We start from the raw sequence: 72,089 nt of genomic DNA on the forward strand, positions 1-72,089 counted from the left end.
GGACGGGCTAAAAATAGACCTAGGGAGCTATTCAGTATCATTAAAAATCAAACCACCTCTGCCCTCCCCAAGGTTACTGCCACTATTGAGAGTTGTGAAGAGATTGCTAACTACTTCGCTGAAAAAATCTCCAAAATCGATCACTCCTTCGTCGTATCTCCTCTTCCACACAGCTCTCTCCCCCCACTAGATTTTTCCTCCAATTCTCCGGCCCTCTTAACTCCTACTCATGACCCCTCATCTCTGCCTCTAGTCGTTTCTCTTCTTGAATCCAACCCCTCCAAAATTGAGAAAAAAAACAATGCTTTCTGGCATCACTTCCATCCAGTGGCTGAGCTCGTAGTCTTTAACGTCATTGCAAGATTTAAACTATACTCTCACTCCAGAGACCCTCTACCTCTTAACCTTGTCCAAGATTTAAAACACATTATTTCAGCTTCTTTTTGGACCTCTATCATCAACTCCTCCTTTGCCATGGGATGTGTCCCAGTCTCCCTCCAACTTGGACAAATCACTTCCATCCTCAAAAATCCTGCTGCCGACTCTAATGACCTAAATAATCTTCGACCTATCTCTAACCTTCCTCTTCCCTCTAAAGCCCTTGAAAAATGTGCCCTGCGCCAATTAGATACACATCAACACATTCAATTTGTTGGACTCTTTGCAATCAGGTTTCAGAAAGGGCTGTAGTACGGAAACGGCCAACCTCAACATAATTGATGACATCCATCACTCCCTCGAGTCCTCCCATCTCATTCTCCTTGATATCGCTTCTGCCTTTGATACTGTGAACCACTCCACTTTACTTAACACTCTCAAAGATCATTTTCGCTTCAACGGCTCCGTTCTCAAATGATTCTCCTCCTTTTTACAGCACAGAACCCAGCAAATTAAAATCCAAGACTGCCTTTCCCAACCAGTGCCTGTCTCGCTGGGTGTCCCCCAGGGCTCTATTCTCTCTCCCTCTCTTTTCAACCTCTTTACAGAACCCCTCACCCTTATTCTTAAGCATACAGGAATCATGTACCACCTCTACGAAGATGACACCCAACTTTATCATAAGATTCGAACCCATCCTGATGTGCTACACCTCAATGACACCTTGACTAAGATTCAATCCTGGTTCCACTTCAACCACCTCAAGCGCAACCCAAAAAACCCAGAAATCATTATTTTCTCCCCTAAAAACAGCCCGCTTCTCATCCAATCCTGGATCTTGGACCTTACAGCTCTCAACTGCTCCCTCACCTTAGCCAATTCAGTTACATCCCTCGCAATTAACATTGACCAGAACCTTTCTCTTATCTCCCACATAAAAAACTCGGCCAAAAGTGCTCTCTCACTCTCTATCACCTCAAGAAACTAAAACCCTTAATTCCTGCTGATGACTTTAGATCAGCTGTCCAATCTCTGGTCCTGTCCAAAATCGACTACGGTAACTCCATTCTATCTGGAACACCTAAAGTCCACTAAGCCCCAATCAAATCCGTCTTAACCTAACTGCTAGGCTCATCTCTGACCTCAAACGGTTTGATCACATCTCCCCTACCCTTAAAGCCCTCAATTGGCTTCCCATTGAAGGCAGATCTACCTATATGATGGCATGAATTGCGCACAAAGCACTGCACCTACACACCCCGCTGTACCTCACAGATAAACTCATCATAGCTGGCTGCTCTCAAACATTGAGGAGCTCAAACACACTTGTGCTCGTCCCTCCTCTGTTAAACAAGAAATCCACTCAATCAAGCTCCTTTTCCAGAAATGCGACAACCATCTGGAAATGCACTCCCTAAAGAACCTCCTACTTCAGCTTCAAAAAATATCTCAAACTACACCTTCTCAGCAAATATTGGGGCCCTTGAGCCCTTCTCTGGGTTCCTATCCCAACCCGGTTCTCTACTCTTCAGGATCCCCCCGTCTGATCCCCCGATGCCCTTTCTCCACCTCCTTCTTTTCACTTCCTTCTTTTCTTCTCCCTCTATCTGACTATTCCCTCTCGTAGATCCTTCCTGAGCCACTTGTTTTTTTCCCTAACCCCCATCACAGCCTCTCACCATTCTTACATCCTGCCACCCTCTTCTCTTTATCCCGTTCATCTACCACCACAATCCTCTCTTCTCTTGATGTTGCTGTTGAATTTCGCACTTTGTTGTTTAACCAGATTGTATAAAATTACACTGTCATCTACTATTTAATTGGACGTGTTTCCTACCTCGTATTCTTTTGATATCTTATTTTATGTTTCTCTTTATATATACTCATGTGACCATTGTAAAGCGCTCTGATAACCTTGGGTCCAGCTAGAGCTATATAAAAACTTTAAATAAAACAGCCAACCCAATGCGTGGGGGGAGTCAGACCCACACAGAGTTAGTTTGGAGTGCTTGCAAGAAGCCTCACAGAGCAGCGCATGTGCCCTGGCTCGACCTAAAAAGTGTGTTATAGTGAAAAAATAGAGCAAATTGTGATTGCCTTCACCATATCTATGAGAGAAGTAATTTAATGTGTGTTGATTAAGTGCACTTTAGAGATGTAAACTATTCCCTCATGGAATCCAATGCAGACAATTCATAGAAAGAGAATAAAATATCAGGTGAAAGAGAAAATTCCTTTGACAGTACCAACTCCCACTATCGACCTGCTGACAATTGACCTGTTGAACATCAATCCCATTGTAAACATCTATTTCGGGAGGAATCACATTTGCAATATTTATTGCACCTGGTTATTGCTAGGTGCAATAAAGATTGCACCCCTTGTTACATTTTGTCAAGAAAAAGGCTTCAATTCACTTGGATGTGTAGATTTGTTGGTGCATTATGCACCAAAATGTGCATTTTATTCCTCCAAGACTCTGCGAATATGCGATAATTATCACAACTGATAAATTCCAAGCAACTCGGTGTACGATTTTGTTTTGAAGGAGATATTTGAGAGGGCCTACTCATAATTCAAGTCTAGATGTATATTTTAAACAATTGCTAATAACAGGTCTTGTTGACGTCTGCGCTGTTAAATCAGGCTTAATAGGTTTATCAAGCACAATTCGTTTTTCTTCATATGCTGAGCCTGTCAGCCCGCTTAATTAGTTATCAAATATTATCACATATTTTCTCAAATGTATACATTATTTTTTATTGCATCACCTAATACTAAACCCTGTGATTTAAATTTGATAATACTGATACATTACGAGGTCATTTGTATACATTTTGTTAATTAATTTTAAGTTTTCAGACTTTGAGCAATACAGTACAAAAAACTGCATAAAGTGTAGGAATCAGTATAATGCCTATTAATTTAAAAGCTTTTCCAGCCTCAGATGATGTGTTCCTACTGTTGGGGTTGTACACATGTAAGTTGAGGTTGCAGAGGAGGATGGAGTCAGTGGAGGCTAGAGCATGGGGTGCGATGAAGTTGAGGATGGGAGGACAGGGGCCATGGAGGATGGTGTTTGTCTGAACCTGGAAGTGGGGGTGCTCCATGTTGGTTGCGTAGTCGTTTGTGTGGGTGGTGAGGTGGTGAGGTGGAGGGTGCTTTTGTGTACGATGGCAATGCCTCCACCCGGTTAGTTGATGTAGTCCTTGTGAATGATCTTGTAGCTATCTGGGATGGGAGTAGCAATGTGCATGAGCAGCTCCGGCCTCAAGCAACTCATCACAGACCGGACCCACATCACAGGACACACATTCAACCCTATTTTCACATCCACCAACAAAGACAAGTACAACTGTTTGTCTAAGCTCACCTGGACAGACCACTATAGAATCCACTTCCCCAACTCAGGACCCAACATCATCAGCACCATACCCCCCAACACCACGTGCAGAAACTACAAGAATATATCAGTAGACCAATAGAACGATGCTCTCAACTCCTGCATCCAATACACAACAATCAAACCAGAACAGGTGACAAGCATATTCTCCCAGTGGTTCACAGGATGCAATGACACAATGGACCTGCCAAAACCTGCCAACTTCTGACCCAGATGGTTCACCACAGAGTTGGAAGCCACCAAAGGCAACTTCTGGCACTTTAAAATGAAATGGAGCACCAGCAAAAAGACAGGAGACTACCCCACCTTCGAGACTGCCATACAACCTAAAACACTGTCTCATAAAAGAAACAAAGAAGAACGCCCTAGCAGACCACATAGAAGCTAGCACAAACCCCACCAAGGAGCTCTTCGCCATTGAGAAGGAATTCCCCAGCCCAGCAGCTTCCTAGAACAACATCACCCCTTACCAGGAACTGTGCGACTCTGGCGAACATCTTCCATGAGAAGATATCGGCCATGAAAAAGAACTTAAAACCCCAACCACCAGCCACCGACAGCATCAGCCAACTCACACCCACAAACACCTACTCATCCAGCAGGATCTTCTCACAATCCAAACCACTATAGCAATCAATAACTCCATGCACTCTGGAACACCCATGGATCCCTCCCCCCACCACTTTTTCAACCTTGGGAGCAAGACCATTGGCAACAAGCTCAAGAAAATCCTGATCACCTCAGCCTCCTTCCCAGATGTTTGGAAACATGCTGAAGTAAGACCCCTCCTAAAAAAGCTATCTGCCAACCCCGCAGAACTGGAGAATTACCAGCCCATCTCCCTGCTTCCCTTTCCAGCAAAGGCTCTTGAGAAAGCAATCAGTAGAGCAACTCACCAAACACCTGGAACAAAACAACACCCTGGACCCCTCTCTATCCAGATTCCAGGCAAACCACAGCAACAAGATGGTCTTGATCGCTGGCTCTAACAACATCAGGGCCTTCCTGGACAGTGGCGTAATAGAGGCCCTCATCCTCCTAGACCTGTGATCCACCTTCGACACCGTCTATTATCACATCTTGATAAACATACTCCACCACATTGGAATCCAAGGAGAGGCCCTCAAATAGATTGCCTCATACCTCAGCAGAAAACCCATTGGATCAGTCTCCTGCCCTTGACCTCTTACCTCTCTCACCCCTCTGGCAAACACATTCAGATCATAAGGACTGAACATCATTCCTACACCGATGACACACAATTCATCCTCTCACTATCACAAGACCCATCCACCAGCAGGGCCAGCTTCCATGGATGCATGATGGACGTCATAGACTAGAGAAAGGATAACTGTCTCAAACTCAACTCAGACAAGACAGAAGTCCTCATCTTTGGAAACAGTTCCTCATCATGGGACAACGCATGGTGGCCGGTTGATCTCGGCCCACCTCCTACCCTTAAATACCATGCCCGTAAAACTCTGCATCGCCCGCAACCTCTGCATCATCCTGGACAGCAAGCTATCCTTGTTAAAACAGGAAAACGCAGTCTCCTCCGCCTGCTTTCACACCTTCACAAATTCTTCAAGTGTATCCCGGTCAACAGCAGAAAGACTATCACACAGGTCCTCGTCACCAGCAGCCTTGACTACAGTAACACACTCTTCGTAGGAATCACTACACGCCTCCTGAAGAGACTTTAGACAATACAAAACTCAGTGACAAGACTCATCCTCGAGCTTCCAAGACAGACATACATCACACCTCACCTCAAGATACCATACTGGCTTCAGTCCACATCCAGAAGAGGTACCAGTTTAAGATGCTAACCCACGCATATAAAGCCATTCACAATGAAAGACCAGCATACATCAAAAAAAGTATCACGTTCCACCAACCAACCAGACATTTACGCTCAGCCTCCCTCGCACTCACCCCACCGATTCACCAAATCAACAACAGAGAACGCTTATTCTTCCACCAAGCAGCAAAATATTGGAACCACCTTCAACGTCAGGACCGAATCATTGATCCAGGAATTCAGCAAAGCACTCAAGACCTGGCTGTTTGAAGGAACAGATCACCACCTGGCAACCAGCAACCCCAGCGCCTTTAGACCCTCATGAGTGATTTGCTGAGCTCTATAAAAACCTGATTCATTTATTGGCCTGTGAGACAAGGTGTCAACCCTGTGATGCCAACTAGAGTCAAAGGCTGCATGCCTTCACTCCCGCTACCCCAGGTGTTTTGGTGAATCGATGGCCCTTGGTTATTCTTGCCTGACATCACACCAGCTGACCAACTCAATGATGGGACAAAGCGGAGGCAGTTGTATTTTTCTTGTTTAAAAGTTGCTCTTCTAAATGTATTTAGTTTCTAAGTGTTGGATTTGGAGGTTTCTAGTTGGCACTGGTAGGTACTTGTGACAAATAGGGACCCTCGCCTCTAGTCAGGATAAGGGGATTACACTCCTAAAATAACCTCTGCTCACCACCATGGTAGCTTGGCATGAACAGACAGGCTTTATCTCAGAGGCGTTGTGTTAAGCATTTGTGACCACATACAGTAACCCAGTGACAACACTACAAATGGACACCACACAGGTTTAACATAAAAAATAAGTATACTTTATATAGAATTACCACAAGACCATAAACGACAAAAATACACAATACTGTTACTTTAAGATGGTAGATTTTAGCTTAGTTCAGTTCAGTTCTTAGCTGCGACACTTTGCGTCAATGTACCTTAGGTTGCTTTGCGCTTCCACGACAAGCAATGTCGCAGCGAGGGAAATGCAGCAAAGTTCAGGTGCAAAAAAATAAAGATGTGAAGATCTTCCAGATGCGGCACTCTTCTCGGGATGTGAGAAGTTCTTGGTTCGATGAGTGGACTGCAGCGGCGACCCCCTGACGAATTGACGGCAGCAGCTCCAGTGGCGACACTGTTCTCCCACAATGTGTGAAGCATCTGCTCGATGCGACAACTACAGCAGCGACATACACGATGCGACGGTAGCAGCTCCGACGGCGGCGCGCTTCTCAGGGAGGCGAGGTGCTCTTCTTCGATGCGGTGCAGTGCGACAGTTCCAGCAGCGAAACCCTCCATCGGAGTTGCAAAGGCAGGCACAGCGATGGTGAGATGCTCCGACCTCGTTGTGAGATTCTTCTCTTGATGTGGTGCAATGCGACAGCTACAGCGACAACACTCTCCTTTGGAGTTGCGACGGCAGCAGTAGTGACGGCGACACGCTTCCTCTTCGTTGCGGCATGCTACTCTCCGATGCGGTGCAGTGCAACAGTTCCAGGGCGACACCCTCCTTCGGAGTTATGACAGCAGGCACAGCGACGGCGACACGCTTCTTCTCGTTGAGTCACGCTTCTAGATCCTTGCGACACACAGTTCCTCAGAAGGTCCAAAACAGCAGCAGGCACTTCCAAAGAACTCTGGGGAGCTGGGGGTTGAAGTCAGTTGTCCCTGAGACTTCAGCAGGAGGCAAGCTCTTTACCAACCCCCTGGAGATCCTTCACAAGTTGAGCGTAAAGTACACAAAGTTCCTTTCTCCTTCCTTTCGCAGTAAGGCAACCACTGCAGGCCAATCCCCCAAGCAGCACTCCAGCTTGGGAATAGTCTCTCCTCAGTTTCTTCAGGTTTCTCTCCTCAGTAAAGGTTTCTTCTTGTAGTCCAAAAGTGATCTAATTTCATGGGATCAGGGTCCCAATATTTATACCCCAAAATCCTTTGTCCTCTGAGGGCAGAGGGGCCTTTGCCCAGTCCAAACCAGTTCTGAAGCACTTTGTTTACCAGACTTCTTCTTTCCTTTCACAGTGCAGGCAGGCACATCAGACGCCCCACAGGATTTGGAGCCAGCATTGTGGAAGGCAAGTACAGTCCTGGAGCACTTTGTTTACAGGACTCCTTCTCGTATTTCAGTGTGCACGGCAGAGACATCAGCCGCTCCCCATGAGGTGTATTCCGGATCCCGTGGACTATAGGGTGACCCTGACACCTTTTGGGTGGTCCCCAAAAGACCCTCAAAATCCACAATTGACGCCCAAACGTGGGGCCGATCAGAGGCGCGGTTGCCTGGTCAAGGGGTCCGGACGAGGAAGTTGAACGGATGGTGGTGGGGCATGCCTATACAAAAAAGACCCTCATCCTCGTAGCCACCACCCGACCTTCACTACATCCGAAAAGACCCCGTAAGTGGCTCTGGTCCTGACTCGGGCCCCCAACAGACTTGAATGATCTTTGCAGGAAAGAGACCACCTGGAGAGCGAGACAAAGGATTCTGGTAGGGTCGCTGATTTGCGACATCTTTTTGTTTGCACTTGGTTTTGGTTGTTTGGTTTGTTTGATTTCACTCTTTGTAAAGATTGAAGATAAACGGGTAGTTTGGACTTTTTGTCTGACCTTTGAAATTTGTATAGATATTATTTAAGATAACATAGAAAAGCATGCCCATACTTGGTAAATCCGCTTGTTAAGGCTGTTGAGGACACATATTTTTGGGTATTTTAGTTATCCAGACTTGGTATTTCGATTTTTGCAAATATCGAAAGTTAAGCGGGTAAGGTGGACTATTTGTCCACATTTCTGAAATTTGTAGAGACGTTTTTTAAGAAACTAGAAAAACATGCCAGCATTTAGTAAAGTTTGCACAAATGGTGTTGTTGTCACACCTCTTGATCTCAGATATTGGAAGAAAGTCATCCGGCTCCCCCGGAGAGTACCCCGAGTAGCGAAATATACATAAAGTACAGTATTTCTCCTATAAATGTACAGCACATTATGGGACAAATATATGTCAAAGGATAGGGATAATACCTGACAAAAATATGGCTCCTTTGACCCTCAGAAAATAGAGACAGTAGAAGCTCAATCGCATGGGCGCAGATCTAGACAATCCATGTTTGATTCCTGGGAGGTATGGAAGAAGGAAATTATAAAAAGAGAGAGGAGAGCTTAGGCCCGACTCCAGAAGACAGTATTTCAGAATCACAACAAGAGAAGGTGGCTTCAAATATTGCCTGTCTAGATGAAGAACATTGACAAAAATGCCTCTGGCCAATATCCTATGCGATATACCCCTTAGTATGATGAGAGCCCCAGGAGGACAAATTAAACCTACACCCCCACCCTCACTTGGTGAGGTTGCTCAAAATTCAGGGTCTCCAACCTCTTCTGTAATGAGAGCTATTTACGTTCAATGAAAAACTACCTGACCTACTCATATTATGAAAGTTGAAATAGTGACCACTTCAGCCAGGATTAAATTAATGACCACTAAATGCAAGATTACCAACAGGGTTCATATTATTACATCAGGCGGGGTTGCCAACAGCAACACTCCTGGCCCCAAGTTCATAAGAGTAATATTAGGTTTGCCCAACGCCAGAGGATTTTTTATTTACTTTCATGACGTTTAAATAATGTCAACCATTTTTCTCCAAACTTCAGCTTATGAGTTCTGAAAATAAGCAAATTTTTCCCTAATAAACCCTTTTTCAATTTTGGAATACCTATATTATTTCAACCGAGCGAAAAGCTTCAAATTTAGTGTGCTGGGCTGCACAAAAGAGAGCTACTTACAGGCAACTGGTGAGCTACTGATAGCTCCCGAGCTACTCGTTGGCGAGCCCTGCTCTAAATGCATGCTTGCGCAATTAATTGAATTAGAGACACTCGTCATTTTGGGAGAGTGGAGACTGGGGTTATTAGTTTTCTCATTTAATGAAAATCACTGATTTTAGGGGACAATGAGTAAACTAACGAAATGCATTTCTCATTACTATGTTGTTTTGGAAACCCACATTTGAGCAGATCGCTCAGCTTCCTACCTCTAAATTGAAATTTGAGGTGAATCATTGGAATAGAGCTTTTAATATATATGAAATATACAAAGGACAATGAAGATTTGAGTGACTGCTGGACGGCTCTTTAGATTTTAAAACAAAAAAAATACAGTATTTAAGTTTTTTTAAGAGAAAAAGAAGGTAGATGAATATGAAAACTTTCGAAAATGGAAAAAACCTGCACCACATTAGCAGGGCTTGCATAATGTTGAGCAAGATTTAATGTAAACGAGCTATTTTAAAGGATTAACAATGGCAAATTGACAACGGGTATCCTGCTTACTCAGCAAACTGAATAAGAAATGACAATGCTTTTAAATATGGCTATCTTACAACATTTTCTCAGCTTTGAGAAACAGAGGTCAAAAAGTCAGTTTGTTTTCTACGACTGAAATTAAAGGATTTTGTAGGGTAAACTGCGTAACGATTGCTCTGTGAAAAACATGTGAAATGGAGGGCTGTAGGATGCCAGGGTTCTTTTCCTTTTTTCTCCAAAATTGCACTGAAATAGGTAATAAATGAACAGTTCAAACATTTCAAATATGCTTTGCCAATTACGAAGACAATCTCTTGTAAATTTGGGTCTAGAGGAAAATTTTTTAGAGGATCAGAACAAGTTAGAATGATTTGCTTACTGATGTGAACATTTTAGGTATTCTTGCTGAATACCGACCTCCAAACATTGTTTGCACACTATGTACCTTTGTCAGTAACACTACACTAGTCACCATTTTTAGCCCACATGCACCCACCACATACGGCGCCCTCAGATCTGAAGAACTCCGCCAAAGAAGCCACCAGGCCCATCAGACATTGCAGCGCCGGTCTGACGAGGAGCGCCCTATGATGAAGCATCCATTTAATGGTGTTGGGTTTCAGAGCGATAGATAAGCGATATAATCTAGATGTAATGTGGTCTCGGTTCACATCAGTCACCACTAGCGTCAAAAGTGGAAAGTCCTCAGGGTTCAGCAGATAGGAGGGTTTAAGCGATTAAAGAGTATTATGGAGTAGCCGGAAAATAAAGAGGTCCATGTGTAGTATGCCCTGTACTTGTGGGTCAACAGCTAGGTTTAAGGCATGGCCGTCTGGGAACAGGTCACCCATGGTGAATAGGTTATGTTGGAGTAGAGTGTGTTGGACTACTCCTTTATCGTGTGTAAGTGGAAGCCACGGATTATCATGAAGGGGAGAGCGTTTGAATAGAGGGGACCTCTGTCCAGCAGGTGTCGCAGTCTACACGATGCCCAGCATGTTGTAGATACAGCCTGGATATCTTTGGCATCCAGTGGTATGCCCTTAGGCAGCATCTGTGAATGTAGAAGTCCATCCAGTTGGTCTCGTTCATGATGAAGATATCGAACGCGGGCATCTGGATGATACCATCAATGAGTGTAGTGGCATTGAACGTCTATATAATATGAACAGTAATCAGGAATCCCACAGTCATAGGGGAGTGTGAGGTTGTCCCAGCGGACAAAGGTGGTGTGTGCACCGGCCCAAATCAAGCGTACAAGGAGGCTAAGTATTGAGTGGGAAAAGGATTGTGGAAAGGAATGGGAATATTACAAAAGAAATTTAAAAAACAAGGGAGCACGTTCATCTTGATAATGGCCACATTCCCAGCCATGGAGATGGTAAACTTGATCCATCGGTCCACCTGCGTGGTAAGGTCTGCCACCACCAGACCACAGTTACGTTGAAGAATTTGGTCTGTATCTCAATGGAGTTGGATGTATTTGGTACCATCCATAGCCCACTTAAGGGGATATTCAGCAGGCGCTGGTTGAGCGACATCTGTCAATGGGAAAAGCGTCAATTTCGTCCAGTTGATAGGGAGCCCAGAGAGGTAGCCATAGCGCACAATCACCTGCCTTAGTGGAGAAAGATTGACTAGCAGATGTTGAATAAATAACAAGGTGCCTGGTGTACAACCATAGCATATTGCGAATCGCAAATTGTGTCAAATTGCGAGTCAAAAAATGCTATGTACAGCAGTGTCTGAGACACTGTTTGCGATTCCCAATGGGTTTGCAAATTGCATGCCTCATGAATATTAATGAGGCTGTCGCAATTAGCGACCACATTGGGAATGGATAGCACCCAGCCTCGGATTGGTAACGAGGGCACTGGGGAATACCCGAGGGGCCGGTGTCTGAGTTCCTGCTGTAGGCTGCTTTTTTGAGCAGTCTGGGGCCGATTTGGGCGGTGTCTCTATTTTCGGAATACAGCCAGCAGCCCAGTGGGTGGCTGAGTGGCCTTTCTGTAGGCAGATGGGCGCTCATTACCCCCCCCCCCCCACCAACACCGCCGGTCCCCCACCCCCGGTTTAGCAACAGGCAGAGGTATCACTCCCTTTGTCTCGCTGGCCGGCCCAATAATGTATGCACATACTGAGCGGGGCAGGGGGCCTCAGTAGAAGTGGCCTCACTTGTTTTCAGGTGTGTTTCACTAATCTAAACTAATGCATGATTTTTTTTAAGCCCCCCTCCTTCTTTTTTTTGCAATTACGCTGAAGTAGTAATTTGAGAAAAGGCATTATGCAAATGAGGGCCTATTTTTTTATGTGTTTGCCCGGGCCGATTTTCAATCCCAATCCGACCCTGATAGCACCCCCAGAAATGGTGGCCTGCTGGGGTCAGCAGACCACAATGTCTGGGACTGCTTTGCCAATAAACCAGTTTTCTTTTTGTTTTTTTAATGCAGCCTGTTTTCCTTAACGGACAATGGGAGGCAGAGCCTGGAGTCAGAGTGCATGCGCTGCTCTGGGAGACTTGTTGTAGTGGAATATGTAACATAAGCTCCACCCACTCTCCGCCCATATTTGTAATTGGCTTGTGTCAGTGTCCTTACTAAATGCTGCCTTCTGATTCGTAAAGAGGCTTGCTAGTCCCTCCTTAGTCCCACCTTGTCTTCATCTTTAACCTCCCATGGCAACTGGCCCCTTTACTTAGGATGTAACAGGGTATGGCTGTTTTAGTCTGTGAGAACTATTTTCTTTATAAGTTTCTCTTGCTGTTGGCACAACATACTCTGCTTACATTTAGCGCTGATGGGGAAATACTGGCACCCTCGCAGGAGCAAATGAATGAAACTCACCAGACATAGCAGGTTTGCTCAGAAACAGAGTGACATGTATTTATTGGTACCAAAAGCATGCATCATTGCTAATTAGCAAGGAAGAAGTCAGATCTGCCACTTTAAGGGCCCTCAGACGGCTTCTTCCCAGAGTGACAGATTTCTAGGTGCTATATCACTAAAGTAATGCCATGTCAGCTGAACTAGAATAAGGCACCAAGCCAAATATGGCTGACATGGATGTGCAATGTCTGCACCATGCAAATCAGCCAGATATGGGCCGACTAGAAAGGCAGGATCTGCACGGTCTAACACTTGCACAACCAAAATAAGAAACATCATGTAGTCAAGACAAGCAAGGTGCCCTGTAAGGGAGTACAGAATAGCTTGTTGAAGCTTGTCCAGTCAAGGTCAGATAGGAAGCCCTTTTTAGCTCCAGACCTCATGTTAATGTGATCTTATCTAAGCATGATATCTGTTGAAGCGCCTGCACATGAATTTATATGGATATTCATATATATTGTGTAACAAGCGTGCCATGCACGCTTTCTCTTTGGAAGCTATATCAAACAACAGTTTCTCAAACATGGGTATCATTTAAGGAGCAACTATAGGCAGCACAATTAATTGCAGCAGATTTGATCCAAAAGAAGAGAAACACAGGGAGACATTTTCATGTAAGGTAATTTGTATTAGACATGTTGCACATATTAAACTTCATATGTACAAGCACATGGGAAGGTAGCACTGCGTTACATTAATGAACATGTAACCAACAAGTTCATTAATGTGTTTCTGAAATTGTATATCATTAATTGTTTGGGTGTCCTGAATATGTAAACCTTTGGTTGTTTTACATGGTCCTTTGTCGCACCCATCACCATCGCTGTATATACCACGTCACATGTCACTTGCGCCGTCACAAACTTCACGAGCACTTGTGCACAATATCTTGTTGGTTACATGTTCGGGCTACCTCCTGTGGCCTGATACTGCCTTCTATTTGGAAGCAGCAGGGACAATAGCGCATAGGTCTCGCATTTAAATGCGAGACCCCTTGCATTGCAAATAAAAAAATTTCCTGCCTGCAGCGCTCTCTCTCTTCACTATTTTAAAATGTATTTAACAAGTGCTGCAAGCCTCCGTTGGATTACTGGTAGCCGTACCTTCCGTTTGTTAGTTGTAGTTTACGCATTCCGAGGGTGCCTGTTCCGTGCACTTCCCCCACCTCTCCTACTTGATTTTATTATTGTTTACTCACAAACTGTGAACATTTCCTTGAAAGCAGAACTTGGACCCGAAAATAGACGCTCCCTTTTGAGAGTTAACATTAAAACTGTTTTATTGCGACTTTAAATATGGATGAATTTTGCCTGTGTAATTTTTATTTAAGCAACTCAATTGGGGCACAACATTCCTGATTTTTAAATGGAAACCCACATACAAATAAAATTAGCACAAAGTCTACTTTTCATGAGATGCTTAAGGATTAGGAAAAGTTCTCAAGAGTACTTCACACTCCCAAATAAAATTATAAATCCGTTTTCATTTTCAAGTGGGAAACGTTCTTGAAAAGGCAATTGTCAAATACTCTTGGACGGGTCAATAAATTGTGATGCCAAAGAGGTGAAAGGTGAAAAGGTTCCTCACCTGCACAAAAAAGAGTCAACAACACTTAAAAGTATGGAAATGTCTTTAAATGTACTCAGATAGCCCTTTGCCATCCCGCAGCGCTTTCTGGACAACCAATGAATTGAGTCAGGAACCAGCTGCGCTGGGTAGAGGAAATTGAGGAACTTTACTGGTAATACAGGAGCCTAAATCATTTCAAAAAGCATTTGTAAAATATAACGATTATGCAAAATGTATTTGTGAATTCCAAATGGAGTCACTGGGGAGAAGGGCTGCGAATACCTTCTGTGGAAATTTTTTAACAATGTATATGGGACAAGTTTGAATGTCAGGGGTCCCTGCCTCCCCCGTTCATCCTTACAGGCCCGATATCACAGGGACTGCGCAGTAACAGTGATACCCTCTGAGGACAGAGGCACAGAGATACGAGGCTTTTCAGCGCACCAGGAGATTTTGACCAGCGTAAGGACAGAGGCTTCCAGTCAACCCCTCGCCGCACCCGCTCCGCGGGTGCCGCTTCGCTGCTGGGTCTGAGGGTGAGCAGCTCTTTGGGAGGAGACGCGAAGGAGTGTTAGCGGCAAGGCGGTAAGGGGCGCGAGGCATCAGCAGGGCTGCGAGCGTGCAGGGACTTCATTTCCCAGAAGTCCCTGCAAGACCAAGGAAGAGCTTCCGGTCCGCTCTCCCTGCTGGCCCGCCTCCCGCCCATCCAAGGTCTTGAAAAACGTTGTTGTTCTGACCAACTGTGGGACACTTACCCTCTGAGGACAGAGGCACAGAGATACAAGGCTTTTCAGCGCACCAGGAGATTTTGACCAGCGTAAGAGGCTTCCAGTCAACCCCTCGCCGCACCCGCTCCGCGGGTGCCGCTTCGCTGCTGGGTCTGAGGGTGAGCAGCTCTTTGGGAGGAGACGCGAAGGAGTGTTAGCGGCAAGGCGGTAAGGGGCGCGAGGCATCAGCAGGGCTGCGAGCGTGCAGGGACTTCATTTCCCAGAAGTCCCTGCAAGACCAAGGAAGAGCTTCCGGTCCACTCTCCCTGCTGGCCCGCCCCCCGCCCATCCAAGGTCTTGAAAAACGTTGTTGTTCTGACCAACTGTGGGACACTTACCCTCTGAGGACAGAGGCACAGAGATACGAGGCTTTTCAGCGCACCAGGAGATTTTGACCAGCGTAAGAGGCTTCCAGTCAACCCCTCGCCGCACCCGCTCCACGGGTGCCACTTCGCTGCTGGGTCTGAGGGTGAGCAGCTCTTTGGGAGGAGACGCGAAGGAGTGTTAGCGGCAAGGCGGTAAGGGGCGCGAGGCATCAGCAGGGCTGCGAGCGTGCAGGGACTTCATTTCCCAGAAGGGCAGCAGGGCAGCCCCTGCTCCGCAAGCTGAGCAGCACCCCCCACCAGTACCTGTTGCTGTAAGGCCTGTTCCTAAGCCGAGGACTGTGGCTGTGGATCAAGTTTCCATAACCGCTAAACCTCAGGCTACCAAACTGCAGATTCCCACACGGAACTCTAAGCCTGAAAAAGTAAATCCAAACCTGGTAGCATCCGCCAGACCCCATCCTGCCGAAACCCAGGGTCCTCGTCCAAAAGAAAATTTTAGAGGAGGCTATATAGACCTTCCACCAGAGGCCAATGACTACGTGGTCGTGTTGACAGGCGTCCCTGCGATCGGCACTGACCAACACGAAGACCACTGGTCATTGAAAAATAAAACTATGCACTGGCTTAACGTCAACAGACCGATTCCCAATGGCAAACAAAGCCGAGTAATGATGGTCCGTAGAATACCCTGGGTGGGCCCAACCAAGAAATCTAAGCAAGGGGACTGTGTAGTTGTAACTTTTGAAGACCCACATACGGCGCACCATATCTGTTCCTGGCCAACTAGTGAAGATTCTTTAGTCATACCAAGGCCGCTATCCTATTTTTATCCCCCACGTCAAGTGCATACCCAAGCGGATAACTGGTCCTTGGTGCAGCACCACCCATGGAACACCCGTCCCACGAGGCAAAAGAATACTCTTTTACACTGGAATGGCCTTTCAACCTACAATAGATTTGGAGGCCTGGAGGAGGTCGATTGACTTTCTATGTTTCTAACATGCCCACAACTAGAAAAAGCATCGTCTCCACAGGTTATAGACATAGTTAGAAATCCAACCAACGACCCTCCAACTAGCCAAGCCGGGCTTCTGACTCTCTTGCCCCGGGCCACGGAACCGATCAAAATGGCTATTTTAGATTGCAAAAGAGTGGAAATGAGGCCTGACAGCCCCTGTCCGATCCCCCCTCCTCCTGTTCAACCTAATCCAATGGAGATCGACCTGCCTGATAGAGCTACCTCCCCAGGCGATTCTTCACTGAGGGTCTTAAGCTGGAATGTGGCCGGCCTTGTACGTAACTTTGATAACCCGGAATGGAACACCTTCCTGGCACCCTATGACATTTGCTTGCTACAGGAAACATGGTGCCAGGAACCCAGACATAGAGTGGGGTTTTCGACCTTCTATGTTCCGGCTGTATGTCACCAAGGTTCTAAAGGACGCCCATCCGGTGGTCTTCTTATCTGGATCAACATAGCACTAGACCTCAGTGTTTCTCAAAGGACCACCGAAACATCTGACCTTCAATGGCTAACACTGCACTACAAAGGGGGAAGGAAACTAGAACTATTTAATCTCTACTTAAGGGGCAACAGGAACGGAGGATCTCTAAACTCTTTAGGCTTAAGTAACAACCTGTCTGCCTGTGACGCCGACTCTCTCGTCCTGCTGGCAGGCGATTTTAATTGCTGTTTTGAGCCTTTAGCCAAAGAAGATATTCTGGATACCAACGATGAGGATAACAGGAGGGGCATCCCTATTTTGAATCTCGAACCGATCCCTAAATGGACACAAAAGGCGATCGATATAAATGCTCTTTGCATGGAGTATAATTTGAGAGCAACGAATGGGCGTTCTAAATCAGATCCCATGGGCGCCCATACATACAACAGGACGGGCCACTCATCCAGAATTGACTTTGTTATGCTTAACTATAACCTCTGGCCATATCATCAAGACATGGAGGTTATAGAGACCTGTGACAGCGACCACAACCCTCTCGCTTTAACCATTTCTGTCCCCTGGCAAACTGGGTCTCAAGAAACTACCAATCAGTTACGGAAAGCTTCACATGAGATTCTTCCCTCAAACTGTGGCAGACGTCTTAAATGGGCAAGAGTCTCAGCGGATGAGGCTAGGATGTCACAAGCTGAAACCATCTTACTAGAGGCTGAATCCAGGCTTGATAGCACTAATAGCGATAGTAAGATGTTTTTATCGTTATTTACGAAGACTGTAACGGCACTAAGTGGGCTGTTCATCATTTCCAAACCCAGTTCTAGAACTGCTTCAAAGGGGGCCCTGAGAACAAGTGAAAAGTGGTTCACAGCCAAGTGTCGACTTGCTAAGGGTGATCTTGTTGCTGCAGTAAAAGGAAAAGACCAAGCCACCATCAGGTCTGCAAGGAAACTTTATAGGAAAACCGTGACTGAGGCCAAGCGGACATATGATTTCAACTTTTGGCGTGACCTAACGGAGGCGAGCACAAGGAAAGATGCTAAGGGGTTCTGGGACTTGCTAAGATCAAGAGACAAGCCCATTGATCAACAACTGACTTGTAATATCCCTGGTGTTGCCTGGTTTGCCCACTTTTCGAAATTGTATTCGGCTCAGACAGGGCCTCCGCAACCAGACCCGCTTCCAAGGCTCAGTTTCACAGATCTCCCACCAAATGAAGTCCTATTTACCACCTTGGAAGTAGAGAAGGCAATCAGGTGTACAGTTTCTAACAAAGCGGCAGGACCTGACGGGATCCCGGACGACCTGATAAAAAATAATCCCCCGTTTTGGAGCAGATTAATTGCTGCTCTTCTTAATGAGGTTATGTTGGGGGGGTCTTTCCCTGACTCTTGGAGGGGCGCTGAAGTAGTCCCCATTTTCAAGAAGGGTAGCAGGGAAGACCCAGCCAATTACCGCCCCATCAGTTTGCTGGATTCGACGCAAAAGGTAGCGGGGAAAGTGGTATTGGGCAGGATTCTGGAGTGGGTGGATGAAAATCAGATATTGTCTGATTTCCAAGCGGGCTTTAGATCAGGGACAGGCACCGTCGAGCAGACATTCCGCCTTTTAATGCTCTATTGGAAGGTAGTGGTGCTAGGAGGGGGCAGTTTATACTTAGTCTTTATAGACTTAAAAACAGCCTTCGACCTGGTTCCAAGAGCATTATTGTGGAAGGTCCTCGACGAGTTAGGTCTACCTCCCTACTTGTTGGCCTTGTTGATAAAATTTCATGAAAACAACTTTGCCCAAATCAGATGGGGTGCCCAGGGAGAAAAAACCCCGTGTATTCCAGTAGACAGGGGCGTCCGCCAGGGGTGTGTGCTTGCCCCCACTCTGTTTTCGCTTTACGTCAATGGAGTGGTGGAGCACCTTCTTCAACATCCTGCAGATGCACCATCCCTGGCTGGAAGGAAAATCCCGACGCTCCTGTTTGCGGACGACACCCTCCTGATTTCGAAATCACCTGCAGGCATACAGTCACTACTTTCCAGCTTCAAGGCCTTCTGTGACACCAAGGGACTGGCCATAAATATTGGCAAGACCAAATTTCTTGTCCTCAACCCTCCTAAGAAATCTGTTAAACCCCCCACTCTAGACTCTGTCACATTAGAACGGGTCAAAGAATTTGACTATCTAGGCATACGTCTTTGTGATAGTATGAGCTGGAAGGCCCATCACCAAAAAGTGTTTCTAACCCATAAGAGGGTTGTTGGTGCTTTACTTAAAGAGCAGCGTGCTTCCTCCACAAAACCTATTGGGGCACTTCTTGATATTTATAGGGGTAGGGTTGTGAGCGCAGCACTGTATGGCGCAGAACTTTGGGGTACCCAGAGAGTGGATACTCTGGCCCACCTAGAAAATAAATTTCACAAAGACCTGATGAGGCTACCACAGAGCACCCCCACAATCCCCCTCTTGCTTGACGCAGGTACTCGTCCAATCTGCGAGCAAGCTAAATTATGCCCCTTACTTCTATGGTCTAGAATTTGGAACGTCCCCGAACTCCACAGCTATGCAGATGCCCTAAAAGATGTACTGTCCTTACCTGGCTGGCATAAGATCACCTGGCTCAGAGAGGTTAAGAGGGCATTGTACAAGCTCGGTCTAGGAGCTGCGTGGGAAAATAAAACAGCACGTCCTAAACAAGAACTGAAGAAGGCTTACTGGTCTTGGGTGGACAACGAGAGACTTGGTAAATCAAATCACCCAAGATCTGTTGCCAATTTCTTGATGGTTAAAGATATTCCCTCCAGAGAACCATATTTGGATTTGATTCACAGTTCGCATGATAGGGCATTATATTTTAAATTCAGGGTTGGGGTCTTACCTTTATGTCAGTTTACCTCTACCTGGAAACCACCACTGCAAACTGTACCCTATTGCCCATTCTGCGAGCCTAAAATTGAATCTGTCGCACACTTTCTATTTGAGTGTCGAGTCTATATGGCCCCTAGACAGAGGTGGTTGAAGCCTCTTTGTAGGAGCCTGGGAACTCGCTCACATCTGGAAGCTATAAGAATACTGCTCTCAGACACAAGACCCTTTTTTGCCATTTGTTTGGCTAAGTTCCTAGGCTGGGCTTGGCGCATAAGATCTGCTAAACAACTGACGATACAGTAAAGTGTCCCCTTTTCATTTTTCCATAAATTTTAAGATTCTTTCGTGTAAATATGAAATGTTTTTAATGGTAATACGAATTGTAAATTGCTTGTTTCGACTATTGTTTTTATGCTGTCATGTTTTGCTTTTATGATATGTTTCTATATCGAAATAAAGCTTTACTACTAGTGATACCTGTTTAACATCACATCCTGTAATATGCCACAACAGTGGAGTAGATACACACCCTATATATTCCATGTCACAGACACACAACACACATATTACAAGCCCAATTTCGCCGCTTTAGCAGCCATTTTCGGCCGAAAAGCTGTGATTTAAATATTGCTCTATTATCTAGGACACGCTAACCCGTGTTTCCTTGAGTTAGCAGACGTCTTTTCTCCACTTTGCTTGTCAGCGATTATTATCTCTAATGACATTCAAAGTGCGCGGTCCTCATAGAACAACATGGGTACACATCGCTAAAACTGCTTTGCGATATTTATAAGGATGCCCTAGACCCGTGAATTGATGATAAAGGTCGCAGTAAGGCCCCTCTATTGCAGGATTTTAACTCTTGCTATTAATCCGACTTCGCAATATGTAACATGGGAGGTGGATCTCAGGGATAAGTCCACACCTGCCTATTATCAAGGTTTACATTATCGCAGGATATTTTTCGCTTCTTTTCAAACGCTAATGCATGTTATCACCCTCTTTCGCTAGATTTCACATCGCCTGGATGAAAAGCGTTATTAATAAGTCGCTAACTGAAATCTAGCGATAGGCGGCGATAATGAAAATCGCCCTCTGCGCGATTTGCGATAATTATCGCATGTGCTTGATAATATGCCCATCAATTCTTGGCTAATTTTGTGGGAAACCTCCTAACTGTTTTGCTGAAAATGTCAATTTCTTTAATGCAGAGTAGAGGCGGACAAGCTAACAAATTAACAGGGAGAGCCGAGCCAAAGGTCTGGCTCAGATCTTAGAGCCTGGGCACGAGCTAAGCCCTGAAAATATTTGCTATTCAAATAATACAACAAACATCACGTAAAATATCATAAAGCCACTTCAAAATGTTAAAGTATATTTATTTAATATATGGACACTTTCCCTTTAATAGGGCACATGATAGCACTGCAGTGCAAAGTACTTATTAAAAGTGATAGTTTTGTACAATTGGTAGTCTGAACTCACATATTTATAAGTGCCTTCATACTTGATAATGAAGAACAAAGAGTTTTGGTGAAATACAATATTTGCCTTAGATCACACAATTTAAACGGTGAAGCAGCGAACCAGCCAGTAAATGGGTATCTATTTGTCTTTCCTTATTTAAAGGCTTCTTCTTTTTACTCATAGTGCACTTTTCTACAGTTTTTAAAATATAGCACGGTCTCGGAGGTATTAGTATTTATAGGCATGGGTAAATTAAGTGATTTGCCCAGGATCACAGGATGTTTGAGCTGACCTGACTCCCCCAGTTAAACATTCTGAAGTTCTGAGTGTAACGCACATCCTGCGTAGAGGGGGCAAGCAGGAAAAAGCCCTATGAAAGCTTCACACGTAATTGGCATGAGGTTGTAACATGTCCTCGAGCTGAGTCAGAGACTGGCTCCAGGCCCGAGCTTTCAGTGGCTCGCGCACCTCTATTGCAGAGCGGTGTAGATCAAAGAGAGTGTCACTGAAAAGGATAGGAATTCGGTGGTACCTGAGGTGGAAGGGGTTAAAAACTTCTAGGCCAGGAGGTGTGGGTCCCCTTGTTATTGGCCATTAGGATTTGTATGTCGCGAAACAAGACCAGAGGCCTGTACCCTTGGGGCTTTGCAGTAGGGACATGGGCATGGTTATCACCAGTGCAGCAGATGCAGTGGCTCCAGGGCAAAAGTTTGTGATGGGACCACTGTACCCCAATTATGGTTATATTTTGGTCCCCAAAAAGAGAGCAGAGAAGCCCTTTTTAGGTTGAGCATGGGCAACAAATGGGCTGATCTGAGAAGCATGCAGTATTGAGGTATGGCATTGAAGTTCCGCCATTTCCCTCCCATATTTTCAATTGGCTCCTGTTACTGTCCTTGTGAAATCGTTGCTTTTCATTTGTGAATAGACTTAGTAGTCCCTCCTTGGTACTACCTTGTCTGCATTTGTAACCTCCCATAACGACCAGAATTTTTACTTGTGTTGTTACACGGTCTGCTTTCTGTTGTCGGTGAGCACTATTTTCTTAATGATCTTGCCCTATTCCACCGACGATATCGCAGCATGATTTTATAATATTAGTAATGTATTTATTTAAATTACAGCGCAGTCCACTTTAACCCCTTCGAAATTCGCGCCGCGGAGCGGGGGGTAGGGGATGAGCGCGGAGTTGCAGTGCGCATGACGGAACCACTCCATCAAGAGTCACAGGCGGTGTGTGCTCATGACGGCGTGATTCCGTCATGACCCCGCATGATTCGCCCACACAGGCGGGGAATTAATGTCGCGTGGGCGTAGGGGCAGCCGCATGACGGATCCACACCGTCATGAGCACACGCTGCCCGTGACTCATGACGGTGTGGTTCCGTCATAAGCACGCAAGGGGTTAACTTTAGTGGCCGTGCTTATTTAATTATTTCATTTACAGAAGAGGCCGCTTTCCCTTTGGCGGATGCGCTTTGTTTTTTATTTTATTAACAGTGGGGACTACTTTCACTACAGAAGCTTTCTTAATGAAAAAAATGTCACGCTTTGGGTGAATGCGCCCCATACCCGCTTTCACTTTGGTGTTGGCACGCCCCTTTTTTTAGACACTGCTCACTGTAATCTTAATACAGTGAGCAGCGTCTAAAGAAAGGGGAGCGGCCACCATTAAAGTGGTCTTGCATTTGCGAGAGATAGAGCTATTGACAATAGAATTACAATGCCTTTTATATATGCGTTGCTTTTTAAAACACATAAATAAAAGGCATTGTCAATTACAATGCCAATAGCTTAACCCTTTCCGTGCGTCGGACGGCCCCCGGCCGTCCAGCGTCACGGTGGGCGTGTGCAGAGGATGGCCGGGGTCCATCCTGACCACGCCCAGTCATAAATCACCTGCACCGCGGCGGAATTCCAGCCGCGGTCAACGGGTTAAACGCTCGCAAATGAGAGACCTATTGCCTTGCAAATGCTTGTTTAAGGGCAAGCAGTGGTTCCTGAGACCACTGCCTTCCCTTCAAAAATATTTGCGCATGCATTCCAAAAAGGGAAGGGGTCCTCTTGGGACCCGTTCCTGTTTATGAGTGCCTTACCACCCTTTTCAGAAGGGTGGTAAACTACGAGTGTTTTGCAACCACAATTGCAGTTGCAAAACATTCATGCATAAGTTTTGGAGTCACTCTTAGGAAGAGAGGCCCTTGGAATAGCGAGTCAATAACCCTATTTTGCGAGTCGCTAATTGATAAGTGACTCACAAAATTGGATTGGTACTTTGGCCACGCATTTTTGCTCTCGCAAACGGTCCTAAAACCCCTTTTGGACCTCAAAAAAGGTTGTTCATCTGGCTCAAGATATCATCCACCTAGAGAGGCAGCATTAGGGGACCATGAGTGTGCTGCAGCCCACGGTACACATGAAGATTTCGCAAAACGTGGACAAGATGGTCCATTTCAATTATAACAGGCACTGGAAATGCAATAGGTCTGAAGAACCGGGCCTTTGGGCCTGGCGGCGCAGGGCACACCTGAAATCTTTGAGTTCACCTGCCTTGTTGCACAGAGACACGGAATACTCTATTTGCGTAGAAAGACCACGTTTATTAGCTGCAGCTAGGCACAGTTGTCCGAGAAGTACACCAAGTAGGTTCTCAGGAGACTGCCACTTTACTCCGTGGCTCACAAACTTTTATATCCAAAATACATCTATACAAACATACACCTAATGCACAAAGTTTTTGCCAATCAGAAGAGTTTGAAAACAAGGTGTTGTGCAACCAGAATGCTCTATGCTTACATGTTTGTGTGTTATCCAGCCCCCAGAGTTAATAAATACTGGTACCCATGGTTCAGTGTTGCAATGGCAGGACATGTCTGTATGCTTCAAAAGAAATGTTGTAAAATAGGAAAACACAAGGAGAGAATGGCGAAGGCCAAAAGATAAGATACAGCAAGAGAAGAATACTAAAGGCTGACAGATAGTTGATATAGAGATTAGGTAGTCCAGACAAGGATTAGTTAGGGTGGCTGGTGTCTGAGATGGGTTTCAAGACAAGGACGGAGGGGGTTTTTGACACGTTACAGTCCAAGGGGCAGAGACACTTCGCGAATCGAGCAGCCTGTGTAAAGGCAACACAAAATGGCGGCAAATGTAAAATGGAGTCAAAATTAAAGAACCTCAGGTCTCGGATTTATTTGAGTTAGAGCTAATGGCATTGTAAATGGCAATGTCTTTTAGCCATGTGTTATGTGTTATGTGATGTGTAGTGGAATTATGTGGGTTGGATTGGAATTGTAGCAATGGTGGCATGCTGCGCTTTAGATGAATATGTTTAAAAGTAAAGTGCACCATACTGCGATTGCTACACTAGTTAATTGTGGATGCGTTAACAATTGATGTGTGAACTGATGGCTTGTGGTGTGTGGGCCTGTAGAAATTGTGCACTGATGGCTGGTGGTGTGTGTGCCTGGTGGAAACGTGCACTGCCGGCTGGAGGTGTGTGTGCCTGGTGGAAGCGTGCATTGACGGCTGGTGGTGTGTGTGCCTGGTGAAAGAGTGCACTGACGGCTGGTGTTTTGTGTGGCTGGTAAAAGTGTGCACTGATGGCTGGTGGTGTGTGCGTTTGATGAAAGCGTGCACTGGCGTCTGGTGGTGTGTGCCTGGCGGAAGCCTGCACTGACGGCTGGTGGTGTTGGTTCCCAGTGAAAGCGTGCACCGATGGCTGGTGGTGTTTGTGCCCGGTGAAAGCGTGCAGTGACTGTGTGGCTGTGTGTGTGGTTGTGTGTGTGGTTGCGTGTGTGGTGGTGAGTGTGTGGTGGTGAGTGTGTGGTGGTGAATGTGTGGTGGCGAATGTGTGGTGGTGTGTGTGTGGTGGTGTGTGTGGTGGTGTGTGTGTGTGGTGTATGTGGTGTGTGTGTGGTGTGTGTTCTTATGTGTGTGGTGTTATGTGTGTGGGGGTGGCCCGCATGCTCTCATGAGCAGGTCACACGCAGAGCCCTGCAGGTCACAGACGGGCCCCAGAAGTTTGTACAATCCCGGTAGGTTGGATCTTTGGTGAAGTTGCACACACATCGGTAGGTTGAATCTGCACCTGGTGAAGTTGCACACATACCCTGGAAAGCTGCTCTGAGAGTGCACAGGTATATGAACACCCCTTGCACTTCGCACTCAGTCACCGGCAGGTCATACTGATAGACACAGGTCAGCGGATCCCATACCAGCCTTAAAGGGTACATGCACACTCCCCGTGAGGTCACCCACACAGCCCAGAAGGGTTCCTACACACACACAGTGGGTTTCACATGGACCCAAGCAGGTGGCACGTGTACCCAAGCAGACTGCGCACTCTCTGACGTTTGTACATGGACCCCACCGAGTTACTCACTGTGACCCAAGGAGCTCTCACGCCTCACACGTAGCACCCAGACCCAAGCGGGTCACGCGCTGACCGGAACAGGTGATGCATGGCGACCCCAGAATTATATACAGTGTCTAGCAGATTTCACAGACACCCTGACGGGTGGCACACAAAAGCGAACAATTTTGTATACACACAGCTCCACAGAATGCACACTCATCAGCAGCCCGCACACGGCAGTCTACACATGCACCTGCAGTTTGCACACGTCTCGGCAGCTCTCACAGGGCGGCTTGAAGACTCCTCAGTAGCTTACACGCACACTTGCAGCCTGCAGACGCACACACTTGCAGCCTGCATACGCACACAGGTCACGCACATCTCAGCAGCTTGGCACATACATGCTGTTTACACACACCTCTGCATCTTTCACGCACATCGGCACCTTGCACACACATTTGCACCCTGCACACACAGGCACGCAGCTCCCGCACATCTCAGCAGCTTGGCACACACATGCTGTTTAGACGCACCTCTGCATCTTTCATGCACATCGGCACTTTGCACCACACTTGCACCCTGCACACACAGGCACTCAGCTCCCGCACCCTCTGGCGCTGGCACATGCAACCCCACCCACAGCAAGGAACACCTTCAGGGAACACAGCCCGCATCTTGAGGTAGCTGGTGGTGAGGTGGATGATAGAGGCCTTGTCCAGCTGCGCGGTGATGGCGGCAGGCAGGCGCAGCAGCTTGGCCAGCTCATAGAACTTGCCGTTCTCCTTCTCCCGCCTGCTCTTGGCCACGTTCTTGGACTTCTCCTTCATTGCGGAGGTGGCCCGGGCTGGGGATCTGACGGCGACTGCACAGGCCCAGGGCGGGCGGCACTGGCATAATAGACCCGGCCCTGGCCGAGGGCAGGGGCATGGGGGACCGAGTCAGCAGCCGAGGAGCAGAGGCGAGTCAGTGCTGGAGCCGGGAGCCGGTGAGGAGAAGGCCAGGGCTCGGGACCGGAGCAGAGTCAGAGGCCGAGGATCAATGGCGAGTCAGTGCAGGAGCCGGGAGCGGGCGAGGACTGAGGAGGAGGCCAGGGTTAGGGACCTGAAACCGAGTCAGCTGCAGAGGACCAGTGGCGAGTCAGTGCAGGAGCCGGGAGTGGGTGAGGACTGAGGAGGAGGCCAGGGCTCGGGACAGGAGACACCGGTAACTGATGTAAAGGAGGCCGAAGGCTCCTTATAGAGAGACAGAGTTAGCAGCCGAGGACCACTGCCAAGTCAGAGGTTGAGCCGGGAGCCGGAAAAAGTGTGGTATAGCAATGAGGAGAGCAGCTGGGGGTCAAGGGCCAAGGATGTAGCGTGACAGGCACGGGGGACGGGGTCTGGGAATGATGGACCAGTGGTGGGCTTCAGGGCGCTTTAGAAGGGAGAGCAGTCGTTGGTCTTCAGCCTCTGGATGCTAGTGGGGTTCACGGGCAGCGGGTTTCAGCTCCCCAGGACACAGCTCAGTTTATTTAAAAATAATCCCACCCCTGAAAACGTAAAGAGAGCGAGTTGTCTTGTGGAGGTGTGGGGGGGAGGGGGTGGCACTGAGGGAGGGGGCCTCCGCTAACTCACCGCAAACTACAAAAAAAAGGCCACGAGTGGTACGCGTGCGCGCGCCAGTGCGAGCATATGTTTTTAATTATCATGGCTGTCAAGCCGCGATAATTAAAAACACATGGCCTCTGGTGCGCGACCGCCTATGGCCTATTGCGTGTTCTGTTTAAAAACAGCATGCCCGCAAAGGCCAATGGAAATGGACCTTGGAAATCCACACGCACAAGCTATATGGAATTTCAAGGTCCATTTTCAAAACGCCCGGAATAGGACCCTCGCTGCGCGACACTGCATGTGCAGTGTAGACAGAGCCCGAGCCCTAAAAAGGAGGGGGGATAACGGGCAGCTCTGTCGATTGCCACGCATTATGGGAAATACATCAGTGAGCGAGCCATTGACTCGTAAGCAAGTCATAATTAGGACTGGGCAAGGCACTACGCTACACTCGCGTAGTTTGCGCAACTTCGCACTAGGCGAACTGCACGTAGCACAGTGCGAACACGCATAGCGTAGTGCAGCGGTAATTTTTTGCTTGCTCGCGTCCCTCAACGTCAAGTTGGTGACCGCAAGCAAGCAAAATTATATCCTGGGGAGACTTTTTCCTCATTCGCGATCAGCGACATCAAGTTGCAGATCGCGAGCGTGGAAAATAAATCTCCCTGCGAGATTCTCAATGGGGGTGGTCTGGTTTCTCATTGCGAGTGGTTGCGCATGCTCGCAACCACTCGAGATGAGAAACTACCAGTCCGCGATGAGAAAGCTGCCGCTCGAGTAAAAAATCTCCTCAAGCGGCAGAAAACTACAGCTCGCACTGTGCAAGATGCTGTTTTCAATGATTGCACAGTGCTGGATGCTTGTCCGCATTGTGCAATCATTGAAAACGGCATCTTGCACAGTGCGAACATGCTACTATGCAGTTCGCGTAGTGCTACCCGTAGCTTGCGTAGTGTGAAGTGCACTTCGCGTAGCTTCGTGAAGTGCTACTTCGCAAACTACGCCCAGCCCTAGTCGTAATGTTGGTATATAACAGCATGATCAGGGAAATTAATGGGGGGATACCAAGCTCGCCAAGGACGGCTTTTAAAAAGGGACATGCAAGAGAGTCAAATACTTTTTCGAGAAACTACCAGTCCGCGGTGAGAAAGCTGCCGCTCGAGTAAAAATCTCCTCAAGCGGCAGAAAACTACAGCTCGCACTGTGCAAGATGCCGTTTTCAATGATTGCACAGTGCACGGTGCTTGTCCGCACTGTGCAATCATTGAAAACGGCATCTTGCACAGTGCGAACATGCTACTACGCAGTTCACGTAGTGCTACGTGTAGTGCGAAGTGTACTTCGCGTAGCTTCGCGAATCGCTACTTCGCAAACTACGCCCAGCCCTAGTCGTAATGTTGGTATATAACAGCATGATCAGGGAAATTAATGGGGGGATACCAAGCTCGCCAAGAACGGCTTTTAAAAAGGGCCATGCAAGAGACTCAAATACTTTTTCAGCATCCAACAGGGCCACAACTGCAGGAGTGGATAGAGAGATTTTTTTAAGGACAGTGAATATGGTTTGTAGGTTAAGTAAGGTCGACAAATACGGAACAAAGCTGGGATGGGGGCGGGGGAGATGATTTGACCATCAGTAGAGCTAGCCTAGTGGTAAGTACTTCGGGCAGGATTTTATTATCTAAGTTCAGAAATGAAAGAGGTCCATAGGAGGCACAGCGACAGGGGTCTTTGCCGGGTTTCAGCATTAGCGTCAGAACGATTTTCCAAAGTGTGGGAGGTAGTGTGCCAGTTGCTAAGGATTCGTTATACAATGCAAGGAGATGAGGAGCAAGTTGTTGCTTAAGGGCTTTATAGAAATCTCTAGTTAGCCCATATAGTCCTTGTGCTTTGGAACAGTCAAGGGTGTCTGGCCAGTGTCACCTCCTCTAGGGACAGTGGTTCACTAAGGAACTGTTGTTGGCCATCTGTGAGCCAGACCATTACAAACTCCTCAAAATAGGAGGATATCTCATAAGAGACACCTGAGACAAGAGAAGCAAAAAGCTCCAGATAGTAATGCTGAGATTCAGCCAAGCACACTCTCCACCTGTTAACACGCGTTCCGGAGTCCGTTTGAAGTTCAGTTACGATGTTATGCAGCCAATTCAGGCATAATGAATGAACAAGGGTGGGGCCAGGAAGCTTCCCCTCTCTGTAGCTGTGGAACATGGTATGTCTGCTCACATATGCAATTTCCCTATCTGCATGTTCCTGGAACTCTGCCAACAAGACTGATCGCTGGTGTATTCGGGCATCCACACCAGCCACAGCAGCATTATTTATATCTTGTAAGGCATTCCCAACACAGTGCAATTGAGTAAGTATATTACTAGGATGCCTGTGAGTTTGGAGTTATTCACTCCATTGACACAAACTTTGAAGGCATGCCACAGAGTGGCCTGCGGTGGAATCCATTCCCATTGATGGGGAAATACTGGCACCCTCCTAGAAGCAAATGAATGAAACTTACCAGACATAGCATGTTTGCTCAGAAACAGAGTGAAATGTATTTAATGGTACCATAAGCATGCATCATTGCTAATCAGCAAGAAAGAAGTCAGATCTGCCACCTTAGGGGCTCTCAGACCGCCTCTTCCCAGAGTGACAGATTTCTAGATGCTATATACCTAAAGTAATGCCATATCAGCGGAACTAGAATAGGCACCAACCCAAATATGGCTGACATGGATGTGCAATATCTACACCATGCAAATTATAAGCAGCCAGATATGAGCAGACCAGAAAGGCTGGCTCAGCACTGTGTATGCAACTTCCATAACCAGATTAAGAAATTTCATGTAATCAGGACAAGCAAGGTGGCCTCTAAAGGGGTACAGAATAGCTTGTTGAAGCTCGCCCAGTCAAGGTCAGATAGGAAGCCCTTTTGAGCTCCAGGCCTCATGGTTAATGTGATCTATCTAAGCAGGATATCTTTTGCAGGGCATACACATGAATGCATATGGATATTCATATATATTTTGTAACATCCATATTTAATGCGAAATATTAAAAAATAGAGTAAAGAAATTCACTCCGAAATACTTGATCCTGGAGAATCTCAATGTGGAATCGCCAGATGCGTTTGAAGCTGCATCCATACAGCATTCGTAACTAAAGCAGAACATGAGGACTATGGTCCAAGAGCGCCTGGGGGAGAACAACGACCTCGTAACCCACAAGTGTGCCTTGGCTGAAAGGAACCAATAATCTATTTGTGTCCAGACAGAGTGAGGTGCAGATTAGAATGTGAATCCTGGAGTGCTCGTGCGTGAGTGTGCCACGCATCCAGTGATAAATATGTGTCAATGATATGACGGAGTACATCCTGACCTCGGGGTTTGTCACTGGGTTGTGTGCTAGAGGAGTCGGTATGCAAGCAGTGTGGCACATTAAGGTCGCCGCTCAACATTACATGGTCTTCATCCAATCTGTCTAAGTGAGAATGCAGGTCCTGAAAAAAGTCAGGGTCGTCAACATTTGGGGCATATATGTTTATTAAAGTAATATTTTTATCGGCAAGGGTATAAAGGAATATCTAACGTACGTTCGGATCAGAGTGACAAGCGTGATAGAGAAAAGAGACTTTTATGAATCAAGATACAGGTGCCACATGAGTATGAGCTATAATATGAGAATTAACGGTGTTGGCCCCAGCCTTTGGCAAATATACGATCAGCGTGAGGGGAGAAGTAAGCCTCTTGTAGGAAAGCAATTTTAATATCATGATTATTCAGATATGATAACACCTGCTTCCCTTTCTGAGGATTATTAATATTGCATATATTCCACGATATGGTGGAAAGGTCATCCCTCTGGTCATGGTAAAGAAGAGCAGTAAGATGAAAATGTGCGTTCCTGAAGGATATGAGGAATGTGATGGCACGCACATGGTGGAGTGTGGTGCAGCAAGCAAACATCAAAAGGCAATCTAGCATTAACAAAGACGAACCCAAAATGCCCCCGACCCACCCACACTAGATTAGAAGACATCCAGCGAAACCCAAGTAGAAAATGAAGAAAAAAGAAAACCCCAATATGTAGGAATTGTTGATCAGCATGGGAGTGTAACAACACCTAAGCCACCGGCGGCCTGTCAAATAGGAGATTGTACAATACAGATATTAATCAACCGCTGGAAAATAACAGTGATAGAAATAAATGGTTACACTGTAAGAAGTGGTGTCTGATAACAGAGAACCTGGTAGTGCTCACATATAGGCCATCAGATATAGAAGCAAATAACAATCAGGTTGAGTAAGCATGGGGAGGTGAAGGCGACTGCCAGGTATGCTCTGCTCCAGTATGTTCCGACGAAGTCCCCGAGAAGTGGGTGCCCCTGCACATAAGTTTTTACAGAAAGCAGCCACATCAGGAGGGGAGTCCAAGACGCCAGTCTTTCCATTATGTCCCACCTGTAGGTGGCCTGAGTAGAGCATTGTATACCGGATGCCCAGTTTACAAAGAGTATTTCTCATGTTGTTAAATTTTCTTCGAGCCTCCTGCACCGTTGGAGTGATATCCAGAAAAAGTGAAATGGTAGCACCCTGATGTCGAAGTGGGCCTTCCATGCGTAGGGTGACTTCCCTGTGCCTATAATTAAGGAGAAGAGCTATAAGGTAGAATAGTGGGGTGTCCTCTAGAGGTATGGGGCCTAGAGTGCGATGTGCATGCTCCATAACGAAGGTAGAGAAGAAGCTGGAGTGATAAAAAAAATCAGACAGGGTGCATGCAGGGGAGAGAGTAGTTTATGAGGGGAGAGGGCGTCCACACATTTGGATGAAGATATGGGCAAGTGAAACGAAAATAGGGGAATGCAATGTACACCTGTTTGTAAGGTCAGATTTGAATGAGGGGGAATAGCAGGAACTATACTAATAGTCCCGCCTGAGAAGATGCAGATCACCTAGGATGTTCGAATAATACCTGTAAATATTATTTGTTATTGTTGAATCATAATGCTGCAAACACTGATGCGGACTGTCATTTTTGTAATATATTTTATTTTTCATATTGCAATGAAAAGAATTGTAAAAGAAAAAAAAAGAGATGACACGAGTTGTTCCTCAGGGCGCCCCATGTTGGTGGTTTCTGCTATACTGGATGTGCATAACACCCTCATAAGCATGCGGCTTTGCAATATGGCTAAGAGCGGTATCTCACATGTAGGGCAACACTCACCACTCCCGCCCAGGATCTCCCAGGAGTCTCCAGGCATGGGGGGCCACATATCCAGTGCCACACCAGCCATGTTGGCAGGCACGTCTCCAGTTGCCACAGATCCTGGCAGCCTCGAAAAGTGCCACGACCCAGCTGCCACACAGCCAGGGGGAAGATGACGCCCAGCCAGGGCGGGTCCCAGCAACAACTGCTGTCCAGGCCTCACAGGGGGCAGCTGGCCGGCAGCCACCCAAACCAGGATAGGGCCCAGGGTTTACAACCCACTGACTGCAGGGCCCTACGCTGGGTGCACACCCAACAGCTGCTCTGCTGGTGTGTACAGGGGGGAAGGTCGAGCTCACAAGTGGCACCGGCGAGATTGGGTGAGCCCAGCCTCAGGCTCACCTACGCCACTGTTGCTGAGGGGCCTCCAAGGCAGCGCCAGCCGAGGTGATTTTCCACCGCTGTAGTGGTGTGTTGTGAGCTCCGACCACTCAATGGAGCGGCTCCCCTGGTAAATAAGGTCCTCAGTAGTTACATCATGGCACACAGTTTGGTCCGCAGATGATGATAGCTGTGATTAAGGTCGATCGCACAATAACTCCACTCCACACTGTTACTTGAAGCGTAAATGGCCATTTTATTAGGACAAGGTTGCAGCATCAAAACTTTATTAACAGTACATAAGTGCAAAAATATAACTTTTATCATCCCATACCGACTCCTTCTCCCTTCACCACTGTCAAACCATCTCACCTGTTTGATTCTTCCCCTTTCACTCAGAGCCAGCCTTCATCTCCTCATTCTCACATTCACTTGCCCTCCAAGCATCCTCTGTTGAGTTTCCTTCATTTCTCATTGCCTCGCCCGGCCTCTATCAGTCACCTGTGTACCCTTCCCCCCCCCCCCGAGGTGTGGATCCGCCCTAAGTGACTCACCACCCCTCCAAAGTACCGTAACGCCACTGCTCTGCATCCTTCCCTAAACTGGCACGCCAAAAACAGACAACACTCGATCCCCCTTCTACAACTTGTAGGGTGGGTGGGTGTACTAACTTTTTTCTCATGCCCTCCTGGTGGTGCTAGGTGTCAGGAAGAGGCCGAATCCTACTCCCTTGACACCTTTATACCGACCCAACTCCTGACCCTGCCCCTGTTTCTTTAATCCCTTCCCACCTTGTCCTTCTGGCTATCGCGGGAAGTTCCCCGGGGGAAGACTGGTCTGCGACCTTCACTTCTACCAAGGGCCGACAATGTAGGACGCCGATGCTGGAGCCTAACAAGAGTGCAGCCATCTTGCCGGTGGTCGTGGCCACGCACCTTAAGAAAGATTATGGGGCATATGTATCAAATACTGTTATTGCGATTCTCAAATAGCAATTTTGAGAGAATCGCTATTTGAGATTCGCAAAACTGGATGTAATAAACAATTTTCAAATATTTTGCGATTACTTGGAATTCCTTAATTGCAATTCGCAATTTGCAAAATGCAATTAAGGAATGCCGTGACATTCATTCCTATGGACCTAGAGGCCCATAGGAATGAATGAGAAGACATTCGCAATTTGCGAGAACCCATTAGGCACTCGCAAAATGCAAATGTAATTTCAAGGGTGCAAGAATGTCATAAGGACACCCTGTTGCACCCCTGAAATGAGCATTTTTGCACATGTGGTGCACATAAATGCCCTAAGGGCAAAAAGTGCATTTTTCAAAGAAATCGCAAATTACCATCAACTTGGGTGCTTTCTACTTTTCATTTAAGGAATCGCAATTTGCGTTTCCTTAAATGCATTCGCAAAAGAGGAATCGCAAATTTTGCGAGGGCCCTTTGGGATGGTACGTCCCAAAAGGCTTTTTCCCGTTCGCTAACAGGAGGATTCTAGGAATCGGCCTATTTGCGAACGGGAAATGGACTTCATACATATGCCCCTATGTTCTCTAATATTTGTTTGAAACATGCCATGAAAGTAAAAGAAAAGTAACAGAGCAATTCATTGCATCTTATATTGGAAAACAGTGCTCATTTGTTGATCAAAAGTTTTTAATGTAGCTGTCTTTGCTCATCAATTGATTGATAAACTTTGACTTGCTATGTATTGAAGGTTTTCTGACTTCCCGTGATGTTTATCAACCTGAGCACATTTTGCCTTTATTTCTCAATCAGACAGATAACTATCAATACTACGATTGCAGACACTGCATTTAGAAGAGAAATGAAACACAAACAAAAAAGAAACTGCATGTCTTGCCCTTCTGGTGCACCTACTTACTACCTTGAGTGTTTCTTAAGTTTACACAAGAGCCTGCCACACTCTGCTGACGCGCACCGTGGTCGCATTCATCTTTCACCGATATCACCACGCATTGTAATAACACAGGTGAATGCTTTCATTTTCTAGCCTGCTGTCAGCACCGTGGAGGATAATTATAGTATTTAGTCGTAAGAAGAGTCCTTTCCTCGCGGCAGTAATCAGATTACAGAGCGGCGGATGCGACTGGCCCAGTGTAGACCTGCGGCTGGCATTACCTGGACACACCGGGCCCGTGCACCCCAGACACGCGTGCATGTTTTACAAATGTCAGCTGAAATCCCAAATAATGGCGGGCGTTCGGGTCTCTTTCACATTGTGTGCCATCGTGCACCATATCATTGCAAAATTTCATGTCTGAAACTTAAGCACGACTTGTTTTTATTTCACTGGGCCCCGTGCCCACTGGTGACCTCACGCGCCGTCTCCGACTTGCACTTTTTGGTGGGCTGCAGCAGAGGAATTCCATGCTCATAAAACTGACTGATTCCTCTTTAAACAGCTTCCAAATGTTTGGCAGAGAACACTTGTCTTCAGATGGGTTCACACAGGAAGACGCGAATCCTAAAATAAGGAGGGAAGGGATGAAAAAATGTCCACTCACTCACCAAACACATTCCCTGCACATGCTGTTGTGAAAAGTCAGCTAGCTCTGTCTCAGATATGGGCGAGGTAAGCAGAGAGAGATCTGCGTGTCACCGAAAACACGAGTAATTCCTAATGTCCAAAGAAAATGGTCGCAACATTTGATCGTCACGCCACTGGCCAAGTTACCTTTTTTATTTATTTATTTATGCGATTTTATATAGGCGAACTTTACCCGAAGGTGTCAGAGCGCTTTACATAAAGGACCAGTTGAAAAACATAAGGATTTAGGATTACATGCGTTACATAAAGGATACAAACAGAAAAAAATTGCAAATGTACAAGATGTAAAGTCACACAAGGAGATACAAATGGAAATACTCTAAGAGTCACATAGGAATGGTAGAGAGTACAAAGGTCTACTGCATGTACTAGTGATTAGAGTTATCTCTATATACATAAGGAAGGAATATGACTGGATATACTCTAAGCTATTAATAAGGATTGGTTAAGCACTAGGGACCGGCCCCGCTGGGACAGTTACATCAGACCTTTCATCAGTAACACCTCCACATCCATTCATTGTGCTTCTTATAAAGCATGAACCAGCTGTAGAGCTACAGCAGTCCGTGCAAAACTAGGATATTGTCATGTAGCACGGGAGAGCCTTCTGTGTCGGGTAATGCATGTGAGGCAAACAGGGATGTGAAAAGGAAGTATGGTGTGTAGGACGTAGGTAAAAGAGGGAGTAAGGCTGTTTTGGGATTGGGGGAGAGCTGAACACAAACCTTTGACGTTCCATAAGAAGTGCAACATTAAAAGGCTCTAGACAGTGGTCTGGGGAGATAAAATCTGAGGCGGGAAGAGTCGTGGGTCCAACATCGTCTACTCTGTGGGTGGGTCCAGTTAGCAGCTTATAACAAGTAGCAAGGTGTTCCTTGCAGAGGAGTACCCTGAGATAGTACAGAAATTGGCAGGCATATCTGTCCTTAATGGAATGCCATATCATCACTCACAAAAATAAGTAGTGGGCCTGCACACCAATATAATCATATAATCCTAATGTTTTGTTATTTTGAATCTATTTGTGTTTGATTATGCGTGCTACCACGTGTGAAGGGCCACAGCCCTGAAACCCTGATAAATATACAACAATAGGAGGCAATGGAGACCACCGCCTGCGTGATGCACTGCTAAGGACACCTACCCCCAGATTCATCATGGTCATGTTTTGCGAGTCCTTAATAGCGAATTTTAAGGATTCGCTATTAAAGACTCGCAAAACGATATGCATGTAGAAATCGCAATATTTTATGCGATTTCTAATGCTTCCTTATTTGCGATTCGCTAATTGCTAATCGCAAATAGGGAATGGCTTTCCCATTCATTCCTATGGGCCTAAAGGCCCATAGGAATGAATGGGGAGTCATTCCTTATTTGCGATTCGCAATTAGCGAATCGCAAATAAGGAAGCAATTTCAAGGGTGCCAGGGTGTCCAAAGGACACCCTTTAGCACCTCTGAAATGGTAATGGTAATGGTGTTGCGCACACACATGTCCTAAAGGGCATTTTTCTAAGTTTTTGCTATTTACCACGTAGTTAGACTTCGCGGTAAATAGCGGCCCCAGATTGCGAATTCGCAATTTTTAAATGGTTCATGAATTGCATTTAAGGAATCTCCAATTGAGATTTCTTAAATGCAATCAATCGCAATTTAGCGATTTCTAGAATTGAGATTTTTTGCATTTGGGATGATGAATCCCAAATGCAAAAATAGCGCTTGCGAAGGGCCAGATTCTCAGAATCTGGCCCTTTGCAAGCCAATTTTGGCTTGATGAATCTACCTGCTAGTGTCTTGGATAGAATTCAACAATTTTCTGATGTTTATAAATCATATGTTTATGTATTTTTCATCATATTTTTAACAATATCACAGCTAAATCAAAATATGGATCAAGATTCCGAATTACAGTTCATTCGTATTTCAATATTGTCAGACCATAAAATCCATTTACAAGAAATATGCATGCGTCAACGTAAAACATCAACATTTTCATAATTAACATCACTCCCAATGCCTTCGGGTTCCTTTTGAACCCTTCTTCAGGGGACTTTTAGTGTATCAAAAGCAAATATATCCAAATCTTCTTGAACTCCTCTTGGACCTACAACGCAATATTGAGAACCAATCACTACAAAGTGACCTATATTATTCACAGTCAGTCTGGTACATGACAAAGGGTTAGGAATTGCACTCCAAAAGAACAGGGGGAAATGTAAGGAATCAGTATTGTGAAATTGCCTTTCACCCTTAAAACCTACATGTGCTTGTGCTGACCAAAAACTAATGGAGATATCAACATAGCTGTTGACAAAAAACCTTATGAACCTCACACCCGCGTGTAACACCAAATAAGTCAAAATAATGAGTGTGTCCACCACCGGACATACCTAATCCTCCCAAAATTACCATGCTTGAAATTTTAGAAATGTGCCATTGTAACTGAGAAGCTTACCATTGTGTTGGTATAGAAGTCGGAACACCCCTGAGTTGTAAAAGTCAATTCATACATCAAAAATAACTCTATTTTGTTTGCACAGGAGATTACATGCGCATTAATTTCAAGTGGTTATACAGACCTTTCCGTATGATCCTCTAAGAGTTTCCAATGTTCGATATATTCCTATAGCTGTTCAGCCTCACCACCAAATCTCTGAGAAAGCAAAAAGTAAAAAATCCTCGTTGAGTCCACCTCGCACTATACTATACTAAAAATAGATTGTACTGAAAGACAGACCAAACGCTCACCTACTTGTCTATGGAACACTGTCCAAACGTTCACCCTCCTCCGTGTGGATCTAGTCTATACCTTGCAGTTTGGAATCAATAGTCACGTGCGCGTCACCACCCGTATTTCATCCGGAAGCTTCCGTAATGAAATTTAAAGGGACCCGACTAGCTAAATGAAACCCTTCCGCATTAAGAGTTAAAGGAACCCGACGTCAACGCATAAGAGTAACGCCTCCAAGTCCGCTTCAATTCAATATAACTTTATTGTTCCAACGAAAGCTGAAATCCCTTAACCCACATCACGCTGTTTATTAAGTGACTCCATCCGCAAATTTTATATTCATCTTTGCGACGTGTCTGAAAGACTCAAAACCATACTTCACTTGCATGTACATAATGTCCCAACAAGCTCACGTCTTTTCTGTATCATCTGTTTCTGCTTGCTATCGCTTGGTGTTGTACTTGTGAACAATGTTTTTAGTGCTATACCTCATGATCCTGTGTTGAGCTTCTTTCAATCACATTTGACATCGTTATAAGCTGGGCGTCCAATAATAACCCCGTTCCCACTGTTTCACATTTGAGCTGTCAAACTAATGCAATAAGTGCCAATTAATATTGGTAGGTGTTCATTTATCAAGATAATACGGTGGGTACTGATGGAGTCCAACAAGAGTTCTTATGTATAATCGAAAATGAAGTGAAAAAGAAATAAAAGGAAAGGAAAAGATCTTGGAGTGCAAGTCCCTTACAATAGTTGTATAATGGTTAACCATATTAACCTTTGCATAATGCATGATATCTCCATTAGTTTTTGGTTAGCACAAGCACATGCAGGTTTTAGGGTGAAGGCAATTTCACTATACGGATTCCTTACATTTACGTCTGTTCTTTTGGAGTGCAATTCCTAACCCATTGTCATGTACAAGACTGACTGTGAATAATATAGGTCACTTTGTAGTGATGGGTTCTCAATATTGCGTTGTTGGTCCAGGAGGAGTTCAACAAGATTTGGATACATTTGCTTTTTATACAGTTAATTCCCCTGAAGAAGGGTTCAAAAGGAACCCGAAATGCAAATATTTTGATGGGATGTTGTTAAAAATATGATGAAAAATATATAAACGTATGATTTATAAACATCAAAAAATTGTTGAATTCTATCGCAGACACTAGGTGTCCGCAGCAGTCGTCACGCAGGCAGTGGTCTCCATTGCCTCCTATTGTTGTATATCATCACTTACAGCAGTAAAGGGCCTAGGGTCTTGTTTTTCTCCTGTCAATGGCATACTTATACCATCCTCCTGGTACCCTGTGGTGTGGTGAATAATGAAGGTAAAATGGATCTGACCTGGCGAATGGAGAAGCAGAAAGGAACATCATCTGCCCACAAATATTTGTGCCAACTTAAACTCTCCCTTTGCAAAGTTCTGGTTATTCAGCCAGCTTGACTGGTTGATGTTTGGATCAATAAGGTTGATCAAAACAGGAAGTGCTTTGTGTGAAATCTGCGAGCCTAGACGTTGAAGTCCAGAGGATGACATGGGTACTGGGCACAGAGGAATTGCTTGGATTATACATAAATGACCCTTTATTGGATATTTTGTAGGGTAAGGAATGGAGTGTTTTTTAAAGTGAATGTGGCACTGCTTGTCTATCATAAACCACATTCCTTCACTCCCAACATCTCAACCGTTGCTTATTGCCTATTCTTCTGATTATAGAGCTCTGGATTCATACAAAACTATGCTTATTTATTTACCATTTGCAGTGTTCTGCATGTAAATTTGTTGGTGACTTCAGATTGCAAGATAAGGAATGTAAGAAGGTGTGACAAGCATAAAGTGGATGCCAGGGAGTGCGACCCATCAAGATTGGCAGACGCCCCTAGTTGTTGTTATGTGATCACAGCCCGTGTTAACTTGGTGGTTTGGTTGGCTTGAGAGTGTATCGATTTATTTTTCTGTTTCCCGAAGTGCGAATAATTGTGTTCAGATCCCTCCTTGAGTTACTCATGCTGTGTCCATGTGACAGCTTCCTCCTCTTATCATTCTGTTTGATATGCCCAAAATACTGCTCCTTTTAAAAAGGGTGACCACACTCCCCATGCCAAGGCCATGACTCTACCAATAAATGGTGGCAGCTGCAGCGGGGCACAACCTTTATTACCTGAATACCAGTTTGGACACTGCCTATCAACCATTATAAAGCAGGGTTGTATGTCATGACAGGGGCCCAACTACTCCTGATAGTATGTGGCGTCCATGAGAGTGCTTTAGTACATGATATATGGGACACTGCTGGGCTACGGGGTTCTCCAGAATGCATGAAGCCACTAAGGTTGTAGAATGCTTAATATGGTTTAGTGGTAGTCAGAGCAGCAAACCTCCCTTCTCTCTATCTGTTACCCTGTAGTGCTTCTCTGATTGCTCCCAGCCTGTAGATTACATTGTGGAATGGTTTTGGGAAAGGTGGCTGCACCTCATCAGCCTTAGCTCCACGCTTCTCTACCTGTAGCACCAGCACCACAGCGTTGTAAAACATTTTTTTTAGGTGCTGATCCTTAATATCAATGGCAGAATCTCAATGGCAGTTAAGACCAATGCCGTAATAAAATTGATACTATTAAATCGATGGTAAATACATATTTTTTCTTTAATAACATTAAGAATCAAAGGTTGAAATATCTATTGATCTAATATTATGGCTTTAATATAATTTTTAGTTTTTTACGTAATAATTTTGAATTTCTTAGATCTTATATTTTTGTATTTTTGTTTTATTTTCTGGGTTGTTTTTATTATTTTTTGTTGTTGAATGGTACTCTAAATTATTTTTAATGACATTTGCAATTGTAACTTTTTGGGGTTTTTGGGTGTCATGGGTTTTGGTGAGTATTGGTTTAAATTAATGTTTTACACTTTTAATTATCCATTAGATTATTTTGGTATTTTTTTATAATTAATATTACAGTTTAAAAAAAAATCTATTTTAAATGTTAATATTGATTATTTTCTGGATTTTGGATAATAGCGTTTCTCTTTTGGAAGTGTTTTGAATGTATATTTTATTTAAAAGAAATTCAAATATCGTCTTTTTGTTTTTGTTAAAGCTGTTTGAAATGTTTTTAATATTATTTTTTAAATTGGAACTTTTTATTTAAAAGATAAATTTCGATTTTTTGAAAAATTAAATAATATTTTTAAATAAAAGTTTAATTTCAGTGAATTGTTATCAATTTAAAATTACCTTTAGAGATTGGGGTACTGAAGTAGCTGAGCAGTGATCACGGGCTGCAGCAGCAGTGCAGTGACCAAGTGAAAACGATATGACTTAAAAAAAAATTCTCTATTGGTAATCCCATTCACACCTTCACTTCAGGTACTATTGCCAGCGCAGAGTCTCACATCTGACGCTGAGGTCAGCGCTTGGGTTGGAAGGAGGTCCAACGTCACCCCATTGGAACCACATGGAGTTCAGGGGAGTGGCACTGCCTTGAACATTGACACTGTGTGCTGCCAGGCCTGGGGCCAACTGGGGGAGGACTGGTGGTTATTGGCCTGGAGGCACCCATGATGGATAGCCAGTAGCGAGGATGTCCCCTTAACCACCTCCCTGTCTTCACACGTAAAGACTGACCCAACACACTGAGGCAACAATAGTATACCCTTGGCCCCGACAAAACTTTTCCTGTCCCTGAGGGTGACATGTTCTGCAGGGTTGGACTGTTGTAGGGCCTGGTCGTACACTGCAGAGACAGAAGTGCTGGTCTGCTATAAATGCACAACACTGTTCTGAGAGAATTGTTGCAGGGCACAAGAGCCACCCTAAAAGCAGAAATTCGATAAAATCACAGAGATTATGGCCAAAGATAAGGCAGGCCTAACGGACAAGCAAGGGACTGTAGACAAACTTGCCCAGTCAGGTAATCATGGGGCGGATTACAGTGCAGTTGCCCTGTGCAGAGAGTTGGGGGAGACAGGCCTAGATAATGTAGCCCTTCTAGTGGCTATCACTCAATCCAGAAATATGTTAGACATTAAAATTGATGCAGACAGTAGTGATGTTGCACTACTACTCCAAGATCTGAAGAATACAGTTGACAGAATCACTGGGACAGAGAATCATATCTCAGAAGTGCAAGACATGGTACAAACCCTGAAACAATCTGTGGCCCGTCAAACCACCATCGCCAAGACCAAGGGCCCGATGGTACAATTTGAGATTTATAGCATTTGTCGAAGGTTGTGAGTCCTCCTCCACTGTGGAAAAATTCCTTGATGAATGTCTGTGCACTTTCATGCCCCAGGGCACTCTCGCTACCTGTTTTAAGAGGGTGCATAGATCAATGTTTCAGCATCCAGTACCAGGGGCCCAACCAGAAGCCACATTAGCCAAAATTCTGAACTGTATGGACATGGATGCTATCCTACAACACGCCCGCTCTCAAAAGAAAATCAAATTTTAATCCACTAAAATAATGATATTCTCTGGCTATACAAGAATGGGCCAATACAAACTCCACACCTTCACTGATGCCAAGGGGTGGCTGCAAGAACTGAATGTTAGATATAGGCTCCTTTATCCAGTCAAATTAAAGGTTCTTTCCCAGGCACAAAATACATTTTTTGGCTTCCCTGCTAAAGTGCATTTCTTGACAGATAACAAGGTGTGCGTTAGGCCACATACCCCCAACCCTGAGTCAGTCAGATGACTCACCCATAAGGAATGCAGTGCCAAAGTCACCTAGGAAACCCAAGGTTTCTTCCCACACCATGAATCGTTCTCGACCCAATTGGAGAGGGCGACAGAGATGTCAAATACCTGAGAAGACAGTGAATGATCACTGGGGTCTCAAGCCTTAGTGGCCCGACAATGATGGTGGGATATGTTCAGGCTGGGAAGACCTATGAGAGATACCTTGATTCTACAGATGGCGGTGCAGAGAGACAAGTGGCTTTTGCCTCAATCTATCTGAGGGAAGTTACAGACAAATCGGCTGCTCATTGACAAAACTTCTTGGAAATCTCAGTGACTCTTTCCCCCTCTTAATATCTTTGGACTTCCAATCATTCAGATTTAATAAGAACTCCACTTTTGAAGGAGAAGTCACATGGATATTGCACCATCAGATGTGATATGTTGTGGCTTGGGGATACGTAGAGCTTGATCAACTGGGTTCCCTTTTGGAGCCACAACGATTCAAGATCTGCAACATATACTTCATGTTACAGAGGTAAGGGGTAAGGGGCGATGGGTTGCTTAGTTTGTTTTGTTTTGAGACATGCAATGTGTTTACTCTCCAGCTTCCCTGAACCATCCCCGTTTCAAGTCATGCAAATGAGATCTGATGGGTGAAGTCACTGCCTGAGTTGTTTGCGACCAACTGCACATTATATTGTGGAATGTAAATGGGGTATGGTATTAGGCAAGATTAAAAAAGAGGTGGTCCTAAAATATTCCAAAGATCATGAGATACAGGTTTGGCTCTTGCAAGAGACTCACTTGACAGGAAATAATACTCCTATTGCTACCTATTACGGGTACCCACAGTGGCCCACTCTGGTTTAATGAGAGGATCCAGGGACATGCCCATAATGGTACATAACCATATCCCACTGACAGTTCACACAATGCGGTTAGACAACCATAGGTGGTTTGCAGCGGTTATAGTTTGGCTATATGGGGAATGCATCACCTTTGTCAGCATCATTGTTGCTAGCACCTGTTTTGAATTGATAAGAATGGTAAAAAACGTTCTTCCTCTACTCCCGGTGGAATCTCGTAAGATCGTAGTGCAAGCCTTAATTACATCTAGGTTGGACTATGTAAACATCCTGCATCTGGGGCTGCCAGCGTATTTGCTCAATTGGCTGCAGGTTATCCAGAACGCCGCAACCAGAGCTATTCTTATGGTTAACCCCAGAATGTGCATGTCGCCCCACTTGAAGGCACGGCACTGGCTCCCGGTGAGAAAGAGGATCCAGTTTAAGGCCTTAGTGCTTGCCTATTGAGCATTCCATGATACGGGTGCGGTTTACCTGAGAATTAGGATCCAATGCTATCAGCCTCAACGGGTCTTAAGGTCCTCTGGACAATCCCTCATGGTGATTCCCAAGACCACTCGCTCCTGGATAGGAGGACATTCGTTTCAGGCTCAAGCGGCTCGTCTGTGGAACAACTTGCCTCTACACCTTAGATTGACTCAGGATGTGTTGTTTTTTAGGAAACAACTTAAAATATGGTTGTTCCAACAATAACACTATGGCTGATGGGATGGGGTTCTTCTGTTACGGTTTTGGGATTAGCACCAGGACACTCTTTGTGAGTATCTGCAGGCTTTATAAATACTCAATTTCATTTTATTTCTTTTCATCTATACCCGCCACCTTTGGGAAATGCCTTCCTGGAGATCCTCACTGGCCTACTGGAAGAAACCCCAGAAGGTCTTATGATACTGGGCATAGACTGGAATGGGGTTGTTGATCCAAGACGTCATAGATGGAATGTTGGTGTCAGTGGGGGGGATGGACCTCCCTAGCAGCATCCTTTGCTGCAGCATTGTGTCTCGTAGATGGATGGCATTTTAAACACCACAGGTAAGATTCTTTTACCTTCTACTCTCATGCACACAAATCCTTTGCATGCGTAAACTACTCCATAAAGCGGGCAATACAATCCATAAGGGTATTGGATGCATACCTGCTCCTCAGGGTCCTTTCGGACCACTCCCCAGTGGGTCTCAAGGTGAACTTAACTATTTGGAAACCAATAATGAAATAGCACATAGCAGCCAGGTCCCTCAAAGACTCCCAATTCAAAGGTCACTTCCAAAAGTTCATAGATGAGTTCTTTAAGATAATTACAGATTCTGTAGACTCATCCAGGATTTTGTGGGAAGCATCTAAACCACATTGTGGGGGTAAGTGATAACATTCGAAACTGGTGAGAGGAGGCATAGAGCCAGACGTTATCCCTGTTGGAGTCCCAGACTATCGACCAGTAATGCCAGTATAGGCTGCATTCAGAACAAACTACTTGCTTAAATCTTTTTTATTAAAATGTTTGCAAATTTGCTATTTGGCTGGTCTCACAATGTCATATCTATCACTGAGTGTCAAATCAAGCTCCTTACTACACATACTCTGCAACAATATTAGATACCGCACTCCGATCCCCTATCTAATATCTCAGAAAGTGGGCGTAATGGAGACAGAGAAGGAGAGGGCTCAAACATTTCCTGCATATTACAGGATGTTAAACACCTCATGCGACCTACTCCCATCCGAGAAGGTCGAGCAGTTAGTTGGCGAGATCCCACTATGGAGATTGTCTGGGGTAAAGAGGGTGTTTGCTGGAGGTTGAGAGTAATGATGATGACCATTATGTAAGATTAAGAATTGCAAGACCCGAGACCTAATGGCCTGACTGAGGAATTCTTCAATCCGTTCAAGTGCCAATTGAAGACACCACTTGTTGGCAATGATCAGAGAGGCCCCTGAAGAACGCCAAGTTCCCCCAGAAGTGCGAAGGGCAGGAACAGTGGTTATTCCCAAACCATACTGACACTTTGATGCATGCTCCTCTTAACGCCAATTTTGCTCTTAAATGTAGAAGTTAAAATCATAGCCAAAGTACTAGTCGATAGATTATTTCCAGTCATTTCGCCCCTGATACACCCAGATCAATTGCGTTAATGCCCCAGAGGGTAAACAGGAGACTTTACAATGCACAGGTTCTGTCTGACAGGCTTCAAACCCCAGGATTGGTCCTCCTGGCAAATGTGAAATATAATTTGACTCCTTCAGTTGGATCTACCCTTTTACACTGTTCCATTGTTTAAATGTTGGTCCTAAATGTATTGCTTATTCTAAACTCGTTTGTGCTACTCTCTAGGCAGTGGTATGGGTGGGCCAGGAATATTCAGATACCTTTTCGATTGGTGGGGGCACAAGACAGGGGTGCCAGCTTTGTCTGCTCCTCTTCACCATTGCGATTGAACCACTCGCAGATTTGATCAGAATTGATGCTCAGGTTTCTGGGTTTGAATGCGGTATGCTTGTCTCTGATAGGACAAAAGTTATTTTTAACTAAGCCAAAGATGTCAGGCCTTCGAGCCCTGCAAATCTTCTGTATATTCTGGGAGGTGTACGACTTGAAAATGAACAAAAACAAATCTCTAATCTAACTGGTCAACTCCTTTCCTCAAGGCACTAGATGGGCGGAATCACTATATTTGGGGAGAGAAGGTTTGCAAGACCTTGGAGTACATGAAACTCAAGATGTAGGTAGGGCGTAAGACAGTAATGTATTCCCACTCCTACGTAAATTGACTTTCAACATTTAGTCATGGTTCTCATTGCCTCTATCTCTGCTCAATAGATCTGCTATTTTTAAGATGGCATTTCTGCCTCAATTCCTTTCTCAGCTCCAAAATAACCCATATGACATCCCAAAAACCATGTGTCCCAAAATGAACTAAATGATTTGTACTTTCTTATGGGATGGGGTACACTCTCCCATCAATTTAAACAAATGCTTTAAATCTACCTATCTGGAGTGCATCGCAACAGCTGATATTGAGTCATACTATGGAGCAGCATACCTCCTGATTACCAATGAATGGTGGTGTGACACCCAGAATGACCCTGCGTATGCCTCAGAAAAGTGGGCTTTGTGAATTAAATTACTTCTCTCCCTTCTTTATTGTAATCCAATGCCCCTGGTGTTCCTCTAGCTACTACAGTAGTGATCAGGCTTTGGCACAATACTGTTGCTGAAATGGGGGATGGGGGAGAGTGATTGAACAAACCCCGCGCTGGGAAGCAGCTTTGCTATTACAGGTTGCCGCCTTACAGGGATTCCACAAGTGCGACCTGATTGCTATCACAATATTTGAAGATGTGGTTGATAACAGGATCCTCAAATACTTTCAATCTATGCAGGTGGAATATTAGCTCCTTAGGAGCCAATTTCATATATACTTGAAACTCAGGCATGCACTGAAGCCCTACACGGCCTGGACGAGATTCCAGTGGAGAAGTGTGACTCAATGATTAGAGCGGCAGACCCTGATGCAGAGGTCTAGCCCGGGACCAGGGTTAAATTCCCCGCTTCGGTGGGTCTTGGTCTCAAAATTCCACGGACCTGATAATTCTCGCCTCGGTGCCTATTCCAATCATGGAGTCCCACTCTGCAACTCTGGGCAATAGCTTGCTTAATCTCCACAATGGCCCCCACAACGCTAAGGATGCCTGGCCTCCACCTTGGGGGTGCCCAGGAGTGGACGCCTCACAGGGAAAGCCAGGATGGGTTCCACAGCGGTATTCGTACAAGCGCCTTGAGACCCTTGCGGGTGAGTAGTGCGCTATACAAGTATCAATTTACAATTTTTTATATTTACAGAATAGAACCCACTTAAACGCAAGGTCCTTCTTAGTGATCTTGGCGATAAAAAGGTATCCAAATTATATAGGTCCTTGATTCCCCTCCAAATTGACAACTCCTTACACTGTAAACCTCATGGGAGACAGACGTAGGGGAGCCTTATGAGGAAGATGGGCAGAGGCTAGGATGTCTCCTAGAACAGTGGCTATATCAGCTTGACTTAAACTCATCCAGCTGAAATTCTTTCACAGGGTGTACCTCACTAGACATAAATTGTGGCATATGGGGATGATAACATCTCCTTCATGCCCGAGGTGTTGGACTGCAGGCAGGGAAGTCGTCGTGTTCAGGGGCGGTTTCACGGACCTGCCCTGCGTGCTTCACTCAACAGCATCAGTTGGTGTCACCGTTCCTGGGACACTTGATGAAGGACCCTCAGCGTTGTTCTTAGGAAAGGTCTGGTCTAAATCCCCCTTGTCAAGTGTTTCGCGCTGCTCCGCTTGTGGCTGTTGCTCATCTGTTAAAGGTGACTCTGCCTCAGGCATTGTTGGTGCAGCCCTGCATCGTGTTCCGTGCAGCCACTCAGGAGGTCCCTCCACCTTTAGTGATGTTCTGGTAACCAGGAGCACAACGTGGGGTCCAGTCCACCTAGAAGTAAGAGATTTTTTTTTTTCTCACCATGACCATGTCACCAGGTTTAAAAGGGTGTGTTTGTTCTAAGGAAGGATGAGGCAAAGCTTCCTTCACCTGGAGATGGTGATGCCTCAATACCACTGACAATTGTACAGCATAGCCAAAAATATGCTCATCCGTCCACAGCAGTGCTGCTTTGGATGCTGTTAGAGGCAACCTCAACCCCACCGACATAGGCCGCCCCATCAATACCTCATGGGGGGACAAGAGAATTGTTCTAGATGGTGTTGCTCTTATGGCATGCAGCACTAAAGGCAGGGCATCTGGCCATTTCAGGCCTGTTGCATCAGTTGTTTTGGCTAATTTATGTTTTCTTGTGGAGTTCATTCTCTCCACCTGGCCTGGTAAGGGGCATGCAGTTCCCACTCTATTCCCAAACACTCACACATCTTTTCCACAATGGCAGCAACAAATTCACCCCCTCTCTCACTGTTTATGCTCTGGGGGACCCCAAATCGGGGTATTATATCTTTCATCAAGCATCGCACAACAGTTGCTGCATCATTCTTCCTAGTGGCAAACGCCTCCACCCATTTTGAAAAACGGATCGACACATACCAGCAAATATTTGAATCCATTCACTGTTGGCATGTAGGCGAAGTCTATTTGCAGGTTGGTAAAGGGACCCTCTGGTAATGGCAAGTGATCATGGGATAGCAGGGGACCGACCTTTAGCATGTTGGGCACAGACAAGACATTGGGAGCAGAATTGTGCAGTGAAAGCTGTTATCCCTGGTGCAAACCATTCTTGTCTATTCAAAGCATTCATCCCTCCTTGAGCCATGTGAGTGGGTCAATGGGCAAGCCTTGTAAGGGGCAGGAACATACTGTGTGGGGCCAAAGGCCTCCCACCCTGGTGGGCCCACAATACATCATTTGGCTCACATCCAGTATCATTCCACGCTGTTTCTTCCTCTGGAGGTGCAGGCCATTGTGCTTCTTTCACATCAGCTAGCAACAATTCTCTCTGAATCAGCTGTATTTTTGGAATACTTTTTGCCATTGAAGGCATCATCTGTACTGGCTGTAACATGCTCTTTTTTGCTGCTGTGTCAGCCATCGCGTTACCTCTGGCTATCACAGTATTATCTCCTGTATGTGCCTCACATTTTATTACTGCTATTCTGTTGGGCAGAAGTATTGCCTCTAGCAAATTCTTTACTAAGGGGCCATTTTGAATGGTGCGTCCTGCTGCTGTTATGAAACCACGATACTGCCACAGCTGGCCAAAATCGTGGACAACTCTAAAGGCATAACGTGATCAGTATAAATATTAACATCCTTCCCCTCAGCTAGGATGCATGCTCTTGTTACAGCATACAGCTCGGCTTGCTGGGCAGATGTGCCAGGTGGGAGGGCTGCACTTTCAATTATTGTGTCTACTGTTGTTATAGCATACCCTGCTCTGTAATCAGTGTCTGCTAGTCTGCTGGAGGAACCGTCAGTGTACCACTCATAGTCGTTTTTTTCCAATGGTGTTTGCTGCAAGTCAGGTCTGGGTTTGGTGCATGTCTCTACAACTTCAACACAGTCATGGTCAAGGGTCTCATCTGAATCACCTAGTGGAGGTAATAATGTTGTCAAATTAACAGTTGGGCATCTTTTAATGATGATATTGGTGTTAGACAACAGAGTGACCTCATAACCTGTTTGCCTGGCCACCGAAGAATGTTGTGTTGCTGCAGATGACAACAACAACTGTACCAAATGTGGCACATAAACAATACAAGGGTAGTCCAACACAATGGGAGCCGTCCCCTCTACCATCACAGCTGCTGATGCCACTGCGCTCGAACAAGCTGGGTGCCCAGTTACTGCTGCAGGCAAAGTCACGGAGTAGTATGCCACAGGTCTTTTTCCAGAGCCAAGCTGCTGTGTCAGCACACTATTTACAATGCCATTTTGCTCTGACACATAGAGATGGAAGGGCAGTTTGTAATCAGGCAGCCCCAGGGCTGGTGCAGTACACAAAGTCTCTTTCAGTTTCTTAAAACAGATTGCAAGTTCAATAGTCCATACAATGTTGTTGGGAGCATCTTGTAGTGTACATTGTCGCAGGATGGCCTCATAGGATCTGTACTCAGGGATCCACCGGCGGGGGCAGTTCATCATCCCCAGGAATTACAGCATTCCTTTCTTGGTGGACGGAGACTGCATGCCCTGAATCATTTTTATCCTGTCAGGTGATATGCGGCATGTACCTTTGGATACCACATAACCCAAGTAAGTCACCTCTTATTGGCAGCACTGGAATTTTGACAATGAAGCTTTGTGTCCTCTCTCCTGGAGGTGGTTCAGCAGCGCTACAGTGTCTTTTTCACAGGCTTCAAGTGATGGAGATGCCACGAGTAGATCATCCGCATACTGCAAGATGATGCTACCTCCTTCCAGGTGTAGGCTATCCAGGTCTCGCTTTACTGCCTGCGCATAGACCGTGGGACTCTCTGTATAGCCTTGTGCCAGTCTTCTCTGTGAAAGCAAAAAGGTACTCGCTCTCTGGATGGACTCTAATACTGAAAAATGCAGAGGAGAGATCAATGACTGAAAAGTACTCTGCCTCTACAGGTATAAAAGATAATATAGTATTGGTGTCAGGCACAACAGGTGCTAAGGGAACCACAATGTTGTTTATCTGTCTTAAGTCCTGTATGAACCTATACTGCCCAGTATTGCCCTCGGTTACTGGAATGATAGGACTATTACAGGGGCTGGATTTTTTTTAATGATACCTTGTTGCAAGAGAGATTCAATCACAGGTTTTATTCCCTCCTCAGCCTGAGGTGACAGCCTATACTGACGAACATAAGGTAATTCAGCATTCTCTTTAAGTGTCACTTTATATGGAGGGCATGTTTTCAATAATCCTGCCTCATTTTTGTGTTTTGCCCAAACCGCTGAGTTCACTTGCTCTAGGACCTTGTTTTTAGTTAGCTGTAAAGCCATATTCCCTTCAAGTTTGTCAAAAACTACAGTCCTGTCCTTTCTGTTCATACACAACGTCCAACACCACCCTTCTCCATCTCCTAACACAGACACCATTCCTATAGGAAATGTAAAATCCTTTGTTCTAGGTAAGTCCAGAAGGTGTTTCACCATGGGGCCCAAATCCTTAGGGAAGTAACCTGGTGCTACAGATATGAATACATGTGGTTCAGAATCTGGCACTTGAAATAATCTCATTTCCTGTGGTCCTAGTTTAATGCTCAATGCACATCCTTCTTTTCCTACATATAATGTGTGCTCAAGCAACTCCATTGTCCAGTGCAAATGTATCTCTGCCCTGTGGGCTTACCATTCAGGCACTGCTCCTGTGAAAAATGCTGCAGTACAGTGTATGGGCTCAGGTACTAATGTCAACTGCACTAAATGAGTGACCAATTCACTCTCAATGTCAGGGCTGTATTTAAACACTTCTTGAAACATGTTTCATAAAAATCTTCATGTAATGGAGTCCATTGGTAACATGTTGGAGAGAGAGACAAGATGGGGGGTGCACATAACACAGAGTCCTCACTTAATTTGCAAGCAGTATGTGCTCTATTAGCCAATTCTAACCTATCCTCAGGTACTTGTAAGTAAATCCCATTTTGCGAAAAATATAATGTTGCATGCAATTTACAGAGGAGGTCTCTCCCTAGCAAATTGATGGGTGCATCTGGTGACAGCAGATACTGATAAGTCGTTGTAAAGTCATCAACAGAAACTAGTAGGGGTTCTGATAATTCTTCATGCATCATCATTCCATTTGCTGCTATAGTAGTGACTGTTTCACCACTACCAGGACCCAACTTGTTTCTTACTGCGGATAGGGTTGCACCACTGTCTATTAGGAAATTGATCTCTTTATCTCCTACCTTAATTTGAAACATGGGATTCTCCTCTGGTGTCTCTGATACCTTCATCATAAAGCACTGGGCTCTGGTTGCTGCAGTTTGTCCCATCTCTCTCTCCGCGTTGTCCTATGCTGATCCATGTTGCTCCTGGAAAGGATTCCTCAGGGAGTGCTGGGTCTGCTTCAGGTCTCTGCGCCTGGGTGGTGCAGATGGCTGGGTCTCATTTCTGTCTAACCTTTCATTCCTGTTTCTATCATATCTATTATACTGATCACTTCTCTCATTCCAGTCCCTTCTACCTCTATTATTTCTACAATTGCGTCCCCAGTGCCCATACCTCTGGCAATTATAGCACGGATCCCTACTCTTGTCTCTCCTCTGGTATCCTTGTCCATTATCCTGTCTTTGCTGTTCCCCCTGATAGCACATTCCCTCTGGCTCCTCCTCTCTTTGTATTTGCTGCAACTTCATTCCTTTGTCATTTTTAGCGATGTCCTTCCTTACCTTAAAAATACCATCTCTTTCCATAGTTATGAGAAGTGTGCACAACTGGTTATATCCTTTAGTGGACCAATCAGGGTGGCGTAGTTTACAACTGTGGGCCACAGAAGCTAGCAATCCATTCATAAGGGTTTGCGTAGCCAATACCCTATAGGCCTCTGTGGTGCATGGTGCCCCTGCACTGTTATCCCATGCTTCATTGTACCTTAAGATGTAATCAGCCACTGACTCACCTGGCTTCTGCAACGTGGCAGTGACTTGAGAAAAATCACCATGTTTAACTGCTAGGCCATTAATTGTGTCCCTGATAGACTCTAACCAATTAATCAATCTATTTTCTGTGACATCCATATTATTAGTCAGTATGGTCCAATCCCTTTTCTGTGGAATTTGGAATGCACTTTTACTAAAGACCATCTGCTCCCATATCCTATTTTTAATAGCATTTCTACATCTCAAGGGAGGGGGTATAGGCAATACATATTTTATGAAGCCACTCATAATATTTACACTGGCAGTCAGTGGGTCAGGTGCGTCCTTAGTCACTTGGGTTGCCTCCAAGGGGGTCCATGGTTTCAGCATGGCTGTCCCCCCCAACACTATTTTAGGTGCAGTTAGTTTATTGTTCAATAGTATGTCATCAGTATATGAGTTCTCACCCTTTCCCTTTAGGGTCGGTGTTTGTGACTGTATATGTATCAGCCGTTCCCTTCTCTCTAGCTTATCCTGTAGTTTATTAATGGAGCATTGTATTTCCTCCCTATCAGTGTTTACTTCTTCTTGGAACTCATCTGCCTCTTTTCTCAGGTGTGTCAACTGCTCATGTTCCTCATCTTTTCTGTCTTTTGCACTCAGCCCTAAGTCTTCACTCAGACCAATAGTGGAAGGTTGGGCTGTGGAATCAAAAGCATGTAGCATGTCCCCTCCAGAGGATAAGCGCCTATTCAAGACTGGTGTTCTAAAACTGCACTCTCTAGGGTTAGTTGGTATGTCAGGTAGCCTAGTTAAATCACCTTCCAGGGATATGTGGAAATAAGGTACACATGCTAAGCTTGGTTGTGAAGCCAATGCTTGCTCAGGTGTGTTATGTCTTTCACACTGTTTGTAGGGGCCTGAAAGTGATGGGTAAATTGAAGTTGCTGGAAGAGGGGATGGGAATTGAGGTACAGGAGAAACAGGCCCTGCAGACTGGATGTTTTGTCCCAATGTTTGGTGGATGTTCTCATTGCTGGCTCTGTCTAAGACCCAGGAATTAAATTCACTATTTGCATCTACTCTCTGTCTTTTCCTTTCTTCCTCAGTAAGCAACAAAATCTCCTCCTCAGTCAATGCGCTACTAGTTATTTGCTCATTGTCTGTTCCTTCCCCCGGTTAGACCAAAAGGCCTTGAGGCTTGGAGGCGATAAACAGTTTTTTCAACGTATTTATATCAATATTTACTTGGCGGAGCGTCCAAATACATACCAGAGCAGCAGCCTGTCTAGAAGTAGTGGCATTTGGTATTTCTTTAACCCGGTCTGCTTCAATTGTTGAAAACCCACACTTTTGCCATAGTGACAACAAATGCTGTTTTGTTTGCACATAGTTACTTAATTCCAATAAACACTGGCTATAAGATGTGGGCCAATCTTTTGCTAATCCTAGCTCTTTTTTAGTAGGCTTTTTGCACTCACTATTCACCATTGCTATTGCAGAACAGTCTTTACATTCAGTGGAGGCATTCCCCTGGCCTTTCTTTTTTGAAAGGTGAGCTTTATTTTATGCAATTGAAAGCCACTGCTGTAAACAATCTTTTACATCATGTGAGTCCCATGATGGGTCACCCTTTAAGTGTATACTTTCTGTCAAGCGTTCAATAACATCCAAATCTAGGCCACAGCCCTTCATTGCCTTTCTACGTCCATACTAACACGCAAAAAGGAGTTACATATTCTAAACAATTTGTATCTTTTACAACCTGACCTGCAGGGCTATCTGCTGGTAATTTAAAATCCTTCTCTAATGACAGTTATTTAAATAATTTCTTTGTCTTTTTCACTATGCGAGGCCTTACCACCTCCATAGTTCCTTTAGAATTGCCAGAACCCATTGTGCCCTTTACTCACAATTTTTTTTTTAAACCCTGAAAGATAAACAAATTTGTCTCCTGGAAGTAAAAATGTGTTAAGATTTGAATAGAGAGACTTGAGAGAAAAAATATACAGTTGTGTAACACTCAGACACCACATAAAATAATTTGACTTCTCTGATGCAATTTGTTTTGAAATCAGTCAAAGAAGCATTTCAAATAAACATAGCAGGACAATACTTTTCAAAGACCAACACATAAACATAATTAAATACAGTCATTGATCAATGACAGAACAGTGCAAAATTTAAAACATTTCCTTGTGTCCTGCAGCCAGCCAATAGTCACTGCCTCCCACGCTACCCTCTGGGAGGGTTGTTTTTATCTTTTCATCCCTCTACTCTTGGGTCATAAATTATTGTTGTGCCTGGGCTCTCCTGTCGTGTATGGGGTCCCATAGACCCATGTCGCATACCAACTCCAAGGTGTTGCTACAGAGAAATATTTCAATGATGATAAATATTTTAGTCACTGATTGAAAAGAGCCAAACCAAATATGGACTGTCCCTCAAGACACTCTTTATTCGATTAAGCTGCAGGCTTCATATAGGTGTGTGCATAATAATATCACTACCCCTTTCCTGATGTATCAGGGCTCTTAATACCTGCGCAAGTGGCACTCTTTGTCAAAGTACATATAAGGTAAAGTTAAAAATTGCCAAACAACCATCAACCATACCACAAAAAATTGTGGAGAAAGAGAGTAGGCGCCTCACGGTAGAACCACCAATGGGGTTATCTGGCTAACAATTGCCAGTCTGCCCACTTCTCATCATAGGTAGCCTACTCTCGGTATAGTGGAAAGAAAAAGGTACAGACACATGGAAGGAAAGGACAAACACCATGTAACAATCCTTTATACTGCACAACAGACATACAATGTGCTGAATGTTCATGCCACAGCGGATAATAAGTAGCACTCGCTGTTTAGTGTACACATTCACCAGTGACCCCAGTGAGAAAAGCAAAAAGTGAATCTCACACATTATAATTGAAGGGCTCACTGGCCACTCCTGTTTTATTCTGGGTTGTGAGTGCTCCAAGCTAAAACAGACTCACATCAAACCAATTTAATGTGAGTCTCAGTCTACGACATGTTTCTTTGCTGTAGATTTTGCAACTTCATCAGAGCAATTAGGGGTTTGCCACTTTCAAATTTCTACTCATTGCTTAATTATAACCTGTGATGATTAGAATTGACAACAAAATAAATATATATATATATATATATATATATATATATATATATATATATATATATATATATATATATATATATATATATATATATATATATATATATATATATATATATATATATATATATATATATATATATATATATATATTATTTCAACCTCTCCTTCATTAAGAAGACCACCCGGGACACTGCGTCATTCAAACAATTCTTTATTCGGGATCTTGCCGTGACCGGTTTCGGCTTGTGCCTTCTTCACGACACCTTTTCCATATGCAGTGTCAGCTCCCACTTAAATTGTGTATACAGCTCCGCCCTCCCAGTGGTGGTGGGCTCACCTGAGTCCAATTGTTTTTAGCTCGTGTTCGTGTTGGGGACTACTAGTCCCAGGGTACAACGCGCTGTCAATTGGGTTTGCAGGGTAGTGGGGCTTCACTTATTAAAAACAAACTTTCTTTGTTGATGCGTAAATTCCATTCTTTCTTGCCAAACACATCAAAGGCAATGACGCTCGAGGGTGCAGATCAGGAAACGGGATCTCTCCGCACCGTCTGCTACCTCTGTTGACAAGCTGCCTCGGCTGTTTACTTGGCGGGCCATAAATGCATCCGACTCCTCGGTACCTCATCATGATTTCCAATGAAAGCCACGGCCTCTTCCTGAAAGGGTCCCTTTGTGCACTTCACTGGAACGCGCTGAACATTAATTCAACCTCTCCTTCGTTAAGAAGACCACCCGGGACACTGCGTCATTCAAACACTTTTTTATTCGGGATCTTGGCGTGACTGGTTTCGGTTTGTGCCTTCTTCATGACGCCTTTTCCGTATGCAGTGTCAGATCCCACTTAAATTGTGCATACAGCTCCGCCATCCCAGTGGTGGCGGGCTCACCTGAGTCCAATTGATTTTAGCTTGTGTTTGTGTTGGGGACTGCTAGTCCCAGGGTACAACGTGCTGTCATTCGGGTTTGCAGGGTAGTGGGGCTTCACTTATTAAAAACAAACTTTCTTTGTTGATGCGTGAATTCCATTCTTTCATGCCAAACACATCAAAGGCAATGGCGCTCGAAGGTGCAGATCAGGAAACGGCATCTCTCCGCACCGTCTCCTGCCGCTGTTGACAAGCTGCCTCGGATGTTTACTTGGCGGGCCATGGATGCATCCGGCTCCTCTGTACCTCAACATGATTTCCAATGAAAGCCATGGCCTCTTCCCGAAAGGGTCCTTTTGTGCGCTTCACTGGAACGCGCTAAACATTAATTCAACCTCTGTTTCGTTAAGAAGACCACCCGGGACACTGCGTCATTCAAACAATTCTTTATTCGGGATCTTGGCGTGACCGGTTTTGGCTTGTGCCTTCTTCACGACGCCTTTTCCGTATGCAGTGTCAGCTCCCACTTAAATTGTGTCTACAGCTCCGCCCTCCCAGTGGTGGCGGGCTCACCTGAGTCCAATTGTTTTTAGCTTGTGTTCGTGTTGGGGACTACTAATCCCAGGGTACAACGCACTGTCAATCGGGTTTGCAGGGTAGTGGGGCTTCACTTATTAAAAACAAACTTTCTTTGTTGATGCGTGAAATCCATTCTTTCATGCCAAACACATCAAAGGCAATGACGCTCGAAGGTGCAGATCAGGAAACGGCATCTCTCCTCACCGTCTGCTGCCGCTGTTGACAAGCTGCCTCAGATGTTTACTTGGAGGGCCATGGATGCATCCGCCTCCTCGGTACCTCATCATGATTTCCAATGAAAGCCATAGCCTCTTCCTGAAAGGGTCCCTTCGTGCGCTTCACTGAAACGCGCTAAACATTAATTCAACATCTCCTTCGTTAAGAAGACCACCCGGGACACTGCATCATTTACACAATTCTTTATTCGGGATCTTGGCGTGACCGGTTTCGGCTTGTGCCTTCTTCACGACGCCTTTTCCGTATGCAGTGTCAGCTCCCACTTAAATTGTGTATACAGCTCCGTCCTCCCAGTGGTGGCGGGCTCACCTGAGTCCAATTGTTTTTAGCTCGTGTTCGAGTTGGGGACTATATATGAAACCAATCCTGTATTGCAACCGTTTCAGAAAGCAGGCACCGACTTCGTGGGATTCGTAATCAAGGGTCTTTAATTTCAAGAAAGACAACCAGACGCGTTTCGCCTTGCTCAATATATATATATATATATATATATATATATATATATATATATAAATATATATATATATATATATATATATATATATATATATATATATACATACATACATACATACATACATACATACATATATATATATATATATATATACATACATACATACATACATACATACATATATATATATGTTTCCACTCACGTGGATATCCTTGGTCCACCTCCAGGTTCGGAAAAATGTGTGGCGGGGTGGTAGTCATTGACTGCACGTTGGAGAAGCGGATTCCCTGCTTTACCACCGCCGATTGCTTTCCGGAGACTTGGAGGTTGCTGCAGTCAGGGACTGGAGGAGAGAGCCTGATTTGGCGCACTGAGGAACTTGGGGGTTGGATTCTGAAAGACCGCTCCGCCACCGCAACGCCTCACGACACGGAATGGGGCATTCTGGGAACTGTAGTTGCCGTGTACCAGGCAACACACAGGAGGCTTTAGCGTTTGGGACCTTGAGGAGCGGAGCAGATGTCTATCCATCAGGACGCAGCAGGACATTTAAAGCAGGTAGTTGGGCTGCGATCTTACTACTAACCCTAGCACTGAAGAAGGTAGTAATAGCCGAAATGCATTCGCCATGTTGTGATGTGCTCGAGATTAAAGCTCCCTCCAAGCCTTTCCCTGGTGTGGCCTCTTTTTCGGAGCTACCCATAGTAATTTGTCAAGATTAGGAATGCATGGGCAACATAGAGGGATCACAATTACTCAAACAAAGCCACAAATTGTCTCCCTCTAGGAAGAAGTCAGGACATACACAGGTTAACCCCAGAATAGACATCACTGAGGCGCAATTGAATCTAGGGAGGCAATACCTGGCATACGGGAAAAGGAATGACGGGGTGTAGTGAGGATCTGGAGTAAGCAGAAACATTGCTTATTTGCTATTGTAGTTACATGGTTGTATGTTTTCAGAGTTTGCGATATGTGTTACAACTGTATGCATATTTGCAGATAAAAACTGTATTATTAAAAAAAAAATCGTCAATATAGCTGCATTTGGGGGGAATAGTAAATCCCACCCCTCCCCCTGAAGTGTCCGAAACGGTCCCCTATGTTTCTAAATGTAAAGTCGGACTAGTAAATCCGACACCCCACACCCAACCATGTGCATTTCCCTACAGTAAGTTAGATTGCAGTTAAAATTGCAAATTTGAGAACACAAAATAGATGCATTTGTCCAATGTTAGTTAGATTGGTGGGGGGGTTAGCATAGTAAAACTGATACCCCAAAAATATGTTAACTTTATTAAGATTTAAATATATGTAATACTTTGTTCTTAAAAAAGTTTTACATTTGAAAAATACATGTATTTCTGAAGATAATTTCTTTTTAAATGTTTGTATATGGATGTTTGCCAAAATGATTTTCATTTTCCTAATTTAAGTAGGTTCTATAAATTTAACATTTTAATGTAAAAAGTTACATTATGTTTTGATTATATGCAATTTAAAATACATATTTTGTAAATAATTGCAAAATAAATTCATTTAAATTGCAGAAAATATATTTTTTTAAACTATCAACTTTTTTAAAGAATAACATATTTGGAATAATGTATTATTTTGTATTATTTTTAATTACATTGTTACTATTATTTTCACTTCATTTTAGTTTAAAATATTTCTGTCAATTATAGTGTTGATTTTAAATCTGAGTATTATTGTACGCTGTATTTTTATGATATATTTTTACCATAAGATATTTTGTAGGGCAATATTTTGGAATCAATAGTTTGTGATTTTAGTTATAAGTTCACGATATTGTGGCCGTCAAATATTTGAACCTCGATATTTTGGTAGGTCGATATGTTTTGTGCTGTTATTCATGAATACCAGCTATTTCCAAAGTCCTTAATTGCTTGTAGATTAAACATTGAGGTCGTCACACAGCACCAAAGGTGTGGCGTAGCATTCAGTGGTTAAGGCATTAATTGCTCTTCCACGAGTGGCTCCCAAAGATACAGAGGACCTGGCAGAAAATAGCGCGGTTGATTTATCTATGACATTAGCGGTGACGCACTTTGGATGAACAGCACTACAAGCCCTCAGCCCCACTATAAATATATATCACTTATTGCTCACAAAATATTGAAATATGTTTTCGTTTTCTGGCGCTGCCATCTGAGTTGAGCTTTCTCACTGGTTTCGCTCAGAGACACATTTTTGAATCAGATTTCCCAATTTTTCTCCTGTCGTCCTTTTTGTGGGAGGCAGCTTGTACCAGGCTCCAAAAGAACGCACTGCACAGAAACTAGTTCCTGGCTACAATCCTATATGTCACTTATCATTTATACTTAGGAAATGTGCTGGCTCTCGCCTAATGGGGCAGTGCCTGAAGAGACAGGCTGCCATCCTTCACAGTATGCAAGGCCTTGCACACACAAAAGTGGGGAGTACTGCCTCAAATCACATATCTGAAGTATACCTTTTTCAAAAACATTTACAATGCAACAGTATCGCCTTTGCAAAAGTTTGAGCTATTGGCATTGTAAATGACACATTTTTTATTTATGTGTTGGGTTTGAAAACAGATAAATAAATGGCATTGTCTTAACAATGCCAATAGTTTAATCTCTTGCAAATGCGAGACCTATTGCATTTTCACTGCAATAGGTCGCGTATTTACGCGAGTTTGAGCTATTGACATTGCAAATAACAATGCGTTTAATTTATGTTTCAAAAACCAAAACATAAATAAAAGGTCTCACACTGCTGTTTCTCTCACACTGCTGTCTCTCTCACACTGCTGTCTCTCCCTAGAACACACACACTGCTGTCTCTCACACTGCTGTCTCCCATACACACTGCTGTCTCCCACACTGCAGGTGTGGGTTGTGAGATGTGGGTTTTCAGCTCATATCGCACACACACACACACACACACACACATACACACACACATATATTACTTACTGGCGGTCGCCAGCAGGTAGTTATAGTTAGGACCTCTTTTTCATAGGAAATCTGCAACATTCTATGTCCATTAACTTTGGCGCCGGTTGACAAATCTTCACAAAAATTTCAAAACTCGTGGGGCGTGCCGTTTCGCTCCTATCCTGAAAGTTTTGGGGTGATTTGTCAAGCAGGGGCAGAGAAAAAAGGGGGTCCCAAAACATGTTTTCCCCATGCAATTTCCCAAAGGAAACTTTAGACACGGCTACAACCCGAACTATTGAACAGAATTACACCAAATTAGGCAGAGGTAGTCCTTGGTTCAGAAAGAGGACTTTTTGTTAAATGGTGAAAATCCGTTCAGTAGTTGCTGAGGAATTCAAAAGTAAAACACATATATATCTAGGGCCGCGGTTCTTCCCGAGCTTTATGCTAATTGGCTGTCAACACTCTCAACCAGGAAGTGTTGGCATCCATCCTGTGCCTCGGTCACTCAAAAAAGTGCGCAATGAGCAAAAAGGGGGCAGGGTAGAAACACCCCGACCCCCTAGGCCTGCTTAGGGGGTCCCCCCAAAATTCTTTTTTTTTAGAAAATCGCAAGATGCGCGTAGGATACCTTCATCCCACTGTGAAAAAAAAACGAAGCACGGGCTCCCACGCTTTGTTGCTAATTAGCCCCTGGGGTGCCTAAACCCAGGGGCAATGGGTGTAATGTAATTTGGGGTCCAGAGGGGCCCCCAGCCCCGGGGACCACCACCCAGGGGCTTTTCTGAATTACGGGGGGCTCTCAGCCCCCCAGCCCCGGGGACCGCCATCCCCGGGGCTTCAATGTACATGGGTGGGGGGCTCAAAGGCCACCCAAGCCCCGGGGACCACCACCCCAGGGTTTTATGAGAATATATGCGGGGCACAGTCCCACTGCAGCCCCGAGGACCGCCATCCCTGGGGCTTTTAAAAAAACAAATAAACCTGTGTGGGGGGCTTGAGCACCCCCACATGCCCCGGGGACCGCCACCTCCCCGGGGCACTAAGAGTTTACATTTGGGGGTCGGTTATGGACATCCAAGCCTCGGGGACCACCAACCCCCAGGGCTTTGAAAGTGTTGGGAGGGGGGCCGCGCGACCCCCCTCCTGGAGCCCTTGATGGCCCTGGGGACTGCCTCCCCCCAGGGCCGGCTCCTGCAGTGCCGGGGTGCCCATCCCCGGGACACTGCAGTTTGCAATGAAAGGGCGGGAGCCTCACGCAGCCCCCTCCTTTGTAAAAATAATAAAAATAAAGTGGCCTTGCCCCAGGTGATGGGGTCCCCGGGGCTGAAAATGGCCTCAGGAGGGGGGCCCACATGGCTCCTTCCCGATTTAAAATAAAAAAAATTATTATTAGGGGTTAGGCTCTGGGGGATCTGGTCCCCAGGGCCCAAAAAACAGTAAGCCCCCTTCTGAAAAACAAAAAAATAAAATAGCCGGCATCACGCTGGAGGCCCTGCCCCCTCCAACCAACACTATGCAAAAGCGCCCAGTGACGCGTTTTAAGATGAGGAATCTTTTCCCCTACAATCCTGAGGGTCCCTGGAGGCTAACTAGCCCACCAGGTACCTGCAGTTAGCGCCACAGGGCTAAGTTTCAGAGAGGTAGTCTGAGGCCACACCCCTTTTTACACCTCTCTGGTTGTAAAAAGGGCCGTGGCCTCTGAACACCTCTCAGCAATGCAGCTCCCTGGTGCATACTGGAGGTACCTGGTGGGCTAGTTGGCCCCCAGGGACCCTCAGGTATCTCCAGTATGCGCCAGGGAGCTGCGTTGCTGACATATGTTCAGAGACCACGCCCCTTTCTACACCTCTCTGCAACGCAGCTCTGTGGCGCTTACTGGAGGTACCTAGTGGGCTAGTTTGACCCTAGGGACCCTTAGGATTCAACGGGACTTAATTTCCCAAATTAGAACGGACACAGGGTACATTTACACAGTGGTGAAGGGAGGGGACTGGGCCTGAGGTGACCTGTGCAAACACGCCCTGTGACGTGTTTTATGTTGGGAAATTAATTCCCCTTCAATCCTGAGGGCCCCTGGGGGCCAACTAGCCCACCATGTGCTTCCAGTAAGTGGCACTGCGCTGCGTTGCAGGCAGTGACCCTTTTTACATTTCTCTTCAACAGCGCTTACTGGAGGTACCTAGTGGACTAGTTTGACCCTAGGGACACTCAGGGGCATATTTACGAGTTCTGGCGCATCTCTGCATATCAGCAGAGATGCTCCAGAACAAATGCGTTACGCAAAACTACCCTTGCGTCATGGCAGATGCGACGCATTTACAATAAGGCAGATGTGTGACGCATCTTGTGACGTAAGGGCGGCGTATCGCTGGAGTCGCGTCACAAGCGCGACGCAACTCCAGCAATGCTCAGGGCCGCCCAATACTGAACATGCTGCGTCAGTCCTTACGCCTACTTCAAGCAGGCGTAAGGAATTGATGTAGCATTGTCGTGGAAGTGCCTGCGTGGTATCTTGTAGATTTCACGCAGGCACATTTGCGAAGCGCACAGGCGCCGGAACGCCCACCCTGCGTGGGAACACCCCCATTGTGGCGCTGGGCTTTATAATGTGACGCATCTCCCTAGATGCGTCACGTTGTAAATGCCTCGCAGGGATGCGCCACGTTTACGCCGCTGTTGCGTGACGCAAGGCGGCGTAAACGTGGCGCAAGGTGCTTGTAAATCTGCCCCTCAGGATTCAAGGGGACTTAATTTTCAAAATTAAAACAGACAGAAGGCGCGTTTACACAGTGGTGAAAGGAGGGGATGGGGCCTGAGGTGTTGTGTGAAAACACGCCCTTGTGGCGCGTTTTAAGTTGGGGAAATAACTCCCCTTCAATTCTGAGAGCCGCCGGGGGCCAACTAGCCCACCAGATGCTTCCAGTAAGCGCCACTGCACTTTGTTTCAGAGAGGTGGCCCAGGTCATGCCCCTTTTTTAACCGAGGGTAGTCTATAAAAAGGGCTTATCTATCAAGAACATGATCTGTCCCAGCTATATCAAACCAGTTAAGACAACGACCAGCACATGGCTGCCTGTGAAAACGGATGGTTTTTATACATGTGGCACTTGTTCCATTTGTGAATTTGGTCTTAACAAACCTAAGACCTTTAGTTATAATGGACTTAAGGAATACACCATAAGGGGACTGATCAACTGTAACACCACACATGTGGTGTATGCCCTCATCTGTCATTGTAAAATGATATATGTGGGCAGTAGCACCAGAAATCTCAAAAAGCGAATTCAGGAACATGTTCGTGATATAAAAAATCGGGATATCCGCAGTCCTGTGACACAACACATATCTGAATGTCATCCCGATCACGACGCCATTTCCTTTCATGCCATTGACCATGTGCCCAGCAATGATAGGGGTGGCGATAGATGTCTACTTTTAAGACAAAGGGAATCGCGCTGGATTTGTAGACTGAGAGCGGTTCAACAGGGAATGAATACCAATAATGAGTTTCACTTTTTTCTATAGGGCTCTATGGGAATTAGTCTAAGTATCACCATCTTTGCTCCTTTATTACAATGGCTTTCAGGTTTAATTTCGAAGTGGAATACATATACCACTCTGTGTATCCTCTATGTATAAAAGCCTTTTTCATTTCCTATGTATGTGCCTCTTGATATGCTTAAACATCTGTTATCTGAACTCTTTTTGTATTTGCTCTATAACTCCATTGGGGCATTAATTCCCCTGTTTTAAATACTGGACAGGTTTGAAATTTAGCTTTTGTTTATATATGAATACTTTAGTACTGTCATTTCCAGTATCACTGCTCTTTCTCTGTTGAACTTGAAATTATGTATTTATTAGTGACTCGAGATATACCAAATTTGTTACCATTCTTGGTTCTTACGTCTGATTTTCTGAATCTATGTCACGTTAAGTTGAGTATTTGTTTCCAAAATACTGGGCTATAACAATATGCCTGTGGCCTGAATAACATGTATTTGAAGTAATTATATGCATGAGATGCATTTATTTGCATCCCTGCTCGTTGTTCCAATCGGCAAGCATAGACCACTCCAAGATGGCGCCCGTCGTTTTACATATCGCGCTAAATGCGCTCATGTATTTTGATCTTAAGTTTTATCATTTATCTTTAAAAAAAAATAATAATAATTTTTACGTTTATTGCGCTTTCCGACTGTATTTCAAGGTGTATATATTACGTTATAATTTCGCCTTTTAATAACATGCTCGAATCCCATAAAGTTAGCTTACGCTTATGCCAGTTGATTATCATAATATCAGGAGCTTTTATTATGTTAAAATCTTAATGTCTTTTTGATATGCTTGAATTCAGTCAATGAATCTCTTCTGAGTATTCATTGGTGCTGGTTATAGTGGGTTTGACCATTCTAAAATGGCGGCCGCTGTTTGTTTACTTTGTGACGTAATCGGGAGATCAAGATCGGGTCGTCTGCCATTTATTAACTTTCCTTTTTAAACCTACTGATGTCCCATAAAAATTATGCTCAGTCAGAGGATGAACCTTACATTTTGTAATTTGAGGGTCCTTAGAATTATGTTTTCTCGGCTAGTACGTGGTCTGACGTTAAGGGCTAAGGATTCGGTTCATCTTTCCTGTTTAAAGATGGCAGCGCTTTTTCTCGTACTTCACACAGTAATTATCATTATCCAATTGTTAGTAATTGGTTTAATTAATCTATCAGGATACCTATATATACTGTGCGTTTGGCGCCAGTATTTCGAACCAGAAGACCACAACTTGATGCTCCTGTATGTTCCAGCCCCTTGGTGAGTCATGCTTTGCGCACTGATACTAACTCTCCTTTGTTAAATCTTGGGAAATTTTTATAAACCTTTTTAGCTCGATTTAAGAACTCTTTATGTAACAATTTGGTTCTTGTTCGTTTTAGGTGTGAATTTAAGGTTAGACTGCCGAAACTTATTGATAACATACACATATTTTCTGTATGTTTATGCAATTGGGTTTTGGTTTAAGGACCAGTTTACCCTGCTTAAGATGGCGGCTCCCTTGTACTGATTTCGGTACACAATTTGCTTGTTCCTTTGCTTTAACATTTCGGGATTTATATTTACCCTTATGAATGCCACTTGTAGGTGTCTGATTGTAACGTTTCTCTTGAAGTGAATCTTGGCCAAATTGTGATTAAAATATTATTTGTTGTTTCCACATTATAGATAATTAAAGACCTTTTTGCTAACTAAGTGTAACTTGGGTTTAGAATATATAGGGTTTTTTCCTTTTGACAAATCATGTGTCTTGTTAATTTCCGACTAACTGATCAATGACCTAGAACAATCTATTTTTATGCATATGATGCATTGCAATTACAAAATTGATATACTCTTCTTTAAATACCAATATACATGTTTTGAAATTTTTTCCTTAGACTTTTTTGTGGGCCTGCTTTTGCTTCTTTGTCGACAACAACTGTGACTAGGATTTGTGACCTTGCTTGCAATTCTCCAGTGAGTACAGACATCACTTTGGTTCTAGTGAACGTCCTGGAGGTTTTTTAGCAATACAGTGTAATGGCATGGTAACTAGTAATGTTCGGATTATTAGAATTGGGCTTTCCTGTCTTAATTAATGTTGAGTGAAATATTTATAAACAGTTCTGATATGATAGTCATGTACTAATTCAGTGTGGGGATTACCACTGAAATATTCTGTGGGGATTTTGTTAACAGAGCAATAAAAGAAACTCCATGAAAGCCTGACAGAGACAGATGTGAAACTCGATATCAGACAGTTTGTTTCAAGGTATTTTTCACATACATGTGTCTTTCTATATAATATTATTGTTATCTTTAGAGTCACAATCTTAAAATAAAATCTCGTTCTCTCTTGTTCATACCAACTATATATATTGGACTCCAACAACAAGTCAGCTATGGCACTCTATGTCATGTACTATTATTGTTATCTTTAGAGTTACAGTCTTAAAATAAAATCTCGTTCTCTCTTGTTCATACCAACTATATATATTGGACTCCAACAACAAGTCAGCTATGGCACTCAATGTCATGTACTGTGACGACAGAATTTTTTTCTGATCATTTTGTAAAACTGACTGTATCCCTGTTTTTCTATTTTTTTCTGTTGTGTTTTTAATATGAAATGTAAATGTTTTCCCATGTTTGTAAGTTACCTGTTTTTAAACTAGTGACTGGACCCCCGCACCAATTCTGGTTCTGCTCTTTTCTTCTGGTTTAGGGCGTCTATGTATATACAAATTGTGCAATATAACATTAATTAATTTTTGTAATATATGTTTTTGTATGTGTTTTGTATAGCCCTGAAGAAGTCCGGCAACGGACGAAATGCGTCGGCTATTCGCAACTATCAAAACAAGAAAATAAAGAATAAAAGCTGAATAAAAGAAAGAAAATCCAAGTCACAACTTTTGTGTGTCTTATCTGAATATTTGGGAAAACTAATTCTCTGTTCATTTGTATGTTTTTAATAACTGTCTTGCAACAGTGTATAACTCTTGAAGGGTGCTGTCCAACTTTCAAAACATGCCCCTTTTTACACCTCTCTGCAACGCAGCTCTGTGGTGCTCACTGGCGGTACCTAGTAGGCTACTTGGACCCTAGGGACCTCAGGATTCAAGGGTACTTAAGCTCCAAAATTAAAACGGAAACAGGGTGCGTTTACACAGTGGTGAAGGGAGGGGATGGGGCCTGGGGAAATAATTCCCCTTCAATCCTGAGGGACACTGGTGGCCAACTAGACCACCAGGGGCTTCCAGTAAGCGCCACTGTGCTCCATTGCAGAGAGGTGGTCCTGGCCGTGCCCATTTTTACACCTCTCTGTAATGCAGCTCTGTGGCACTTACTGGAGGTACCTAATGGGCTACTTGGACCCTAGGGACCCTCAGGATTCAAGGGGACTTAATCTCCCAAATTAAAACAGCCACAGGGCACGTTTACACAGTGGTAAAGGTAGGGGGTGGGACCTGAGGTGACGTGTGCAAATATGCCCTGTGGCGCGTTTTAAGATGGGGAAATAATTTGCCTTCAATCCTGGGGGGCCCTGAGGGCCAACTAGTCCACCTGGTGTTTCCAGTAGGCGCTACTGCTCTGCATTGGAGAGAGGTGGTCCAAGCCGAGCCACTTTTTACACCTCTCTGCAACGCAGCTCAGTGGCGCTAACTGGAGATACCTGGTGGACTAGTTGGACCCAAGGGACACTCAGGATTCAAGGGGACTTTAACCTTCAAATTAAAACGGCCTCATGGCGTGTTTGCACATGTCAGCTTAGGCTCCCTCCCTTCACCAGTGTGCAAATGAGCCCTGTGGTGTGTTTTAAGAGGTAGTTTTAATCCTCCTGCCCTATTATGTACTAGGGTCTTACAGAGGAGGTCAGTCTCATCATAGGGGCCCCCCACGCATAGTGTTCCCTAGTGTATGCAGGTGTTTTAACTGTATTCTAAGTGTCTTTTAGCATATCACTGGCTCTAAGATTCACTCTCCATGCACTCCTCTAGTGACTCATTAAGCACCATGTACTAATCCAATCACTGTGCCAAAACCCCCAAAACTTATAAATTCACCCAGGAACTCTCCTTGCAGTGCTCTAATCATTCAGTCAGTAGCCAAGAACTCATGCAATGAGCCAGGCCTTAGCACATGGACTGCTTCAAACATTTATCCACTATGCATGCAGTCCTCTAACCACCTACACACTTGTCTTTCACACCTTCAGTTCCCCAGTCAGTATTCAAACACTTCCAGCAAACACCCTGTCACTCCCCTTGCACTCATCTAGTGACCCATTCAGCATCATGTATTAATCCATTCACCATGCCAAATCCAATCACCTATAAATGCACCTAGGCACTCTCCTTGCAGTACTCTAATCATTCAGTTGGTACCCAAGTATTCATGCAGTGAGCCAGGCTTTACCCCAATGGACTGCTTCAAATGCCTACCCACTATGCATGCAGTCTTCTAACCACCTACACACTTGTCTTTCACACCTTCAATTCTCCAGTCAGTATCCATACACTTCCAGCAAGCACCCTGTCACTCCCTTTGCACTCCTGTAGTGACCCATTCCGCACCATGTACTAATCCATCCACTGTGCCAAAACCCAACCACTTAGAAATTCACCCAGGCACTCTCCATTTAGTCAGTACCCAAGTTCTCATCCAGTGACCTAGGAATTAACAGCCATTCCCAACAAAAAAAAGCAAACAAAAGTCTAACACACTGCTTCAACAGACTGCTCTCCATAGGATATTAGTTTATTGCACTTTACGGAGTGCTGCTTCAGTAGAGCAAAACAGGATGCATGTCTGATGGTGATGGAGAACTGCCAAAGGTGCCAGGCACTGCAGGTGGAGGGTTCTGTTGTGCTCTCCTGCACTCCTCCCAAGTCAGATTCACTGGATGCAGAGTCTTCAGGTGCTTATATCGCAAGAGTATTTTTTCTCAGCACTACCTCAGGCCAAGACACAGTCACAGATCTTGCAGGTTACTTTGGTGGCGTTCACTTTCTTCTGCCTCTCCAGAAAGGTGAAAAACTTCCATACCACCGATACTGGCCTTTGTGGGCATGGAGCTAAGCTTTTTTTCAGGTCACATAGGGTCTGCACTCCATGCGCCCAGGCAGCACGCACCCAACGTGACCGCGAAATTGCATTTAAAAGTAATATAAATTTATTACAAGTAAAAAAATATTCTTTTTATCAATAACTTAGATAATGTCTTGCCCTAATATATATAATAAAGGCATCTATATATCATTTTAGACATAAACAAAATTTGCAGGCGTCGCGCACCCACCGCGTCAAACAAGTATATGTGCATGTGTCGCGAATGCGTGGGAGCCAATGTCGCGTACAGGTCGCACAGCGATTGCGCACATCTCAGAAAATACGCACATGTCACACACCCTACATGGATCCTTCACAACATTTCTAAAATGGCGTCTAGGTTCCACGTAGTGATCGAGTAAGGTACGCTTTGAGTGCGCGATTCCCCAAAAAAATGTGGAAAAAAAATAATATAGAAAATAATATAAATATATTAAAATAAAAGTATAAAGTATAAAACAAAAAACAATATTTCAGTTTCAACATTTTAAAAAACATTGTTATTTCCATTTATATTAAAAATATATAATGTAATTTAAAAAATAAAATATGTAAAAATAAAGTTAAAAAACTGTAGAAAATCAGTATAAAAAAATACATATAACTATTATAACATTTAAAAATTATCATTTAAAAAAACTTTGAAATTCGCAGAAAAAAACATAGGTTTCAGGGCTGTTATAGTTAGCTGGACATTTCATTCGTACAAAACCATTGAAATTCATCTGTTATAGTTAGTTCTGCTAACTATTACGCAAGCGCCCGCAATCCACTGCTGATGTTGTCACATATTACATCATTCATGCCATGGTCAGTGACATCACTGATGAAATCACTGATGACATCTCAAATGACATCACTGATGGCATCACTCATGACATCATCCACGTGACACCTCATCATACACTAGTATAACCTTTCATCACACACTGTAAAATAGAGAGTACCATATTTGAATCCATTGACACACCAATAAAAAAATTTAAAACCCACCCAGTGATTCCTAGATCTACACACACATCTAATCCAGCGACGGCTCGTGGAGGGAGTTACGGTGGGGCAGGAGGGCGGGGAGGGGGAGGGGCAGGGCGGAGGTTGCTAAAAGCCGGCATATGGATAATTGCAGGTAAGTAAACAATTTAATTAATAAAACGAATTTCGTAGCTCGCACTGCATTGCATTTTGCGATGCAAGGCGCACTACGAAATTCGTTTTATTAATTAAATTGTTTACTTACCTGCAATTATCCATATGCCGGCTTTTAGCAACCTCTGCCCTGCCCCTCCCCCTCCCCGCCCTCCTGCCCCACCGTAACTCCCTCCACGAGCCGTCGCTGATCTAATCCCTTACTTATATATTCACTCATACATGCTGTCAATGATCAATCTAACCCTATCAAATATACTTATATACGTATATCGACATTACACACCAGCACACATCCTATTCACTTATGCAGTCATCCTACTCACTTATGCAAACAATGGATCATACCTACATTTACTCAGCTACACACTTATACAAACACCACTTCATGTATTCATATAGATAGTAACTCATACTTAGTGTGTTATAAAATCACTATTACAAGTATACAGTTATCCAAACAGTCACTCATACAATCACTGACTCTTATGTATACTTATTTATATACAACAACTGTCACATACCCTGCCTTTTATTTTCTAGTTTGTTGACATGTACCATTGAGAGATATATTTGCTCATCACCACACCCATAAAGATATTCACTCACCCAAACACCTGTTATAATATGTAGTCTAAACCTCATATATCTACAAAATCAACTATTCACACATCTTTGGGAAGTCACACATCCCCCAACAAACCACACACACATTCACTCTCCCATACAAATACTAATTTAACTAATCATTACCTAATATAGACTTTTACATAGCTAGTAACCAACTGGTGCAGCAGTTTACACAACAACTGACAAAGTAATGTAAATATTCACACAGTTTAGTCACTATCCAATATACTTAGTGAGACACTATAAATTTGTCAAGTAAACCGTCAATCACACTGCTACTAAATCCTCCATCCAGATATTTATATATCCACTCATTCTTCAATGCAGATTGCTATATATATAATGCATATTTAAATAACGAACCAAACCACATTCACTGCATGATGTCATCAGTGATGTCATTTGAGATGTCATCAGTGATGTCATCAGTGATGTCACTGACCATGTCATGAATGATGTAATATGTGACGTCATCAGCAGTGGATTGCGGGCGCGTGAGTTATAGTTAGCAGAACTAACTATAACGGAGGAATTTCAATGGTTTTGTACGAGTGAAATGTCCAGCTAACTATAACAGCCCTGAAACCTATGTTTTTTTCAGTGGATACATATATATATATATATATATATATATCACACTCCCCATCAGTGAGCAAGGACGTGAAGTCCGAAAAGCGTCTGATGGCTTGTACCGCAATGAAATAAAATTTCACGAATATTTCCAAGAATGACTCGGGCTATTCATTGGAGTCTGCGTACCTGTCAGTGCAAGAAAGCACATTTCTCGGCAAGTCGGA

General features: G+C 44.6%; 1 long non-coding RNA gene across 1 annotated transcript; it reads right to left on the minus strand.

Moving 5' to 3' along the window:
• Nucleotides 1-32,990: 32,990 nt before the first annotated feature.
• LOC147733642 (uncharacterized) lies at nt 32,991-38,203 on the minus strand. The gene is made up of 3 exons (XR_015308741.1): nt 38,081-38,203; nt 37,908-37,981; nt 32,991-35,245 (listed from the first exon to the last, which is right to left on the minus strand). It is a non-coding gene; the product is annotated as an uncharacterized LOC147733642 (long non-coding RNA).
• Nucleotides 38,204-72,089: the final 33,886 nt, after the last annotated feature.

This window comes from Lissotriton vulgaris, chromosome 2_1 (genome assembly GCF_964263255.1).
Source record: "Lissotriton vulgaris chromosome 2_1, aLisVul1.2, whole genome shotgun sequence".
NCBI classification, from domain to species: domain Eukaryota; kingdom Metazoa; phylum Chordata; class Amphibia; order Caudata; family Salamandridae; genus Lissotriton; species Lissotriton vulgaris.